Source organism: Stomoxys calcitrans, chromosome 5 (assembly GCF_963082655.1).
Source record: "Stomoxys calcitrans chromosome 5, idStoCalc2.1, whole genome shotgun sequence".
Classification (NCBI taxonomy): domain Eukaryota; kingdom Metazoa; phylum Arthropoda; class Insecta; order Diptera; family Muscidae; genus Stomoxys; species Stomoxys calcitrans.
This window is the reverse complement of record NC_081556.1, coordinates 78,456,377-78,528,465: the sequence shown is the minus strand read 5'-3', so window position 1 is coordinate 78,528,465 and position 72,089 is coordinate 78,456,377. Positions and strand designations below refer to the sequence as shown.

Below are 72,089 nucleotides of genomic sequence, written 5' to 3'. Positions count from 1 at the left end.
ATGTCATAACGACGATAGGCATAAATATCTTCTCAGACAGCCAGGCAGCCATTAAATAACTGGAGAACGTATTTCTGAACACAAAAACCGCCCTCGACTGTCGCAGATTTCTCAACGAGATGGCTGAACAGTTCAAAATTCATCTGTTTTGGGAGCCGGACCATAGAGATAACCCATGGAATTGTTAAGCGGCCGAGATTGCGAGACTTGGTAGGCTTTGGGTATTCCTCTAGCGACATGTAAGCTAAGTTTTCACGACCAGGCCGGAAAGTCAACGAATCATAGATGGTCACAAAGAGGGCGCTGTGAGCATTCAAGAACTATGTGGCCTAATCTAGACTTGAAGAGGTATACTGCTTTGCTGTCATTGGCTAGAACAGACGTCTCAGTCATTGTGTCCGTCATGACAGGTCACTGTCTAATGGGAAAACAAGCTGACAGACTGAAGGTTGCCAGCAACGACTTTTGCAGAAATTGTGTGGACATCACAAAATAAGAGACTATAGAAGAACTTCTGTGTGTGTTTCCCGCACTGGCAGTCAAAAGGAGTTCCAATTTAGGATCTCATTTTTTGCGAACCTGTTTGTTTTAGCAGATGTGAACATGGTTCAATGATTCAACTGTTGAAACTAGAAGGCATCTTCCTTCGTCTGTTCCTGTGATATCACAATGGACAAAACGTCACAATGGACAAAACGAGTCAGATGGCAGACTGCCACTTAAACCTAACCTAACCTACAAAAGGAGGCCGTCTATCTGCCCTCCATTTTCTAGGCCTAGGACTTGCATAGTCCCTGGAGGCAAGGGCAGGAGGCAAGGGCAGGAAGCAAGGGCAGGAGGCAAGGGCAGGAGGCAAGGGCAGGAGGCAAGGGCAGGAGGCAAGGGCAGGAGGCAAGGGCAGGAGGCAAGGGCAGGAGGCAAGGGCAGGAGGCAAGGGCAGGAGGCAAGGGCAGGAGGCAAGGGCAGGAGGCAAGGGCAGGAGGCAAGGGCAGGAGGCAAGGGCAGGAGGTAAGGGCAGGAGGCAGGGGCAGGAGGCAAGTGCACGAGGCAAGGGTGCGGCCAAAAACCTACAGACCTATAAACCTTGCGTCCTTTCTACTCAAAACCATGGAACGTATTATGGATACCATGATAAAGAACTGCTCAAATACAAAGTTGTGCATAAAAAAGAAGAATCTTTCGATACCAAGACGTACACATTGGCGATTTGCATTGACATCGAGGGGGCGTTTATCAATGTGCGGACCGAACATGTTACTTGACATAGGCGGAGCGATGAGGACCACACCCACCAAGGCACTGGAGATTATTCTAGATGTCCGACCCATTACAGACAGATTAAGTGTAAGACAGCCACAGGCGATGGGGGAATGCATTGAAGATGGGAGCAGCTCATATCATCGCGGTATAATCGAAGCGACGATAAAAAACCTGGAAAGAATGGAAGAGGTTTTCTATCGGATAGCTGAGACAATACTTAAGGTCGAGTGTTAGACACATTAACGCCTTTTCTGAGGATGAAACAATCCGCATCGTTTGGGTGCCGGGCCATAACTGTGTAAGGGGGAATGAACGGGCAGATGATTTGGCAGTGAAGGCCAGAGGACTGCCATCAATAAACTTGGTTAACCCGAAGCCTTTCGACTCGACGCTGTCCGAGTTTAGGGCGTGGGCGACAAACGCATGTAATACTGTGGAACAGCGAAACAGTCGGTAGGACGGCGAAAATCCTATAGGGTCTTTCGGTTCGTCGGAGGACGAGTCTATTACTTAAAGGAAGTAAGAAGGAGGTCGGTATAGCTTTTGGTGTCATAACGGGAACAACAAGCTAACTATAGCATGAATAGGGCATGTGAGGAAGATGATGAGAAGTTGGAGCATTTCCTATGTCATTGCCAGGCTTTCATGGCAAAAAGGCACAGGTACTTAGGTGGGGACACCTAAGACACCTACCAGACATGAACCAACTTGAAGGGTGGTATAAAAAACAAGGATTTTGTAAGTTGCTCGGCAAAACTAACTTAAAAATTTCCTTTTCGAGCTTACTTTTCAGTTTTTAGAGCGCACAACAAGCCGATTAATGGCTTAGGTGTATGTCCATTGTGGCATGGGGAGGATTAATATCCTCTCTTTTATACCCACCAACGAAGGATGGGGGTATATTTATTTTGTCATTCCGTTTGCAACACATCGAAATATCCATTTCCGACCCTATAAACTATATATATTCTTGATCAGCGTAAAAATCTAAGACGATCTAGTCATGTCCGTCCGTCTGTTCGTCTGTCTGTTGAAATCACGCTACAGTCTTCAAAAATAGAGATATTGAGCTGAAACTTTGCACAGATTCTTTTTTGGCCATAAGCAGGTTAAGTTCGAAGATGGGCTATATCGGACTATATCTTGATATAGCCCCCATATAGACCGATCCGCCGATTCAGGGTCTTAGGCCCATAATAGCCTCATTTATTACCCGATTTTGCTGAAATTTGGGACAGTGAGTTGCGTTAGGCCCTTCGACATCCGTCGTCAATTTTGTCCAGATCGGTCCAAATTTGGATATAGCTGCCATATAGACCGATCCTCCCATTTAGGGTCTTAGGGCCATGAAAGCCGCATTTATTATCCGATTTTGCTGAAATTTGGGTCAGTGAGTTGCCTTAGGCCCTTCGTCATCCTTCGTCAATTTGGCCCAGATCGGTCCAAATTTGGATATAGCTGCCATATAGACCGATCTCTCGATTAAAGGTTTTAGGCCCATAAAAAGCGCATTTATTGTCCGATGTCGCCGAAATTTGGGACAGTGAGGTGTGTTGGGCTCTTCAATGTTGGTCTTCAATTTGGCTCAGATCGAACCAGATTTGGATATAGCTGCCATATAGACCGATCTGAACAATGACTTGTACTTATAAGCATTTGGTCTAAATCGTTTGATATGTCTATATAGCTGCTATGGGGCATAAGGTATGCAATTTTCACTGGATTTTGATGAAAGGTTGTTCACATATATACCCGAGGTGGTGGGTATCCAAAGTTTGACCCGGCCGAACTTAACGCCTTTTTACTTGTTTTAAATAACCTACACTGTGACACACATACCTAAATGTCTAGATGTTATAACGATCTAGATTATATATATATATATATATATATATATATATATATATATATATATATATATATATATATATATTTATTTAGTCGAAAATGCATTCGATCTTTTGCAAACGGATGGACAAAATTTTTAACATTAGTAGGACCAACCATTTTTTGCATTATTCGCCAAAATGTCTAATTTTATGTTTTCGTAGAAGTCTTAAAAAATATTAATTTTATAATCTGCAAATTCCAAAAAAAAAATTGACTTTTGGAAACTTTGGATGCCCACCACTTCGGGTATATGTGTAAACAGCCTTGCGTCATCATCCAATGATAAATGCCTAATTTATGCGCTCCAAATTGGTCTAATAGGTACACGTCATTGTTAAATTTTGTAGACCAGAATATTGGTATTTTTGGTAACTATATCCAAATATAGACCGACCTGAACCATATACGACACAGATGTCGAAAAGCTTAACATAAGTAACTGTGTCAAATTTTAGCGAGAGATCGGTCTATATGGCAGCTATATCCAAATCTGAACTGATATGGCCCATTTGCAATCCCCAACGACCAACATCAATATTAAGTATATGTGCAAAATTTCAAGCGGATAGCTTTACGCCTTCGACCGCTATCGTTATTTCGACAGACGGACGGACGGACATTGCTAGATCGACTCAGGATGACGAGACGATCAAGAATGTATATACTTTAGGGGGTCCTAGGTCGATATTTCGAGGTCTTACACACGGAATGACTAAATTAGTATACCCCTATCCTATGGTGGTGGGTATAAAAACTTAAATTTTTTAAAAGGTTGGCCTTCTTGTGGTCCAGATCATGAGGTGTCTCAAAATTAGGCAATGTTTCACCACAACAAAAATTAGTTTTTGTGCGGATTTCCAATGGTATTTTTCCTTTCGCTCCAAATAAATCGCCTACGTTTGTCTTCAAGAGACAATTGGCATCAGCTAACGGTTTTATAGAATATGTTTAGATTTTGCTAGTTCAACCAAATCATGTTTTCCCTATTGACCCACTGCCCAAGACAACAATTAAAATGGATTGTGCAGGAATTCTTGCTTTTCGCCGACAAATTAAAACAGTTTGCTCTTCCATTCGTCACGGCTGCATTTCTAATTTTTCGCAGTTTAACACACAATTCCTGACCACTGCGATTGAGTAACAAGTGACCAGGGGCTATACAAGAAAACACAGATGGATGGAATGCGCAGCGGGCAGTGGAAATAAACGCAGTGAATAGCATTTCGAATGCTACAAACACCAAAAATAACAACATAGGAATTTTAAAATGTCTTAAAAGTTGCTGGTATACTAAGTTCGTTAGAGCACTTGTTTTTTTAAGATGCTAGACACCCTAAATATACTTAAAACCCGATAATTGAAGGAAAATACATCATAGCTGGCGCAAAGTGCTACAATTCAAAAAAACAAATTTTTTTGTGTGAAAATATTTTATATATATATAATAATTGGCCTTTTCCCGCTGGGATTTAATCTCTACACTGATGCAGAAAATGCAAAATCTGGATGTACCAAGGTTCTCAACTTGTTTCTGAACACCTTGGAAAATGGGCCGATTGATCCCGCTAATGGAGAATCCTTCTCTCTACAATAGCCAAAGCACATTAGGCACTTTTCCCCCGCATCTCGTTGGAGAATTTTCACTTAATGGACTTCAGCAAGGGTTTCTTAAATTGCATAGCACAACGACTGCTTTCCTCGCCATCACTACATATATTGGTCGTGGCCTAAACTATGTCAAGCCGTCGAAAGCTTTCGGCAGGGTCAGCAACGTTTGAAAAGTTGGATCACGATTTATTTGTGTGGTTGCAAGTCGTATTTGGCATTAAGCAATTAGAAGCTTAAGCCCCATAAAAAGTGAATCAGGGAATTCCCCAAGATGAGGTGATGTATCCACCATGTTTAACCTCAACATATCCTCTATTCCGCTCCTTTTTGACAGCATCGAGATCACATCATATGCGTACAAATGTACGTTCATGGCTTCATGGCCCCGCATTATTGCCATCTGCGGTAGATTTAAGCTTGTAGATCATGCCGTTTATATCGTTGTAAGAAATTGTATGACGTCCGCCACCATAACTTCAGCCATACTGTTCACTACATGGACAGCGTAGGACAAAGTAGGACGGAAGTACAGGTCCTCCACAAATGCTACTGCAATTAGAGAGAGAGAGAGTCAGTAGGAGCAAGGTCCTTAAGTCACTTGCCGGCATCACTTGAGGTGTTTTAAATTACCGGTCAATGGTATACTATACAGAGCCGATGTGGATTCGTCAGGTTAACAGCAGTGGAATTATTTTCATCTGCTGGACTGCGACGCACAGTCTCCTTCATTCTCATTTCAACACCTCCATCAGTAAAAGAGATCCTATCTGTGAGAAGACACAATAGCATGCTGTCTTAGCTGTATATACAGGGTTTTCGAATCATCCACCCAACGACACCCGGATTGTGTCATAGGACCTGTTAATGTTGAACTCCCTCGGCACCTAAAGTTGGTGCTGTCGTTCCAGTAGATGCAGCCATCCCAATTTCTATTGCGTAAGGAAATATATCGATTTGCTAGTTGCTTATCCCTTGTGTGAACTGGGACCACGTGTCACCGGTTCATCTGACCAGCAAATTTTACTAGACTTATAGTTCCCCACCCTATTAATTCCATTAACAATGCTATTGCGGGTTCCAAACCCCTTTGCTAATGTTGACAAAAACATTTATAAACAAGAGAGTAGGAGAATTCTTACCTGTGTACGACGTTGTCCTCTTGAAGTTGACTGGATGACTTGTACGGTTAAGCCATTAGGTTAGGTTAAAAAGAGGGTGAGGATATTAATCCGCCCCATGGCACCATGGACATACACCTAAGTCAGTAATCGCCTTATTGTGCGCTCTAAATGCAAATGCACATTTACCCATAAACATTCTATAAAGAACAGGGACAAACTTCTAACATACATATCAATGAGTGCTGTCCGGTTCAAGCTCAAGCTCAATGATAAGGGGCCTCCTGTTTTATAGCCGAGTCCAAACGGCGTGCAGCAGAGCGACATCTCTTTGGGGAGAAGATTTTACATCGCAAAGTACCTCACAAATGTCGCCAGCATTAAGAGGGGATAACCACCACTGAAAATTTTTTTCTGATGTTCTCGCCGGGATTCGAACCCAGGCGCTCAGCGACAAAGGCGGGCATGCTAACTTCTGCGATATAATGGCCTCCTGTGCGCTCTAAATACTAAAAAGTAACCTCGACAAAGAAAATTTAAGTTCGGAATTCCGTACTACTTACAAAATCCCTAATTGTTTCCCATACCAACACCCTAAGTTATTTCATGTCTGGTATTGTGTCCCCACCTAAGTACCGGTGGAAGCCGGGCAATTACATAGAAAATGCTTCGTCATCATCTTCCCCACATGCCCAACACATGCTATCACCTGCTACATCGACTTTGCTTAAGAGAGCTCGAAGTCCTATGGATCCCGATATGATACCGAGCGCTACAATGGCCTGCTTCTTACTTTCTGCAGGACCGTATTTTTGTCAGGCAGTCTAAAACAGTTCTCAGTTCCTGGGTTCTCAATGTAGACCCCCAGGCCCACTCTGTCCTCTAGCTTTGATCCATCCGTGTAACATGATCTTGCAGATGGTAAAACCACAGTTCCGTCAATCCAAGACTGTGTCGCTAGTAGCAGTGTCATGCACTTGAGAGTCATCTTGGAATCCGATCGGAAACCTCTTCTATTATTGGGTTGCCCAAAAAGTAATTGCGGATTTTTTAAAAGAAAGTAAATGCATTTTTAATAAAACTTAGAATGAACTTTAATCAAATATACTTTTTTACAAGCTAAAAGTAATAAAAGTAAGCTAAAAGTAATAGCTGATAACTGACAGAAGAAAGAATGCAATTACGGAGTCACAAGCTGTGAAAACATTTGTCAACGCCGACTATATGAAAAATCCGCAATTACTTTTTGGGCAACCTACTTTCAGGTTTCCTATCATCGCCTCGATTATACCCATCTATCCATTCTCCCATCGTCTAAAGTCTCATAGCCGCTGTGGCTGCCCCGCACTTAATTTGTATGTCTACGAGTCGGATATCTAGAATAGTCTCCAGTACCCTAGTGGGCGGGGTATTCATCGTATCGCCTATGCCAAGACAACATGTTCTCTGAACCTTTTGTATTATCCTTCCGTTGCTCTTTTTCTCCATCGCAGTCCACCAAATTACTGAAGCATAAGTAAGTATTGGTCTAATCAAGCTCCTGTGGAGCCAGTGGAGTATCCTCGGATTCAGTTCCCATTTCGAGCCTACGGCCCGTCTACATAGTCCCCAACATCTGTGAGTCTTCTTAGTGCGCCCCTGAATTTACCACTTCCAAATCAGTTTCCTGTTCAAGACTACTCCTAAGTATTTGGCCTTGTCAGATTTCAAAATCGTTCTATTGAGGAAACGCGGTGCTTCAAATTGGCCCACCTTTGCCTTCCTCGTTAACAGGCAGATTTCACTCTTCTCAGAGTTAACATTGGGACCCCTCGGTCTAGCCCAGTCGTATGCCATCTGCAAGACCCTTTTAGCCCTTCTGCTAAGCTGGTTCTGGTCTTTACCTCTTAGACGTATTGTAACATCGTCTGCGTAGCAGACTGGTTCAAATCCTTCTTCAGCATACGTAATAGGTTAAAATGCCCCCCTGTGCTTTACTTTCTCCCTTATATTTATGTCATGGAAGTCACAATTTAATCTCCTGTTCCTTAGCATATGATTTATCCAGTCCCTAAGGACCTAGCCCACCTCATCCAGAGCGTGGAAACATTGTTCGTTTACTAAGGATTTCTTTGTCGATATGGAGCCTAGTCTGCATTATTGCCAATACAATTCAAGGATGAAGTAGAGGTCAGCCTAACCTTTTCCATAAAATTACACCAATATCTCCTCAATACTGTACAACATGGTGAAGTATAACAACAATTCGGTTTGAACTGTCTAAAAAGTCAACTTCTAGTCTTTTTTATGTTTTTTCGGTGGTGTGGTTTAATTCAGACAAATATGGTGTAGCGTTTTAGTCTCGTATTTGGGAGGAACTCTTGGACATGAAGGAAATACAAATCACAGGGGATTTTGCGTGAATGACCAAAGTGGCAAGTTGCCATTGCCTTATGGTGTTGCTAATGTTGTTCACTTGATGCTGGTATTACATAGTGAACTGTGGCATGGAAATTACTAATGAAGTAAAGCTTAGGTGTGTAAGCTGAAATATATAACAAACGTTGTCTATTTTCGTTTTCTTTATCTAGGTTTAAATACGAAGTGGAAGATTTTCCTTTTAAATATTAGAAATTTCCCAGGCATGAATAGAAAAATGGAAGATTCTCTCTGATATATTTGTAATGTCCAGATTCAAGCCACTGTGTGGCTTCTTGTTGCTATACATGCCTGAAGTCAATCACCATCAAACAAACGTCATGTTTGTCTATTCCATTTTCATTTGGCCTATGTTGTTTTAATATACCCCGCTAGTCAATGCTGGGCCATTATCATATTCTTAGATTTTTGCTGAATCTATTTCCTTGCTGGCATTTGGTTTGGATTTGGATTTGGATTCAGTGCCCATCTAACTGACTGCTGTCCATTCAGTGTTGATCTGGCCTAACCAGACTTGGTCTGATCTACCAACTTGGCCACAATCAATTTGTGCCTGACAAGCGTTTCAATCACACTCTGTCGGCTCCCTCTTGGAGTCGTTGCCAAATAAAACCACATCAGGGTATACTACACATGTTATTTAATTTTTCCAATAGCGTTGATTTTGTGGTCAACTATTATGTGAATGCCACACCTCGATTTGCTGCACTTACATTGGAGAATGGTACTGTTATTTTGGTTTATTCCATTTATTTACAAAAGAAAAAGAAACCATGTTCACCTATGTAGAAATAATTTATAGTATTTTTTTTTTTGGTAAAATGGGCCTAAATATAATAATTTGGTGATTTTGGGACATAAAATGATAAACAATCATCCCGAAATAAACAAGAACGCATTATGGCCTGGTCTTATCCTATATACCATGTATGCTGGTTGTCCAGTCCTTTGAACGAGTTTTCGGCAGCTATATGAGGTTATATTGGAGGCCACCGTAGCGCAGAGGTTAGCATGTCGCCCATGGCACTGGATGCCTGGGTTTGAATCTCCATAATAATGCTGGCGTCATTTATGAGGAACTTTACCGTGTAAAAACGTCTCCCGAAAGAGGTGTCTCCCAGCACTCATTGATATGTGAGAAGTTTGCTCCTGCTCCTTAATGGAATGTTTATGAGCAAATTTGCAATATGAAGTTCTGACCGATTCTGACCCTATTTGCAATGGATGTTGCAAGTCATAAAGAGTAACAAGTAAGAGCGTTCTAAGTTCGGCCGGGCCGAATCTTGTATACCCTCCACCATGGATAGCGTTTGTCGAGTTCTTTGCACGGTATCTCTTTCTAGGCAAACAAATAATAATGAATAAGAACTGTTATGGTATTGGAGCTATATGAAGTTATAGTCCGATTCGAACCATAAATGAATTGAATGCTGTACATTGTAGAAGTCATTGTGTCACATTTCAGTCCATTCAGATAAGAATTGCGCCTTGTAGGGGCTCAAGAAACACAATCGGGAGATTGTTTGTATGGGAGCTGTATCGAGCTATAGATCGATTCGAACCATATTGGACACGTATGTTGAAGGTCATGGGAAAAGTCGTTGTACAAAGTTTCTGCCAAATCTGATGAGAATTGCGCCCTCTAAAGGCTCAAGAAGTCAAGATCCTAGATCGGTTTACATGGCAGCTAAATCAGGGTATGAAACGATTTGAACTATACATAGCACAGTTATTGGAAGTCAAACAAATGACAATACTTAGCACTGTTGTTAAAAGTGATACCAAAACACAACGTGCAAAATCAGTCAAATCGGACGAAAATTGCGCCCTCTAGGGGCTCGAGAAGTCAAGACCTAAGATCAGTTTATAAGGCAGCTATATCAAAACATAGACCGATTTGGCCCATTTACAATCCCAACCGACCTATTTGTGTAAAATTTCAAGCGCCTACCTTTACTCCTTCGAAAGTTAGCGTGCTTTCGACGGACTGACAAGACGGATGGACATGGCTAGAACGCCTTAAAATGTATTGACGATCAAGAATATATATACTTTATGGGGTCTTAGACGCATATTTCGAGGTGTTACAAACAGAATGACGAAATAAGTATACCCCCATCCTATGGTGGAGGGTATAAACAGGTATCAAGGTCGGACGTGCCGATCTTTTGATACCCACCACCATGGAACTATTTATTTTTAAAATTTATTATAACACTACCATATCCATATTAATATCCCAATTAAGTTCGATCTTAATCATATTTGGTTCAGGAGCTCTATACAAGTAACAGTTCGAAATATCAGCGAAATCGGGAAATAAGTGCGCCGATCGTCCGATCGTATTTTATGGTTTTTAGAACCATTTTATGGTTTTTAGAACCAAATGGTAGCAATATCTAAATATAGCCAAGTTTGGACCATTTTCGGAACAGATATTGGGAGTTTTTATAAAACTCACTATGATAAATTTTAAGGAAATCGGATATTAAATGCGCCTGTTATAGGCTTAAGATCCTAAATAGCTAGATCGGTCTATATGACAGCTATATCCAAATATGTTTCGATCTGCACCATTTTGGCTCGGATATCGGCGGGCCTTATAAAACTCACTATGCCAAATTTCAGCGAAATCGGGTAATAAATGCGCCTGTTATAGGCTTAAGATCCCAAATCGCCAGATCGGTCTAATGGCAGCTATATCCAACTATAGTTCGATGTGGCCCATCAAGAATTTAACATGCGCATAGAAGAAATACGAGTCTGTGCACAATTTCAACTCAATATCTCAATTTTTAAAGACTGTAGCATTGAGGACACACAGACGTCGTTAAATAGTTTTAGAATTTTACGTGCAAAATATTAAAAAAAAAATTAAACCAGGAGAGATACATTAAACCTTATACGGATTTTTTGTAACCAATTATTGGCCCTTAAGACGCAATGACCTCAATAGGGTCTTCGAATTTTCTACTTAATTTTGATACACCTCACCTCTAACCGTTGAAATTTTCAAAGAGTTATCTCCATGGCAGATTTTTTACTAGTTCTTATACCCTCCACCATAGGATGGGGGTATACTAATTTCGTCATTCCCTTTGTATTACTTCGAAATATTGATCTGAGACCCAACAAACTTCATATGTATATTCCTGATCGTTTTCACAATCGGAGTCGATTCAGCCATGTCCGTCCGTCTGGCTGTCGGAAGCACGCTAACTTTCGAATGAACAGCTAGGCACTTTACATTTTGCACAAGTACTTCCTGCTAGTGTAGATCAGTTGGGATGGGCGATGGGTAAATACCCAAAAGGTATTTACCCGGTAAATTGGGTAAATACCTGAGTATTTACCCATTTATATCCAAAAGTATTATAATATTTATAATATTGCAGATATCTTGGGTATAAAAATATTTTCCAAAAAATTTTTGATGATTTCGTATTCTTTGTATATAAACCCGCTATATAATCCGATCTCCAGACTTAAATTCATCAGGCAATAAGTTGGTAATTTTTCATCTGATTGATCTGGAATTTGGCACAGTGAGTTCTGGTATACCCCTACCCATTTCTGTGAAGTGTGGTTTAGATCGGACTATATTTGGATATAGCTGTCATATAGACCGATCTCCCGATATAGTGAAATGAGCCTATAAAAGCAGAATTTTCATCCGATTTGGATGAAATTTGGCACAGCGAGTTCTGGCACCCCTCTAAAATCGGATGAAAAATTCTCCTTTTATGAGCTCAATATCGGGAGATCGATCTATATGGCAGCTATATCCAAATATGGTCCGATCTGGACGATATTCAACAAAAAGGTTTAGAGGGGCACCAAAATTGGATGAAAAATGCTCCTTCTATGGGCTCGATACTCTATATCGGGAAATCGGTCTATATGGCAGCTATATCCAAGTATGGTCTGAACTTGACGATACTCAAAAATAAAGGTTAAGAGGGGTAGGAGAACTCGCTGTGTCAAATTTCATTGAAATCGAAAGAAAAATGCTCCTTTTATAGGCTCATTACGCTATATCGGGAGATCGGTCTATATGACAGCTACAATATATCCAAATATGGTCCGATCTGGACCACATTTGACAGGGATGGGTAGGTGTCTACCGGAACACACTGTGACAAATTTCATCGAATTCGGATAATAAATGGATCTTTTATAGCCTCAATACCATATATCGGGAGATCGGTCGGTCGGTCTAAGAGCAGCTATATCCAAATATAGTTAGATCTGAACCACACTTCACAGAAATGGGTAGGTGTCTACCAGAAATTACTGTGCCAAATTTTATCGAAACCGAGTGAAAAATGCCCAATTTATTGCCTCAAGACTTTAAGTCTGGAAATTGGTCTATATAGCGGCTATATATGGGTTGCCCAAAAAGTAATTGCGGATTTTTTAAAAGAAAGTAAATGCATTTTTAATAAAACTTAGAATGAACTTTAATCAAATATACTTTTTTTACACGTTTTTTTCTAAAGCAAGCTAAAAGTAACAGCTGATAACTGACAGAAGAAAGAACGCAATTACAGAGTCACAAGCTGTGAAAAAATTTGTCAACGCCAACTATATGAAAAATCCGCAAATACTTTTTGGGCAACCCAATATAACTAAAATTCGATTTTGTGAGATCAGAAGATTAGGTTTATATACAAAGAATACGAAATCATTAAAAATGGTTTGGAAAATATTTTTATGTCCAAGATATCGGCAAAATTATAAATACCCAAATAAATACCCAAAAAAGGTATTTACCCAAGCAGACTTGGGTATTTACCTAATAAGTACCCAAGCGTTGGGTATTTACCCGGTAGAAACTCATCTCTATCAATGCGCCATATCGATACATGTTTTGATATAGCTTCCGTATAAACCAATCTCCCGATTATACTTCTTGAGCCTCTAGAGAATACAAGTCTTAACCGATTTGGCTTTGACTTCCAAGCTTAGTATGGTCCGAATCAGTCTATATCCCAATATAACTCCAACAGCATAGAAATTCCTATCCATTATCCTTTGCTTGCCTAGAAAGAGATACCGGGCAAAAAACCTGACAAATGCGATCCACGGTGGACGACGTCATTTTTGTCTATTCCATTTTCATCTAATATAGCACCACCCATTCCAAATATCGCATGGGGTACCTAGTGGGGCACCTCAACCCCAAATATATGTAATTGCCCTTTATTTACAATTGGCCAATAATAAACTGTTCAGTGTGAACATAGGGCATCAACAAGCTCTGTCCATCGAGCTCTCTCTTTGGCCAAAGCCTAGGCTTGATTCCATGATATATGGGTCGGCGTAGGATACGACCTAACCAAACCCATTTTCTCTTCCAGATTTCTATAGCGACAGGCAAAGTGTTTGTTCTTATTTGCAATTCTTCATTTAAAATGAGGTTTGGCCAGAATATTCGAAGTATTTGTCGTAAGCAGCGATTTATGAAAACCACCACCCAAACCTTCCAAATATATATATATAGACCAATCACCATAATATGGGACTCAAATGAAAGGTATTTATAGTTAGAAAACGTATATGGTATCCAATTGTAGGGCCAAGTATTTGCGGGCCACCCCAACCCCCAAAACACACCTAAATCGGACGTATTTACCGACCACGATAATATGGAACTCAAATGAAAGGTATTTGCGAGTAGAATACGAATGTGATATCCAAATGTGGGATCAAGTGGGGCCTCCCCTCCCCAAAAACACCCCACCAAAGAGAACAAATTTATGACCATAGCAATATGGGGCTCAAATGAAAAGTCTTTGGGAGTAAAGCACGAATCTGATATAAATATTCGGGAAAAGTGTTTATGGGACCATCCCACCCCCATGGGTCTCAAATAAGAGGTATTTCAGAGTAGAACACGAATCTAATATATATATTCAGGGCCAAGTCACTGATTGGCACCCCATCCGCCAAACCGGACATGTTTGCCGACTATAGAAATGTAGATCTCAAATGAAAGGTATTTGGGTGTAGACCACGAATCTGATATCAACATCCGGGACCAACTGCCTAGGGGACGTTGCACCCCCATTACATCCCCCAAATACGACGTATTTGCTCACCATGACAACTTGGGTCTTAAAGAGGGTGGAGCTCGATATTGATAGTTTCTATGGCCCATACCAGACATATTTGCTGACTTTTGCAAAAAGGGGTTTAAATGAAAGGTACTTGAGATTAGAACACAAATTTGTTATACAATTTTGAAGCCAATGGCAATTTGGGTTCAAATAAATGATATTTGAAAGTAGATCACGATGCAGATTTATTTGCGGGGCTAAGTGTTTGGGCGATCACCCCACTCCCCAAAACACCCCTAAATCGGACATTTTTGCCCACCATCTGACATCCAAATGTGGGACCACGTATTTGGGGCACCACCCCTTTCCCAACACACTCCCCAAAGAGTAAAAATTTATCGACCAACATACGAATTTGATAACTAATTTTGGGGCCAAGTATGTGGGGGACGCCTTATCCAATAAACCCCCCTTAAACTAATGACAAATGGTGTTTTAATGAATGGTATTTGAGAGTAGAGCACGATGCTGATATTTTTCCGGGCTAAGTGTCTGGGGGATCACTTCACACTCTTTAATCGGACATACATATTTACCGATATGGGGTTCAAATGAAAGTTATTTGGAAGTAGAGCACGAAATTCCTACCCACTTTCGGACCACGTTTCTGGAGGTCCACACCATCACCCTTAGGTCCTCCGACTCACAAAATCCCTGTAAGAATATCAGACTCAAATGAAGTCTCATAAGAATGGAGTACATCTAACATCCAAACTTAAATGACCCTAAACCCTCCGAAGTTTTTGAGATATAACAGTTGAAATCGGACCAAAATATCTAAAAATGTTGTTATTTTTTTTAAACCGAAACTCGGTCAACTTTGATTGGTCATATCTCCTAAACGAGAAATGTGACTTATGTATTTATGGATACATAAGATAGGTTCGTTCAAAATATCGTAGGTGCACATGAAAATGTTAACGTTTTCAAACTGTTTCCTCTCCGTGCCATAATGCGTCGTGTCGGCACGGATTATTGTTAACCGATCACCATAAAATTTCATATTTTGCCTTCTGGGATCAAAAGGAAAAATTTAGAGGGTATGCGTTTCTTTAGTTGGAAAAAAATTCTAGCATGTGACAGTTTAATGTACACACTTAACTATTCATGCAGAGTATAATCTGCGACACATAGGAAAGGAAGTTATATATACACACTAACAGAAATTCTAGACATCGAAAATTCCAGGTAAACGTAGCGAACTGTATATTTTGGGAAACATTCGGCCGCCTAAAAAATTCTAGACGAGAAACAATCGGATAATATGTGCATAGGTTAGGTTAGGTTTAAGTAGCAGTCTCACTTAGACGTTTTCGTCCATTGTGATACCACAGGACCAGAAGAAGGAAGATGCCTTCTAGTTCCTACCGTTGAACCATCCAGATCTCTTTAAAAAGCCCAATAACTTGCGAATGTTCACATCCGCTAAATCAGACAGGTTCTCAAAGAAATGAGAAACTAATGTGGAACTCCTCCTGACTGCTAGTGCGGGACACACACTCAGAAGGTGTTCTATAGTCTCTTTTTCTTCGATGTCCTTACACCTTCTGCAAAAGTCGTTGCTGGCAACCTTCAGTCTGTCAGCATGTTTTCCGATTAGACAGTGACCTGTCATGACGGACACAATGACTGAGATGTCTGTTCTAGCCAATGAAAGCATTGGCAGTAGACCTGTTCAAATCTATTGTAGATTAGGCCACATAGTTTTGGAATGCTCACAACCCCATCATTGTGACCATCTATCATTCGTTGTCCTTCGGGCCTGGCCCTGAAAACTTAGCTAGAGACATATCCACAGATTCCAGTATCCCTGGAATGTGTAGTGTAGTTCCTTGTCTTGGAAGCTCGTCCGCTTTACAATTCCCTCGGATATCTCTGTGGCCGTCACCAAGAACAGTTGAATTTTGAACTGTTCAGCCATCTTGTTAAGAGATCTGCGACAGTCGAGGGCGGATTTTGTGTTCAGAAATACGTTTTCCTGGGATTTAATTGTCTGAGAAGACAATTTTGCCAATCGTCGTAATGACATTAAATCTTAGCCATTTCACCACTTCCTTAATTGCAAGGATTTCCGCTTGATACACGCTGTAGTGGTCGGGTAACCTTTACGATATGACCAGTTCTAGATCTTAAGGATACACAGAAGTTACATAGAAGTCTATGTAACTTCTGTTACCAGGGATTTCGAAGTTCCAATCGGTTCTATCAAGTGGTATCAAAAGTGGTACAGTAATTTTTATCAAAAAGAGGCTCAGGTAGGGTGTAATCCACACTGCCTGGAACATCGGATATTGTATTACAGTGTCCGTGGCCGTCACATGACCAATGAGAAATCTCCCTTAACCTCACGGCAGTGGTCGCTGCAATTGTCCAGAGGCATAAGATGTAGCATTAAATTCAGTGCATCAGATTATGTCGTCCCTAGTGCGGCTGTGATGCACAAACAAGCCATCCTTTGGATCCAGTTAAGTTTTGAGCAGTAAGCGAATTTTTGAAGTGCCGTCCACCAGTCCACAACACCATATAGCATTATAGATCTGCCAACTGAAGTATATACCCAATGCATGACACGCGATCTAAATTCCCAACTTTTGCCAATGGCTCTCTTGCAGGTGTATAGGGCGAGAGTGGCCTTTCTTGCCCTTTCCTAAATGTTGGGTTTTAAGATCAGTTTCCTGTCCAGCAAAACACCCAGATATTTTGCGCTTTCTGTAAATGAAACTCTCCACCCAAGCAGACAAGTTCCACTGTAGGCAACTTATATCTCCTGCTGAAAAGAACTACTTCTGTCTTGCACGGTCATGAAGGGCTGTTTCAGTGGATTTGCCTTTACTATATGCATGCAGCTGCCGCGACTGGCAACAGTTAGTAAATCCTTACAGAAATTACATCAGGAAGATTCAGGGCGGTCGTAATAATATTTCTTATTAAATTTCGCTTCGCTTTCTTCACCCTAAGACGAACCAGAAACACATTCAGCACTGTTAACATTTCTTAGTCTTCTCTTATGCGCTTATAGATCTTAGGAATACCAAAGAAATACGCTATTCGTCTGTTCAATCTGTTCAGATATTTTCCTTAAATAATTTGGCGACATTTTCGTTATATAGAAAATAGAATGATTACTGATTGCCTCCAATTTAATGGCATCCTTAGCAACCCTATCAGCAGATTCATTCTCTGGGATCCAAATATGGAAAGATATCCATATTATAAAGAAATCGGCGCGAGATATATGAACAATTTTAGGATCAATGGCTTTCCTTTTGTTTGACCGTCTCGCTCTTGGAACACTGAGACCGTGTGTGTTGAATTTGTTTTTTTATTTTTTTATGATGGCTGAGTTGGCGCCACCTATTGATTTTTTAAGTTACTAACATTATAAATGCAAACGGTTCGAAAACGCACTAAAACCACAGATAAATCTAAGTAGAGTCTACAACCTAGTACTGTATGCACTAGTTTTACAGATCCCAAACATTGTTTAACAAATGATCTATTGAAGTAGAGGCTGGATGGAGTCTCCTATAGGGGAGCAAAAATTAAAAAGCAAGTAAAAAGGCGTTAAGTTCGGCAAGGCCGAACTTTGGATACCTACCAACTCGGGTATATATGTAACTCAACTTTCGTCATAATTCGGTGCGAAATACATAATTTATGCCCCCCTAGCAGCATTATCAAAAAATGATCCGATTTGGACCAAATTCGACATGGATATTGTAGAACTCTCAATATCTCAATAAGTACAAGTCAATTTTGTAAAACAAAATATTGGTCTTTTTGGTAGCCATATCCAAATATATACCGATCTGAACTATATAAGAAACGGATGTCGAAAAGCCTAAAACAACACCCTGTAACAAATTTCGGCGAAACCGGATTAAAAATGTGATTTTTATGGGGCCAAGACTTTAAACCGAGAGATCGGTCTATATAGCAGCTATATCCAAATCTGGACCGATCTTTGCTATATTGCAGAAAAATGTCGAGGGACCTAACTCAACTCACTGTCCCAAATTTTGGCAAAATCGGTCAATAAATGCGCCTTTTATAGGCCCAAGACCTTAAATCGAGAGATCGCTCTATATGGCAGCTATATCCAAATCTGTACCGATCTGGGCCAAATTAAACTGGGATATCGACTGAACTAACACAACTTACTGTCCCAAATTTCAGCAAAATCGGATAATAAATGTGGTTTTTATGGGCCTAAGACCCTAAATCGGCGGATCGGATCGGATGGGGTCTATATCAAGATATAGTCCTATATAGTCCATTTTCAAACTTAACCTGCTTATGGACAAAAAAAAACAATCTGTGCAAAGTTTCAGCTCAATATCTATATTTTAAAAGACTGTAGCGTGATTTCAACAGACAGACGGACGGACATGGCAACCCCATACAGCTCCCATATAAACCTATATCCTGATTTTGCTTCTTCATTCATTCAGATTCAGCCCAGCCGAACTTAGCACGCTCTTACTTGTTTAAGATTTGAAAGATTAGGATAGGCAACGGTCCTCACATTGAGACATCAGGCAGTGCAGTGAAAGGAGATTAAATACCGCCGTCAAATAGGGAGCCGACGATAACCCCATCACCGACTTTTTCAATATTCGGAAGACAAGGATAAGCGAAAATTCTAATACTAAAACAGCAGGCAGTGCATCGACGGGAGGCTCAATGAAGCCTAACGAACAGGGAGCCGACGATAAGACCATCACCTATTTCCAAGAAGCCCATTTACTTAAGATTTGGAAGACTAGGATAGGCAAAGATCTTTATTTGGAACATCAGGCAGTGTAGGGACGGGAGGCTCAAAGAAGCCAACGATGAGACCATCACCTTCTTCCAAGAAGCCTATTTACTTAAGATTTGAAAGACTAGGATAGGCAAAGATCTTAATATTGGAATATCAGGCAGTGCCAGGACGGGAGAGTCAACACAGCCTAACGAAAGGGACCCAACAATGGAACCATTACCGACTTTCCCAAGACTCGGAAGTATTAAATTTTCCAAAAGAGCAATTATTAATTTTCACTAAACAAATTGGATAAAAAACTAGTCAAAATCTACCGTTTAAGAACGTGTAGAGATACTTCCTTGAAAGTGCTGATAAGACGGAGAAGAAGATGGTCGTTCAAAAAGTAAGGAACCGCCCTCTTATGGCAGAGTGGCTAGGAAGCAAAACAGAGACTGATGTATGCAGTCATCGGTATCAGCAGTGCATCCGGTAGGATTCCACCAGATCATCGTTCCTAAGTGGAGGATCTGGTTATCGAGTTTATTTTGGAACATGTGATGAACTCTGAAGTGGGTCCACCCATACAAATTATGACCTGCGAGTATAGAGGGGACATCGTCAGCAGAATGTACTGATAACGTCAAAAAGGTCGTGGCAAGCATCAACAATCAATGGGAGGGCGCAATGCCCATTTACTGAAATGTAATGACATGAAATGAAATGAAAAATAAACCTCCACCGGAGCGAGACAGCTACACACGGACTGATGCAAAAATTAACAAGGTTAAGATTCATATTTCCTTGATTCAGGAGCCATGGACGACCTGGAACAAAGTTTCGAGACTGAACCATATCTGGTGGAGAATACCTAGCATCACCTTTTCTGCCTTTCTACTCTCCGCAACTGCCACGCAAGTCAGATTTGTAACGACTGGTCAGGAAAGCAAAACAGAAAGAAAATGAGGTATTAATAGGGTGCGACCCGTAGTCCCACCATATTTCGTGGGACAGAACCAACCATAATAAGCGGCATCAAGCCCTGGCAGAATTTTTGAATACTAACGACCCAATAATATTTTAGGTTGGTAACACTGCTACCTGCTACTGCTACAACATGTTCGAAAAACTAATCGATGAGGTTCAGGATTGGATAGCCTCCATGGAGCACTCCTTCTCTGACCACCGCTACATTTGTTTTAGAATAACACGGCCAGCGCCGAATCCGATAAGCTGGCGAAATAAGGTGAAAACCAACTAGACAAAATTCGGAAGATTATTCAGAGGACGTTTTTTTAGATTGTCCAAGCATAGAGGACAATGTCAACAGGACTACGACTGCACTGGTGGGGTCTATCGAAGATAGTTATTCTCTTTGAGGAAAGGAAATCAGCCCAAGAAAAATCCTGGAAGAACGTGGGATTAGCAATATTGGGAAAGAGATCCGCAGACTTTAAAACAGAGCACTTCTGGAGTGTTTACTATACATGGCTCAAGAAATACAAAAAGATGGTCGCTGCGGCAAAACATGACTACTGGAAACTTTTCTGCGAATAGATCGATGTCCATGAGTACATGTTTGAGGTTGATGAAAGATTTATCATTACAGAATTTATGGTAAAGGAAACCTTGACGAGCGTTACTACAGAAGAAGACGAATTACCTGGCGCCCAAAGCCACTATTTTCCAGCGTGTGTAGGACTTGCATATACTCCGAAAATCTGGCAGGAGGCAAGGTTGGTATTTATATCCAAGCCGGGCCAAGCAAGTAATGCGACACCAAAGGCCTACAGAGATTTAAGTCTTACATCCTTTCCACTCAAAATCATGGAACATATTGTAAAGTAGAACAGTCGGCGAAATGATTAAAAACTATCAGCATGTCTATCAAGGGAAGCTCGGTGGAAACTGCCCTGCACGAGATTGTGCATAAAATAGAAGAATCCCTCAACGCAACACATGCACATTGGTGGTATTCAGGGCTTTTAACAATGTTATGACAGATACACTGATCCAATCCTTAGCCCAGTAACGGGTGGGCCGTGTCTTTAGAGACTGGATAAACCATATGCTAGTACCACGATATAAAGATAAGAGAGTAAACCAATAAATGCTGACTGAGGAGGGATTTGTCTAGACCATGTTATAATACTTTTAAAGGATAGGTTCCGAATCACCTATGCAGAAAGGCCGAAAGGGTCTTGGATATGGCCTAGCAGTGGGCTAAGCCCAGGGGTCCCAATGTTAACCCAGAGAAGACTGAAATCTGACTCTTCACAAGGAAGATGAAAGTGCGCCAATTTCGATATCTGGCAAGGTTAAATACTTAGGAGTGATCATGGACAGGTAACTGAACTGAAAGTGTCACATTCAGGAGCGTACCGAGAAAGCTCACAGATGTTGAGTACTATGTAGACGTGGCGTAGGCTCGAAATGGGGTCTGAATCCATGGACTTCAGGAGCTTGATTAGACCAATACAAACTTGCGAAAGAAAAAATGTGCTACATGTGGATAATATCGTACATGTCCAGAGAACATGTCGGAGGGTTAATGTCCAGATATCTGACCCATAAACATACTGATTAAGTGCGAGGCAGCCACTGCCACTATTAGACTAATGGCGAAGGGAAAAAGGATGGAGGATTGGAGCAGGTCACACCAACCCGGTATAATTGAGGCGACGATGGAAACCTGGCACTGCTGCCAGCGGTACAGTCTTGGATTGACGGAACTCTGATATTGCCATGCAGTTAATGCTACACCGATGAATCAAAGCCAAAGGACATAGTGGGCCAGGGGGTGTACATTGTGAACCCAAGGACTGAGATCTGTTTCAGATTACCTGAGCATAATAGTGTCCTGCAGGCGGATATCCGGGCGATTACAGAATGCGTGAGGTGGTGTGATGTTAACACGAGAACGTGGGGTGGGAACATCTTTACGGGAAGTGAAATGGTCATCAGGGCTATAAAAATCAGGACGGTAAGATCAGGAACTATCTTATCCCCGCGGACCCAATACCAGACAATGGACTTAGGGGCATTGTATGAAGAACAACTAAGGATTTTGAGCAAGGTTACTTTTTGTTATTTAAAGCGCACGACACGCTGATTTCTGGCTTAGGTATATGTCCAATGGATTGCCCAAAATGACAAAATAAAAAATTTAAAATCATTTTGGGCGTGGGATTTTTCCTTAAGGAGGATTAAAAGATTTTTCCTTTAAGGTGATTCTTAATTTTAAAATTTTATCTAAACTGAAATAAAAACTCATCAAATTATGATACAGGAATATAAGTTTGTAAAATAGTTAACACCATAATGTCCCATGCTACTCATGGGGCGGATGAATATCGGCACCTATCATTTCTGAAAATTTAGTCCTTTTGATGGGTTCAGCAGTTGCATGAAAGTTCATAAAGGTTGATACAAACATTCCCATAATTTTTGTGACATTGTTTAAACGTAAATTCAACAATTAATGGCCACTGATTCCCGGGAGATTGTTTTGCTAACATATCCAAAAAATGCAACTACTTGCATTTTAATACCCACCACCGAAGGATGGGGGTATATTCATTTTCCCATTCCTTTTGCAACACCTTTAAAGTATATATATTCTTGATCAGCGTAAAAATCTAAGACGACCTAGCCACATCTGTCCGTCCGTTTGTCTGTTGAAATCACGCCACAGTTTTCAAAAATAGAGATATTGAGCTGAAACTTTGCAAAGATTCTTTTTTGTCCATAAACAGGTTAATTTTGAAGTTGGGCTATATCGGACTTTATCTTGATATAGCTCCCATATAGACCGATCCGCCGATTTAATGTCTTAGACCCATAAAAGCCACATTTATAATCCAATTTTGCTGAAATTTGTGAGTTTGTGAGTTGTGTTAGGAAATTCGACATCCTTCTTCAATTTGGCTCAGATCAGTCCAGATTTGATTATAGCTGCCATATAGACCGATCTCTCGATTTAAGGTATTCCACCCATAAAAGGCGCATTTATTGTCCGATGTCGGGACATTTGGGACATTGAGTTGTGTTAGACTCCTCGACATCTTTCTGCAATAAGGCACAGATCGGTTCAGGTTTGGATATAGCTGCCATATACCCCGATCTCTCGATTTAAAGTCTTGGCCCATAAAAGGCAAATTTATTATCCGATCTCGCTGAAAATTCCATAGAGACTTATGTTAGGCTTTTCGGCATCCGTGTCGTATATGGTTCGACATCCGTGTCGTATATGGTTCAGATCGGTATATATTTGGATATGGCTACCAAATAGACCAATATTATATTCCACAAAATTGAACAATGACATGTACTTATTAGACCACTCAATATCCGTGTCGAATTTGGTCCAAATCGGACCATATTTCGATAAAGCTGCTATGGGGGCATAAATTATGCATTTTTCAGCGGATTATAACGAAAGGTGGTTTACATATATACTTAAGGTGGTGGGTATCCAAAGTTCGGCCCGGCCGAACTTAACGCTTTTTACTTTTTAGAAGACATTATCTCATACCACCTCACCTCATGTCTCCAAAATTTCTCTCGGGAAACAATTTAATTAACAGTTCGGCCAAACCGCTTCATGATTCTTGTTGGCGAGGTTCTTCGAACATATCAGCTTCCGATTGCCAGAAGCGATAGCAATATTGTCATACTTCTTCCCGCAAGTGTTGTATATAATCTACGACATTTTATGATAGAATTTTTAGTGCCATACTACTTTATCTGAATCTTATAGAATGTTTCCAGCTGTTTAACTGGTATAAATTTAAGCAAACCATAAATGTCTATCTCGGATAAGCTTTTAATTTAAATACCAAATAAACAAAATGTGCTACCGTCTTTTATTGACATCATATTTCTTACAGTGAGATTTGTGTCTCTTTGGCGTTAAAATTGCTTAAATCATCAAACTCTCTCCTAGATCATAGAAATAAATCCCGTTCCAATACTGTCCCACAATCAGTTCTAAAGGATGCTGCAATGTGATCGTGGGTAAAGAAGAGCTTTGGGAAATATGCCTAAGAGCTTATACATATATAGCCTGAAGCTCCAGGCAAACGCCCCTACATATCGAAAATTTGTTTTAAAATTGTTTTAATTCATTGACACAGCCACCACGGATAGGGAAGATGGTCGCTGAAAAAGGTAAGGAGCCGCCTTCTCAATACAAAGTGGCAAGGAATCACCACAGAGATGAGCTGATTTATGCAGTCATCAATATCGACAGTGTATTTGGTATCTGGTTAACGAGTGTATTTTCGAAAATGTGTGGAACTATGAAGAGCGTCCATCCATACAATTGATGAGTTGTGAGTATAGAAGGGACATCTACCCACAGATAAACCTCCACCGGAGCGAGACAGCTACACACGCTCTGATGGAGAAAATCAGCAAAGGCAATATTGATATTAATTCAGGAGCCATGGACGACCCGGAACAAAGTTTCTGGACTTAACCATATCAACTACCAATTATTCTGTGCACACTACTGGTACTCGGCCGAGGACCTGCGTTTTTATACCCTACACCACTACTGTGGTACTGGGTATTATAACTTAGTGCATTTGTTTGTAACCCCCAGAAGGAAGAGAGATAGACCCATTGATAAATATATCGATCGACTCAGAATCACTTTCTGTTTCGATTTAGCCATGTCTGTCTGTCTGTCCGTCTGTCCATGTTAATTTGTGTTCAAACTACAGGTTGTAATTTTCATCCGATCGTCTTCAAATTTGGTACAGACATGTTCTTCGGCCTAGAGAAGAAGCCTATTGAAATTGGAAAAAATCGGTGGAGATTTGGATATAGCTCCCATATATATGTTCGTCCGATTTGAGGTAATAATGCAATAAAATGGTCATTTGTTTACCGATTCTCTCGTAATTTGGCAAGAAGAATTTTGTTATGACTTTCGCCATTACTGGTGGATTTCATAGAAATCGGTTCAGATTTATAGATATAAGTGCCATATCTTATATATAAAAATCAATTTGTTTTTGTTTGTAGATTTGTTTGTTTGTATGTTTGTGTGTTCCTTATAGACTAAGAAACGGCTGAACCGATTTTTTTGAAATTTTCACAGATGGTGCATAATGATCCCGTGGTGAAAAAAGGGTACTACATTTTTTGATATCTAAAGGCGGGCGGACCCTCCCCCTTACCCAAATTTTCAGAAACGCCAGATCTCGGAGATGGATGGTGCGATTTAAGCGAAATTTCGTGTGCTCTCATATAGTAACCTAGAAATAAAAATTTGGTATCCAAATTTCGGGTGGGGTACCTAGGGGGGCTGCCCCACCCTAAAACCTACCAAACATATATTTAGACCAATCACGACAATATGGGACTCAAATGAAAGGTATTTAGGATAAGAAAACGTATCTGATATCGAATTGTCGGACCAAGTACTAGGGGGACCACCCCAACCCCCAAAACACCCCTAAATCGGACATATTTACTGACCATGGAAATATGGGACTCAAATGAAAGGTATTTGCTAGCAGAATACGAATCTAATATCCAAATGTGGGACCACGATTCAGGGGGTCCACCCCTTCCCCAAAACATAACCCAAACAGGACTTATTTACTGACCATGGGAATATGGGGCTTAAATAAAAGCTATTTGAATGTAGAATTAGAATCTGATATCCAAATATGAGACCAAGTGTTTGGGGGCCGCCTCTCCCCAAAAACTTTCCCCCAAGGGGACACATTTACTACCATAGCCACATGGGGCTCAAATGAAAGGTGTTTAGGAGTAAAGTACAAATCTGATATCAATATTCGGGAAAAGTGTCTATGGGGCCACCCCACCACCACAACACCACCCAACGGCCAACACACCACTAAATCGGACATATTTACCGATCGTGGCAATATGGGACTCAAATGAAAGGTATTTGCGAGTAGAATAGTAGAATATGAATCTGATATCCAAATGTGGGGCTACGTTTCAGGGGGTCCACCCATTCCCCAAAACACCACCCAAACAGGACTTATTTACTGACCATGGGAATATGGAGCTTAAATAAAGGGTATTTGAGTGTAGAATTATATGATATCCAAATATGGGACCAGGTGTTTGGGGGCCGCCTCTCCCCATAAACATCCCCCAAAGGGGACAAATTTGGGACCATAGCAATATGGGGCTCAAATGAAAGGTCTTTCGGAGTAAAGCACGAATCTGATATCAATATTTGGGAAAAGTGTCTATCGGGCCACCCCACACCCACAACACCACCCAAATAGTAAATATTTGCTGACTTTTGCAATATGAGCCTCAAATAAGAGAGTTTTTAGAGTGGAACACGAATGGCCGCCCATCCCCCAAAACACCAACTGTCTAGCGGACGTCCCACCACCATAACAACCCACAAATAGGACGTATTTGCTCACAAGACAATTTGAGTCTTAAATAGAGTGGAACTAAATATTCATAGTTTTTAGGGCCAATACCCCAAACCGGACATATTTGCTCACTTTTGCAATAAGGAGTTTAAATGAGATTAGAAAACGAAGTTGATATCCAATTTTGAGAGCAATAAGCTAAAAGCTTTACAATATAAGTGTCTTTATCTGAATCCCATATGATATTTATTGGTCTACGAATTTAAGTTTGGATGTAAGGTATACTCCACTCTTAAAATACTTAATTTCAGCCCGATATTCTCATGATGTCTGAATTAGGGGTGTTTTCGTAAGTGAAACACTTGACCCTGAAAAAATTTCAGCATCGTGCTCTTCTCTCAAATACCATTTATTTAAACCCCATACTGCCATTGGTTTAGGGGAGTTTATAGGATGAGGCGTCCCCCAACCACATGGCCCCAAAATAGGTTATCAAATTTGTTTTCTAATCTCAAATGCCTTTCATTTGAGCCACATATTGGCATGGTCGAGACATTTTTACCCTTTGGGGGGTGTTTTGGGGATGGGGTGATGCCCTAGATACATGGTCCTACATTTGGATATCAAATTCATATTCTACTACCAAATTCCTTTATTTGAGCCTCATATTGCGATGGTCAGTAAAAAATTGCTGTTTGTGGCGTATTTCGGGAAAGGGGTAGACCTCCAGAAAATTTGTCCCGAAAGTGGGTATCAATTCTTGCTCTACCGCCCAAAACCTTTCATTTAAGCTCCATATTGATATGGTCGGTAAATATGCCCGATTTAGGGGTGTTTTGGGGATTGGTGTGGTCCCTCAAACACTAAGCCTGGAAAATATATAAGCAACGTGCTCTATTCTCATATATCATTTATTTGAACCCCATATTGCCATTGCCCTCAAAATTGGATATCAAATTCGTTTTCTAATCTCATTTAAACTCTTTATTGCAAAAGTGAGCAAATATGTCCGGTTTGGGGTATTGGCCCTAAAAACTATGAATATTTAGTTCCACTCTCTTTAAGACCCAAATTGTCTTGTGAGCAAATACGTCCTATTTGTGGGTTGTTATGGTGGTGGGACGTGCGCTAGACAGTTATTGATATCAGATACGTGGTCTACTCCGAAATACCTTTAATTTGAGCCCCATATTTCCGTAGTCGGCAAACATGACCGGCTTGGGGGTGTTTTGTGGGATGGGCGGCCACTCAGTGTGTTGGCCTTAAGAATATATGTCGGATTCGTGTTCCCTCTTATTTGAGCCTCATATTGCAATAGTCGGCAAATACTTCCAATTTGGGTGGTGTTGTGGGTGTATAAGATTCAAAAAGGAGCTCACCCCTTTCGTTGACATCCGAACTTCACCTTATCTGGTGATGTGCATTCGCATCACTTCCTACAATAAGGCTTTTCTTCCTGACAGAAGCGGCTTCAACCAGAGACTTAAGGTTTGAAGGCCGCATCTCTGAATCGTGTTCCATATATAGGGAAGCCAGCCAGTGATGAGACTTGTTTATATCAAGGCTGGCTACTACTCAACCTTCAATGCTTAGGGACGGAAGAAGAAAAACATTTAGACTACCCTTTGCAAGAATACAGGCTCTGTATCTCCCATTCCTCGTACCCTTGAGAAGTTTAAATCCCGGAATTCTTAGTCCACGAACCATTCCTCCACACACCCATGGTTCCTTGATAAGAACCACATCAAATTCCCTGCCATCAGGAGGATCTTTAGTGCCGCCGAAGCGGCCTTACAATGGTGGAGATGTATCTGTAGAAACCGGACCATATTCAGGATTCAGAACTTCAGCCACTGTTGTGTTAGCCTCGTTTTCTGATTCCACCAGGAGTTCATCCTCACAAGGTTCGTTTGAACTTGTCATGATGAGTTTCTCTACGCATCCAGGGGCAGGTGAGAAAGCTGTGGAACCACTCTTCCTCAGGACACTGGGCACTGGCGGTGTGGACGATTTCTCCTTAGATTTTTCACTAACTGCTGCTGCTGAAGTTCTTTCTGGCGGGCACTTTGAGCTCAGTCCAACTTTGTGACCCACCCACATAGGGCTTGTTGGGTCCCGTTTTGTGGCAGGGGGATTTTCAGTGTCCTGCAATCCGCCAGACTTTAGCGATGTGGTCGATAGTTCCTCAGGCAAGTGTTCAGCAACAATTGCTGAGTCGTCTCCTAATTCCCGCTTCTATGTGCCATTGGTCGAGAAAGAATATCTTCATTCTTAACTAAATCTAGTGCTGCACCTGGTCAGATATCACCAATCATTTTTAGCGCACAACGATATATTTCAACTGAGCTTTGGTCCCCGAAGGCAATTAGTCTGTATAGGCCCGATATCAATAAATTGTATGCGTTTTATTTCTTCTTTAAAATATTCTTGAACAAGAAAGAGCGTGCTAAGTTCGGCCGGACCGAATCTTAAATACCCATCACCATGGATCGCATTTGTCGAGTTCTATGCGCGATATCTCTTTTTAGGCAAAGAATATTTAATAAGAACTGTTATGCTATTGGAGCTATATCAAATTATAGTCCGATTCGGACCAGTAATGAATTGAATGCTGAACATTGTAGAAGACATTGTGTAGTAATTCAGTTCATCCGGATAAGAATAGCGACTTGTAGGGGCTCAAGAAGCAAAATCGGGAGATAGGTTTATATGGGAGCTATATCAAGATATTGATCGATTCAGACCATATTAGACACGTATCTTGAAGGCCCTCTAGAGGCTCAAGAAGTCAAGACCCCAGATCGGTTTGTATGGCAGCTATATCAGGTTATGGACCGATTTGAATTATTCTTAGCACAATTGTTGAAAGTCATTATAAAACCCCTCATGCAAGATTTCAGCCAAATCAGATAAAAATTGCGCCCTCTAGCGGCTCAAGAAGTCAAGATCCCAGAACAGTTTATATGGCAGCTATATCAAAACGTGGACCGATATAGCCCATTTACAATCCCAATTGGCCTACATTAATAAGAAGTATTTGTGCAAAATTTCAAGCGGCTAGCTTTACTCCTTCGAAAGTTAGCTTGCTTTCGACAGACAGACGGACGGACGGACATGGCTAGATCGACTTAAAATGTAATGACGATCAAGAATATATATATTTTATGGGGTCTTAGACGAATTTTTCGAGGAGTTACAAACTGAGTGACGAAATAAGTATACCCCCATACATTTGGTGGAGGGTATAAAAAAATAACACCCTCACCATAAGTAAGGGTTTAAGCAACGGATATATGTTCTACTGCGCAGAGTGTATAAAAAACGTTTAAATTTAGATTATATTGTAGTTATATGCGGAAGTAGTTTACAATTAGACATTTTAGTGTTTAAACAACGAACTATACGATATAACTACAAAAACAATTATGATAAGAATCTGTTATGCAGACAAGAAGACGTCTCAAAATTTGGAAAACGGCAACTGAACATAAAGTTTGAGTATACTTTAGATTAAAAGATTTCTCAGATTAAATATTATTTTATTTCGTAAAATGCAATAAAAAGTGGCAAAAATATATAAAAGACTCAGATTCCATTAAACAACCAAGACCACCACGAAAATATTTGTTATCGCAACGTTCATCAGTTTGTACACCTCGGTCATATGTCTGAAATTTGTCGACGCTCATTCTGCGGCGGACCAATTTAAAAATTTGCTCACAATGTATGACGCTGCAGACATGTAGATCAAGAGCACAAAAACACCGAAAGGTAAATTGGAAGCTGAGTATTGGATTAATCTTGCCTATGAGTAATTAGAACAACGAGTCCAGAAATCTTTGAATACGAACAAAGCCAAGAATGTCATATTCTTAACGGCCGATGGCATATCTTTGACAGCCGTGTCTGCACTCGCATACGCAAGGGTCAATTGAATGACAAATCTGGTGAGGACGAGCTGCTGGCTTTTGCAAAATTTCCCTTTGCCGGGGAAAGTAAGGTAAGATGATTTGTCACATTACAAAGGTCCACGTATATACGTGGACGCTGTATAATAATTAATTAAAGTGGTGGATACAATCACACACTAAATCGTTTGTGATTGTTATTATTGTAACCCTGCCCATTTCTGTAAAGTGTGGTTCAGACCGATCTCCCGATATAGTGTAATGAGCCTATAAAAGGAAAATTTTTTATCCTATTTCGATGAAATTTGGCACAGTGAGTACTGATACCCCTTTAAACCTTTTTGTTCAATATCGTCCAGATCGGACCATATTTGGATATAGCTGCCATATAGACCTATCTCCCGATATAGAGTATTAAACCCATAAAGGAGCATTTTTCATTTGATTTCGATGAAATTTAAAACAGAGAGTTTTGATGGACCTCTGCTCCTTTGTGTCGAACATCTTCCAGATCGGACCATATTTGGATATAGCTGTCATATAGACCGATCTTCCGATATAGGGTATTGAGCTTTTTTCATCCGATTTTGATGAAATTTAAAACAGTGCCTGTTAGTACCCCTCTAAACCTTTTTGTTGAATGTCGTCCATATCGGACCATATTTGGATATAGCTGCCACATAGACCGATCCCCTGATATAGAGTATTGGGCCCTTAAAATTAGCATTTTTCATCCGATTTAGATGAAACTTAATTACCGTGTCGATTTTACAATTGCAATTCTTGAGTTTATAAAATACTTGCTGTGCACGGACATAGTTGTTAATGGTTGATTAATGGATAAAATATGTCATTAGTTTGATTGCTATTTGCCTTTAACGGGTAAACCTGTGGTTATAATCAAATATGGTCATATCTGCACCAATAATGTGTAGGGGTCTTCCAAATCTTCCTGCTGCAAATTTAGTAGAAATCTGATGAGATTCTCCTTTTATGTACTCGGTACGTAATAGTCCAATCTGGTCCACATTCCGTATATGACCCAAACTCAAAGATGTTCAACAAAAAGGTTTAGAGGGGTACCAAAACGCACTGTTTCAAATTTCATCCAAATCAGATGAAAAAATTATCCTTTTATGAAATTAGAAGGTCAGGTTTATATACAATACAAAGAATACGAAACCATCGAAAGTTTTTTGGAAAATGTTTTTATTATCAATGATTTGCAAGCGTTGCTCGTTAGTAAGTCTATTCATGATGAAATGTCAAAGCATACTGAGCATCTTTCTCTTTGACACCATGTCTGAAATCCCACGTGATCTGTCAAATACTAATGCATGAAAATCCTAACCTCAAAAAAATCACCCTTTACAAACAAAAATAGTGAAATTTAATGATTTTAGCCCTAACAGGCAAAAAAGACAAAATTCGCCCATACCTAGTTTATTTTCTACGCCTAGATAAAACGGCTGAGGGTCTGTCTGTCCGTACTTTGTTTTATACCGCTTGTCCGTCTCTCCTTTTCATAATCAAGGTGGAGGTCGCATTTTGTTATATAATCATATCACTTTTTTATCCTTAACGAAACTACAATAAACCTGCGGTTTAGATTTTGATATAGTTCTCATATATACACATCGGTCTATTTACACATATAAGGGAGTAATGACGAATTTTGTCAAAATCGATTCGGATTTGGATATGACTCCCCAGTAAAAATGCCATCTGACGGATGGATTTAGTCGTTAAAATTCGGAATAATAAATAAGGATCATTTAATAGCCCAAACACCTTAAATCAGGAGTTTTAGACAAATATGGAACATACTTCTCAAGAATGAGCAGGGTTTAATACAACTCATTGTTCCAAATCGAAGATCGCATCAAAATACCCCTTTTATCCTTATATATCCACTACTGTGGTACAGAGTATTATAACTTAGTGCATTTGTTTGTAACATCTAGAAGGAAGAGAAATATACGCATTGATAAGACAAGGGATGGACTCTGAATCACTTTCCGATTCGATCTAGCCATCTCTGTCACTACTTAGTCGGCATCGCGCGACTTATGCCTTACCTCATTTGTTACGAAGTCAAATAGTCTTAGTGGTATGCCTTTCGAAGCTGGAAAATAAATATTGGGAATAACAGTTCGAATTCATTATCCACATTTTGGGTTATGCGTATTGAGGTCCATCCACTTCTTTATAGTTATGAACTGTAAAACGCCATCGATTCTGGGTTCTTCTCCAATCCACATCGTATACTTTGCCATAGTGCACCCACAGTTCCTTACTGGGCCAACTAAACCCCAATTTGTCTCCACACTCTTAAACAATTTATTGGTTTCCCATTTTTGCTTGGATCAGGCTACATATCTGTTTAGGTGGTTACTTGGGCCGTGGATGGCCTCCATTCTTGTGTCACAAATTGTGATATCAATGTCGTAGTATACTCCCATATACCCTTAATTTGAGTTCCACGGTCCGATTGGTAGTTTTTGAGGTAAGGGCGCCTAAATATTGATACATAAAGAGATAATTCTTTTGGTTTGTTTATATTTCATGTTCCCTAAGACTAAGGTTAGGTTAGGTTGAAAAGAGGGTGCAGATATTAATCCGCCCCATGCCACTATGGACATACACCTAAGCCAGTAATCGGCTTGTTGTGCGCTCTAAAAACTATAAAGTAACCTCTAAAAAGAAAATTTTAAATTAAGAATTCTGTGCTACTTACAAAATCGTTAATTGTTTTCACTAACACTACCCTAAGTTGGTTCATGTCTGGTATTGCGTCTCCACCTAAGTGTCAATATCTGATAGACGCGAAAGCCGGGCAATGACAAAGGAAATGCTCCAATGTCTCATCATCTTCCTCGCATGCCCTACACATGCTCTCACTTGCCGCACCGATTTTACATAAGTGAGCTCGTAGTCCTATGTGTACCGTTATGATACCAATAGCTAAACTGACCTCTTTCTTGCTTCCTTTCAGTAATAGGCTCGTCTTTTCACGATCTGGATCTCCCCATAGGATTTTCGCCGTCCAACGGCCGTTTCGCTGTTCCACAATGTTGCATGTGCATTCGTCGCCCACACCCTTAACTCGGACTTCGTCAACCCGAAAGGCTTTAGGTTAACCAAGTTTATTGACGGCAGTCCTCTGGCCTTCACCGCCAAATCGTCTGCCCTTTCATTTCCCCTTACTCCGTTATGGCCCAGTACCCAAACGATGCGGATTTTCCCATCCTCATAGAAGTCTTATTGAGGAAATTGGCCCACCTTCGTCTTCCTCGTAACAGGCATATTTCAGTCTTCTCTGGGTTAACATTGAGACCTCTAGGTCTAGCCCAGTCATATGCCATATGCAAGACCTTTTCGGGCCTTCTGCATAGCTCGTTCGGATCCTTACCCTTTAGAAGTATCACAACATCGTCTGACGGTCTCATTTAAGAAGGTCTTAAGAAGGTAAACTGGAAAAGTGAACTTTTTTAAACTTTTACTTTAGATTTAAAAATTCTCGTATTAACAATGCCACAGCAAAACATACCAAAACCAAACGGCACCTGGCTGGAGGCAACACAATTTCTACAACGCATAAATTGTTCCACAATATTTGCGCCATAAAAAAAAATGCATCCATAATATTCGTCATCTTCACGAGGAAGACGAAATTGGGCCAATTTGATGTACCACGTTTCCTCAATAAAACCATTTCGAAATCTGACAAGGTCAAATACTTAGGAGGGGTCTTGGATAGGAAACTTAAATGGAAGTGTCACATTCAGGAGTGTATTGAGAAGGTTCACAGATGCTGGGCACTATGTAGACGGGCCGAAGGCTGGAAATGGGATCTGAACCCGAGGATAGTCCACTGGCTCTACAGAAGCATTGCTAGACCAATACTTACTTACGCCTCAGTAGTTAGGTGGACTGCGATGGAGAAAAAGTGCAGGGTTAGGACCATACAACAAGTTCAGGGAACATTTTGTCTTGGCATAGGCGGAGCGATAAGGACCACACCCACTAGGGCACTGGAGACTATTCTAGATATCCGACCCATTGACATACAGATTAAAAGTGAGGCTATGAGACTGGGAGAATGGATTGAGGATGGGAGCAGCTCATACCTTCGCGTTATAATCGAGGCGACGATAGTAAACCTGGAAGGAAGGGAGAAGTTTCCGATCGGATACCTGAGACGACACTTGAGGTCTAGTGTGAGGCACTGCTGCCATCGGCACAGTCTTGGATTGACGGAACCCTAGTATTGCCATCTGGAAGATCGTGTTACATGGATGGATCAAAGCTAGGAGACTAAGTGGGCCTGGGGTCTAAATTGAGAACTCAAGGACTGAGATCTGTTTTTGACTGTCTGACCATAATACGGTCCTGCAGGCGAAGATCCAAGCGATCACGAAATGCGTGATGTGGTGTGGTACTAACGCGAGGACGTCGAGTGTGAACATCTTTACGGACAATAAAATGGCCATAAGGGCAATAACAACCATGACGGTAAAGTCATGAACAGCCTTGCAGTGTAACAAGGAGACTAACGCCTTCTCTGAGGATTGCACAGCGGAGTAAAGGGAATGAAGGGCAGACTATTTGGCAGTGAAGACCAGAGAACTGCGATCGATAAACTTGGTTAACCAGAAGCCTTTCGGGTCGACGCAGTCCGATTTGAGGACGTGGGCGACAAAAGCGCATGCAACACTGTGGAACATCGAAACAGTCGATAGGACGGCGAAAATCCTATTGGGTGATCCGTATCGTGAGAGGGCGAGTCTATTACTAAAAGGGAGAAAAAAGGAAGTCAGTATAGCTTTTGGTATCACAACGGGACACATAGCACTACGAGTTCACATGTGCAAAATCAGTGCGGCAAGTGATAGCATATGTAGGTTTTGAAGATGATGAGACCTGAAGCCCTGCTTTCGAGAACTTGGAGCCCTGCTTTCGCAGCCAACAGATATCGGTACTTAGGTGGGGACACTACCAGATATGAACCAACTTAGGGGAGTGGTCTGGAAAACTGTTAAGGATTTTGTAAGTAGCACGAAAATCGTAACTTTAAAAAAAATTATTTTTCGAGGTTACTTTTTAGATTTTAGAGCGAACGACAAGTGGATTACTGGCTTAAGTGTATGTCCATTATGGCATGGGGCGGATTAATATCTGCACCCTCTTTTCAACCTAACCTTGCCTTGTATTCGTCTCAATTGCTTGCACATTTATCGTAATCGAAGTCCCAACGTTTTCGTAGAAGAAATTTTCTTGTCAAAAAATTGTTTTAAGGCCAATGAATTTTTTTTTGGGTGTAATAATAAATCGTACGTGGAGTGGGAGAAAATGATGCAATTGACACCATTTGGTGCTTTCTAGAGCCCTCAAATTTGTGCATATACTGCATTGGGCATCTAGAAAATTTTTCCTGAAATTGGTTATATGTAGGGACTAAAAAGTACCAAATTGCTTATCCCAAGGCAAACAAAGAAATATAAAATAATCAAATTTGAAAAAATTGATCGGCATTTTAAAAATACGATAAAAAAAAAGTACGGAAAATTGGAAAAAGGAACACTTTGGTGCATTATGACAACCAAACTCGAGTAGCTAAAGGGTTATTTTATAGCTATTATCTATTTGGTAAAACTTTTTTGTTTCACTGTCAAGCATCTTCAGTTTGGTCTATAATTTAACCACGAATCGTCTTATAAACGAACGGCGCTTGCAAATTATTCAATTTTATTATCAAAATGCGTGCTCTGTTGAAAAAGTTCATCGCGCGTTTCTTCCATTTTATGGCCGAAGCTAATTTTTTCTCAATGGGTACCCAAATAAGCAGAATTGTTGACTTTGGAGTGAAGATCAGCTAGAAGCATTGCAAAAGCTACCATTGCAACCAGAAAAGTCTCTGTTTGGTGAGGTTTATGGGCTGGTGGCATCATTGGACTGTACTTCTTTAAAGATGATGCGAATCGTAACGTAACTGTGAATGATGAGAGCTACCGTGAGACGATATCCAACTTTTTTTGGCACAAAATGCAAGAGCTTGACGTGCATGATATGTGATTTCAACAAGATTGTGCCACATGCCACACATCACGCGTAACAATGGACTTATTGAGAGGAGAGTTCGGTGAATAATTTTTTTCACGTTCGGGACCTTTAGACTATTTTTTGTGGGGTTATGTTAAAGCTCATGTCTATACAGACAAGCCCACTTCAATTGACGCATTGGAAGACAAAATTGAAGATTTTTATTCGTGAGAAGAAGCAACAACCTGAAAAATAAGTTTGCGGTTTTGCATTATAGATCTGGCAACTGCTATAGGGGGGTTTCAGTGGACTTTCCCTTACTAAATGCATGCTGTTGCCGAGAGCGGCGATCTCCAGGGGTCTTTGCCGTAAGATATGTTCCTGTCAACCACTTAAGAGTCAGTTTAGTACCCCAATAAAAATTGGGGTATGGGGAGGGTAACTCTCAACAAATCTATATCAGAAACTCCGTGTTAGCCGAGAGAGCCAGACATTGACATTGAAAGGTGCTCCAAAGAATAGTAAATGCAAACAGACAAAGTCGAAACTTTGATTAAAAAAATAATTTGAAAAAAAATTAAATCAGAATATATTGGACTTTAACATAATCCTATGACGGATATTTAATAAGGTCCGTAACAGAACTTTGGTATTGTACCATCTAAATATCTTGAGACCATGTGTATGAAGAATAGAGAGGATTACTTTTTTTCAACTTATATTTCATTCCTACTTTATAGCTTTGAATTGCACAACGTGGCTCCTTCGCCGATACACGCCGCATAACCGATCAAATGTGGAATGGTATTCTGTTCCATTACTCCACGGAAGAGATGAGAATGAGGACCTCGTGCAAATACACCAACATCCTCACCAGAATGAACACCACCATAAATTGGAATTTGACTGGGATGGATGAAACCTTAACCAAGAAAATCAAAAATGTTACATACCGAGTCAAATTCCTTGTATAGCACAATGACTTACCGGGTTCATCGGATATAATGCCCTCCAAATTTATGCGTTTACCATTTTCATCCAAATATTGATGGGAACCTACGGCATAATTGAGGCTGGCATATTTAATGCCATTGCTATCTACATCATCTTGATTTAGGCCCAAAATGTCTGTGCCACGATCAGGATAACCAGCAATCGTCAAGGGGTGGCCATGATCTGACGTCACTACAATGAGAGTATCAGCCGCATTGGTCATGGTGACAGCTAATTGAACGGCCTTTTCCATTTCGAGCGTTTCATCTAAACTGAGCTTAGCTTGGCCAGAATGATGGGCTTGGTCGATTAAACCGCCCTCAATGAATATAAAGTAGCCATTTTCATTTCGACTCAAGTGATTTAAGGCTGCCTCTGTCATTTCAGAAAGAGTGGGTTTTGTGGCTGGATCCGCAAGGGAATGGTAGTCCATAAGGTCGGAATGAAATATACCCATGATATGCGTCGCCTTGCTTACATTCACATTCAATAATTCATCGCGGTTGCTGACAATAACTCCACGTGGATGCATGTCCTTCCATAGGCCTAACAGATCAAGGCCATCAGATCGTTCACCCGTTGTACCATGAACATCAACTACAGTGTTGGGCAAGAACTTGCCCATACCACCACCCATTATAACATCGAAGTTGCGACCTGGGGAACGTTTGATCAATTGCTGGGCAATGTCCATGCATGGGCCTTCCTGTTTCACATTGGGGGGTATATCCGTATCTGATTCCCACTTGCGATTGGCAGATTTTGCATATAATCCGGCTGGACTGGCATGTGTTAAAGTGGTGGTTGTGATAAAGCCAGTAGACTTGCCAGCCTTTTGGGCCCAATCAGCCAGAGAGCTAAGCTGATTATCTGTATCCATGCTCATGGAGCAGTTGTCATACTCGACTTTGGCCGAAACACCGAGAGTAAAGGAATTCGCTTTTACACCACATAAATAGGCGGTGGCAGTACAGGCTGAATCGGACACTTGGACGTTGGTGCAATAGGTCTAAAACGAAAGACTTATTACTGAAGAAACCTTTGCAAATTCAAAGGCATGTTCTATGCTCACCTTAGTCAACCCGACATGGGGGAACTTCTCAAAACTCAACTGATCTTCCTCGCCGGGATTGCCCTTCAACTGGCCCTTTCGTATACGTGAGGCCGTCAATGTATTCAGCGACATACCATCGCCCAGAAAAAAGATCACATTTTTCGCCTGCTTGTAGTTGTAGGTTTCCTCTACGAGACTTTTCAACTTACTGCGAGCCAATGCACGCCAATACTCTGGATCGACCTCACCACTTGGGGTTGTCTTACCATAGCCTACATTCTCAAAAAAGCGGCCTGTCGGCGAGGCGCTATTTTTCCCCACCAATTTCTTGGCAGCGTGAATATGTGTATCATCTACGGAAATTGCCAGAGTGAAACCAAGAAAACCAAGGATTACGACAAAAGCCTTCATCTTCTCCATTGGCACACACGTCTTTCAAGTAAAATATGAGTAAAACTGATAAAATTCTGAAAATTTTCCGCTCTTTTATAAGGATGCCCCCACTCCCCACGTGTGTTATGCAAATGCTGAGACTAATTCATATCTTATCTTCCCCAATTTTCAAAATGAAAACCTTGTACAGCATAATAAAGATTAAAAATAGCTTAGACCTTAACCAGACGGTGGGTTTATGAACTCGGGCATTAAATATAAAACGATTATAGCAAATATTTAGTTCATCAACATAGAATTTCTTTAGGCTGTCTACTTTGATTTATGATTTTGTGCATAAAAATTCTAAGCCGAATAGGAATGTGGGACTTAATGGACAAGACAAAAATACAATCGAAATTTTTAAAAATATTATTGGAGATTACAATATTTGAAATCCTTCTTTTTTAGATTTTGTTATTTATGTCCTTTATATGTGTCCTTTGGTTGAAGAGCAGCTTACACAGAAAAAAAAAATAAAAATCTCGATTTGGTTAGCTTAGGCATACGCACAGATTCCACTTCCCTGGTACATGTATGATAGTTCCTAGTCTCGCAAGCATTACAAATCCCTGGGATATATATGTGGCCCGGCACCCCTAACAGGAGAATCTTAAACTCTTCAGCCATATCGTTAAGATATATGCGGCAGTCGAGGGCGGTGTTTGAATTCAGAAATTCTTCAGGGATTCTGTCTGAGAAAATAATTATGCCAGTCGACGTTATCACATTATATATTAGCTATTCCACCACTCCTTAAGTTTGGAACCATCCGTATAAAAGTAACGTAAGGGATATCGTAGGAATAGTGGAATATTGGTACAGTACTTTTTATCAACAAGCGGCTAAGGCAACGTGTAATCCACATTGTATCAAAGATAACATAGTGGCCGTAGCGACTACATGGCCAACGAGAAAGCTTCCTTTGCCTCACAGCAGTGGTCGCAGCAATTTGCCTTGCCAAAATGTTCAAAGCCATGAGGTGTAGCATTAAAATTCAGTGCATCAGATGGCGTCGGCTGTAATACAATATGTAATGTAATATTGAACTGTTGGTTGACTTTTGAAGCCCCGTACACCAGACACAATACCATATAGCACTAAAGGTCTGACACGGATGTCGAAAAGCCTAACATAAGTCACTGTGCCAAATTTCAGCGAAATCGGATAATAAATGCGCCTTTTATATGCCAAAGACCTTCAATCGGGAGATCGGTCTATACGGCAGCTATATCCAAATCTGTACCGATCTGGGCCCCCTTCAAGAAGGACATCGTAGGGCCAGACACAACTCATTGTCCTAAATTTCAGCGAAATCGGCCAAAATTCCCCTTTTATGGGCCCAAGACTTTAAATCGAGAGATCAGTCTATTTGGCAGCTATATTCAAATCTGGGCCGTATTGATCCAGTTGAAGAAAGATTTGGAGTGACCTAACATAACTTACGGTTTCAAGTTTCAGCAAAATCGGATAATAAATATGGCTTTCATGGTGGTGCGATTTAAGCGAAATTTAAGCAAAATTTTGTGTGCTCTCATATATTACCCTAAAAATAAAAATTTGGTATCCAAATTTCGGATGGGGTACCTAGGGGGGGCTGCCCCACCCTAAAATCTACCAAAAATATATTTAGACCAATCACGACAATATGGGATTCAAATGAAAGGTAATTAGGATGAGAAAGCGTATCTGATATCCAATTGTCTGACCAAGTGTTAGGGGGACCACCCCAAGCCCCAAACAGCCCCTAAATCGGACAGACTTACTGGCCATGGCAATGTGGGACTCAAAGGAAAGGTATTTGCGAGTAGAATACGAATCTGATATCCAAATGTGGGACCACGTTTCTGGGGGTACACCCCTTTCCCAAAACACCCCCCAAAATCTGACCATAGGAATATGATGCTTAAATAAAAGGTATTTAAGTATAGAATACGAATCTGATATCCAAATATGGAACCAAGTGTTTGAGGGGCCGCCTCTCTCCAATAACATCCCCCAAAGGGGACAAATTGACGACAATAGCAATATGGGGCTCAAATGAAAGGTCTTTGGGGTAAAGCACGAAAATGATATCAATATTAGGGAAAAGTGTCTATGGGGCCACCCCACCCCCACAACACCAATACTCTAAACCGGACATATTTGCTGACTTTTGCAATAAGGAGTTTAAATGAGATTAGAAAACCAATTTGATATCGAATTTTGAGGCCAATGGCAATATGGGGTTCAAATAAATGATATAGAGATATATGAGAATAGAGCACGTTGCTGATATATTTTCCGGGCTTAGTGTTTGGGGAATCACCCCAATCCCCAAAGCACCCCTAAATCGGGCATATTTACGGACCACGTCCATATGGAGCTTAAATGAATGGTATTGAGGGGTAGAGCAAGAATTGGTACCCATTTTCGGGACCAATTTTCTGGGGGTCTACCCCTTTCCCAAAATACCCCACAAACAGTAATTTTATAGTGACCATCGCAATATGGGGCTCAAATAAAGGTATTTGGGAGTAGAATACGAATTTGATATCCAAATGTAGGACCATGTATTTAGAGCATCACCCCTTTCCCAAAACACCCCCAAAGGGAAAAAATTTTTCGACCCTGCCAATATGTGGGTCAAATGAAAGGTATTTGAGATTAGGAAACGAATTTGATAACCTATTTAGGGGCCATGTGTATGGGGGACGCCTCATCCTGTAAACTCCACTTAAGCCAATGGCAATATGGGGTTTAAATAAATGGTATTTGAGAGAAGAGCACGATGTTGATATTTTTTCCGGGCCAAGTATCCAGGGGACCACCTCTTCCCCGAAAACACCACTAAATCAAACATCATGAGAATATCGGGCTGAAATGAAGTTTTTTTAAACCTTACATCCAAACTTAAATTCGTAAACCAATAAAGATCATATAGGATTCAGATAAACTCACTTTTATTGTTAAACTGTTAGTTAAGCGATATACTATTTTCGTAGCATGGTGTTTCACTAAAAGATCTTTAATCCAAGGAAACTTTTGTTCGATATAAAGTAAAAGAAGGCGCAGCGAAGCGGGCCCGGGTCAGCTAGTATATATATATCCCAAAACTTCATACTTGTGGAAACAGAAACTGAAGAAGACATCCCATCCAACCACTTTCCCCTCCAGTAGGTATTTCTAAGAAAACAGCTGTTCCAAGTCAACCAACTTCTTCACTAAGGCAGTTTCTGCATCAGATTCACAAAGGCACGTTTTTATCCACATGGGAGTGTATTCTTCATCCCACAACTATTAATTATTTGTGTATATTATTAAATTTATTATTCTATGGATAGTGCCGTATGTTATGTCTATTTTTATACCCTAAACCAAAGGATGGGGGTATACCGATATCGTCATTCTGTTTGTAACTACTCGAAATATTCGTCTGAGACTCCACAAAGTATATATTGTATATTCTTGATCGTCGCGACATTTTATGTCGATCTGGCCATGTCCGTCCGTCTGTCTGTCGAAAGCACGCTAACTTCCGAAGGATTAAAGCTATCCGCTTGAAATTTTACACAAATACTTCTTATTAGTGTGGGTCGGTTGGTATTGTAAATGAACCATATCGGTCCATGTTTTGACATAGCTGCCATATAAACCGATCTTGGGTCTTGACTTCTTGAGCCTCTAGAGTGCGCAATTATTATCCGATTGGAATGAAATTTTGCACAAACGACGGATTCTCTCATGACCATCAACATACGTGTTTATTATGGTCGCCCGATATAGCCCGATACAGCTCCCACATAAATCGATATCTCTATTTTACTTCTTGAGCCCCCAAAGGACGCAATTCTTATTCGAATTGGCTGACAGTTTACACAGGTCTCCACCATATAATTTAATTGTGGTCCAAACCGGACCATATCTTGATATCGCTCTAATAGCAGAGCAAATCTTTTCTTATATCCTTTTTTGCCTAAGAAGAGATGCCGGGAAAAGAACTCGTCAAATGCGATCCATGGTGGAGGGTATATAAGATTCGGCCCGGCCGAACTTACCACGCTTTTACTTGTTTTTCAATAAAATAATTTTTCTCTTAATGCTGGGGCACAAAACATTTTAAGAAAATTAGGATCCCATCTAGGAATTATTTGTGCAAAGAGCCTACCTTACCTATTTCAAAAGGTAGCAATCTTTCGGAAGACTGACAGACGGACGGACATGGCTAGATCTACTCAAAATGTCATAACGACCAAGAATACAAATACTCTATGGGGTCTTAGACCAATATTTCGATGTGTTACAAACATAATGACGAGATAAGAATAGCCCATCTTGTTTTTAGTGTCCAAAAAACAGAAATTATACACAAAACAAATAAAAGAGTGCTAAGTTCGGCGGCATGGATTCCGCTGAAAATTAATACAAAATAAATTTAGTTTAAGGGCATTATTTTATTCTACTTACCAAACTTCTGTCAAACCAGCAAAAATTAAAGCTTCCAAGGATGATCGAGAGACCAGTTTATATGGGAGCTATGTCAGGTTATAGACCGATTCGAACCGCACTTGGCACAGTTGTTGGAAGTCATAACAGAACACTACATGTAGAATTTCAGCCACATCGGACAAAAAATACGGCTTGGCTCAGTTGTTGGAAGTGGTAACAGAACACCGCATGCAAAATTTCAGCCAAATCGAGCAACAATTGTGGCTTGTAGGGACTCAAGAAGTCAAATCCCCCGATTTGATAGGAATAGGCTTTTTAATTTATTGATAACGTAATGGGGCGGACCCTCCACCGTTACTCCAAAAACACCACCCAAAATCAAAAGTGGACCGATGGGTATCAAATGAAAAGTATGCGGGAGTAGATAACGAATCTGGCATACAAATTCTTCTCGAAGTATAAATGGTCACCCCACCCCCACAAAAACGACCAAAATGGGCACATTAGCCAATCACGGATATATGGAACTCGGTTTGTTTGTTCCGTATAGACTGAAAAACGGCAAAACCGATTTGCTCCAAATTTTCGCATATTGTGAAGGTTGGTCTGGAAGGAAACAAAGGACCCTCCCCATTATGCAAAAAACACAACCCAAAATCAAAAAAGGACCGATCGGAACAATATATGTATCAAATGAAAGATATTGGAGAGTAGAATACGAATATGGTATTAAAATTTGAGTCTAAGTACCCATCGGACCGCCCCAACCCCAAAACTCCCCCAAACAGACATATTGGACGTTCATGTCAATATGGGGCTCAAATGAAAGGCATTCAGGAGTAGGTTTCGAATCTGGCATACAAAATCAGATCGAAGTAAAGGGGGTCACGCCACCCCTCAAAAACGCCATTAGACCCATTATGACAATATGATACTTGGCTGAACCGATTTTCTTAAAATTTTTATAGATTGTGTACGTTTGTCTGAAAGGAAACATAGGCTATATAATTTCTAGATATCGGGTGGAGGCGGACCCTCCCCTTTACCCCAAAAACCCCACCCATATCCGAAAGTGGTCCGATGGGCACAATAAGTGCATCAAATGAAAGGTATTGGAGACCAGAAAACAAATATGATATTAAAATTTGGGTCCAAGTACCCAGCGGGCCCCCAACCCTAACACTCCTCTAAACAGATATATTCGAAGTTCATATCAATATGGGACTTAAATGAAAGGTATTAGGGAGAAGATTACAAATATGACATTAAAATTTGCGTTCAAGTCTAGGCGGCGCAATTTCCTTCCAAAAAATAAGTCAAATATTTTGGTATGGAACTCAAATGAAAGGTATTTGAGAGTAGAAAACGATCAAATTCGTTTTCTACAATTTTTTGGAGCCAAGTGTTTTGGGGTACGCCCTAAAGCATTCCCTAAACTGAACTTCATTTCCTTTGGGACTAAAGAACGAATTTGATATCTATTTTCAGGGCAAAGTGCCTGCGGCCGCCCCAGCCCCGCAACACCCTCCAAACGGTTCATATTTACTGGCCATGGCAATATGGGGCTCAAATTAAAGGGATTTGAAAGTGCAGCACGAATTTGATATCCATATTTAAGTCGAAATGTCTGAGGTGCCGTTCCTACCCTAATGAGAACATTGCCCTAAGGAAGAACATAGCCAACAGGAATCGATAAGGGGCAAATTCTCACACATAAATGAGTGCTTTCCGATTCAAGTTTAAACTCAATGATAAGGGACCTTGCATGCATGGCATTGTACCTCGCAAATGTCGCCAACATTAAGAGGGTATATATACCGCTTTGTTCGATGTTCTCGCAAGGATTCGAACGCGTTCAGCGTCATAGGCTACAATGGCACGAATTCGATATCCGCATTCAGGGCGAAGTGTACCCACCCTAAAAAGATATTAACGAGTTAAAGAAGGCGCAACGGAGCGGGTCCGGTTCGGCTAGTGAATAATAAAGAAAAGCCAGGTGAAATTCCTAACAATATGCTTCATTTATCCAGAATTAACGGCATTATTTGCGACAAACCTTGTAAGTGGCACAAATTCTTGCGTGAATTTATCATAGAAGAGCAATTTTAGCGCGTAGGTAAAAAACAAAAGCTGTTGAAGAAAAAAAATAGTGCCTGATTTGAAAATAATGGACCAATTCGAGATGGAAGTAATAACAAAATCAAAGGAAACAGCCAACTTTTTCATCTTGTTGAATAGTGTTACCAAGATATGATATCTGCCACTCACTTTCACTACTTTGGCTATGCTTAAAATTGTATACAGCACAACGGAGAAATTAGCATTTCTGAGTCAGGTATGATGTGTTTATCAAAATTTATTCCATCAACAAGGACTTAATCCAGCAGCAAAATTATGCCATAAACATTTTATGATGCTGCTTTATGCCACCATCTATTGTAGTTGCCACATATTAAGTACGTATCAGATATAATTTCGCTAATATTTAGCCAAATAAAACATGATAAGTGCAGATAATAAACTTTTGTCATTACAAATTTTGATAAACAGTTGCTATCTCTTTTAGAAAAGATATAAAAACTGTCTATCTTCACCACCGAAAATACAGTTTGTGGGAAGTTTCGTATCGAAATACTTCTCTGCAACAATTGGAACTGCGATATGAAGTTGCTCTTGCTTTTTGCCACAATCGTGGTCCTCGCTAACAGTTTGCATGTCAAAGAGAGTGCAGTGCATTCCAGTTTTGATTTTGATCCACATCTTGCGAGAAGCAAAGTAAATGGTCCTTCCAGCAGAATAGTTTTTCCATCACCTCCCGCCGGAGAAGCCAACAAAGAATTCTGGATAAATCGAGCACAACAGGAATTAAAAGAGCGCCTTCAGAAACCTTTAAATTTGAATCAAGCCAAAAACGTGATATTGTTTATGGGCGATGGCATGTCCTTGACAACGGTAGCGGCATCTCGCATACGCAAGGGTCAGCTGAAGGGCAATACTGGCGATGAGGAACTTTTGAGTTTCGAGAAATTCCCGTATACTGGATTAAGTAAGGTGAGTAGCTAGACGATTGTTTATACTGGATGCAAAAAAGTACGCTCCTAAAAGAAGCTACCCAAAAAATTACCTAAAGATCTGCTAAGAAATGTCCAAAATTCAATTTTACCTTGCCAATCTATGAAACTCTTTCTCCCACAGACCTATTGCTCCAATGCCCAAGTAGCGGATTCTGCCTGCTCCGCCACCGCTTACCTTTGTGGTGTCAAAGCCAATATTGTTACCATTGGTGTAAGTGCCAAGGTCAATTACAACAATTGCACCGAGAGTATGGATAAGGCCAATCATGTATCATCCATAGCTGCTTGGGCACAGAAGGCAGGTAAAGCGACGGGATTCATTACCACCACAAGCCTGACACATGCCAGTCCTGCGGGTAGTTACGCCCATGTGGCTAGTCGTTTCTGGGAAAGCGATGCCGATATCACCACCTGGGCAGGCCTGACTGATACATCGGGCTGCATGGACATCGCTCAACAACTAATCACCCAGGAACCTGGCAAAAACTTTAACGTTATTATGGGAGGTGGTATGGGAAAATTTCTACCAAACTCTGTCCAGGATTCACATGGTAAAAATGGAGAGAGGGCCGACGGCAAGAATTTGCTTTCCACCTGGCAATATATGCATAAGAAAGGTGCTGTTGTAACAGATCGTGCTGGTTTATTAGCTGCAAATCTCACGAAAGTGGACAATATTTTGGGCATCTTCCAATCAGGGATAATGGACTATCATGCCTTGGCCAATAATACAAAACAACCAACATTGGAGGAAATGACAGAGGTGGCCATCAAGTTTCTGAGTAAAAACAATAAAGGCTATTTCATTTTCATTGAGGGTGGACTCATAGACTATGGAAATCATGGCAATGCCCCTGGCATAGCTATCGACGAGACATTGGAACTCGAAAAGGCTGTACAAAAAGCCCGTGACATGACTAACCCCGACGAAACCCTCATTGTGGTCACCTCTGATCATGGCCATCCACTCAGCATGTCGGGCTATTCTGGCAGAGGAAATGATATTATGGGCCTTAGCGACCTAATGCCCGACAACAATGGCCAACGCTATACCACTTTGAACTATGCAACGGGAACCGAACAATATTTGGATGAACAGGGAAAACGCATCGACTTGACTGGAATTTTAGGAGGCCACAACATCATGGGCCAATATCCCAGTTATATTGAAGTCGACTACGGCGTTCATGGCGGCGACGACGTGGGAGTCTTTGCCTCTGGTCCATATGAGCATTTATTCCGTTCTTCTCTTGAGCAACATACACTGCCACATTTGATGGCCTACGCTGCATGCATAGGGGATGGACCCACCATGTGCGATAAGAAAACACCATAGGATTTAGGCTAAGTTAAAATAAATGACAAAACAAAATCATAAAAAGACAAGTAAAAAGACATTAAGTGCGGCCGGGCCGAACTTTGGATACCCACCACCTTGGATATATATGTTCGGATTGGATTCGGCAACTTAAGCACCCAAATTTGGCACGGACATTGAGTGGTCTAATAAATATAAGTCACTGTTCATTTTTGTAGAACAAAATATTTGAATTTTGTGCAGCTATATCCAAATATAACCCGATCTAAACCATATAGGACACGGATGTCGAAAACCCTAACATAAGTCACTGCAATTTCAACGAAATCGGATAATAAATGCGCTTTTTATAGGGCCAAGACTTTAAATCGAGAGATCGTTCTATTGTATATGGCACCTATAACCAAATCTGGACAGATCTGGACCAAATTAAACAAGGATAGTAATCATCCTAGTTTATTTTCACTCCACTACTATATCCGTAATTATATCTTAGTAGTGTCTGGTCTCGATCATATTTTATTCAGGTCGCGAGAACTCATATACAAGGAACATTTTCAGACAATAAATCTACATTTTATGGTATTAAGACCCTAAATTGGTCTATGTGGGTCGGATGTCGGGAGGCTTAAACCAACTCACTATTTCAAATTTCGACGAAATCGGGTAATAAATAAAGCTTTTATGAGCTTCAGACCATTAATCGGCATATCGGTCTATATGACAGCACTATCTAAATACATTCCGATCTGAACCGTACTAAGGTCGTGCATCAGGAAGCTCAAACCAACTCACTGTTCCAAATTTAAGCGAAATCGGGTAATAAATAAAGCTTTTATTGACTTCAGACCCCTTATCGTCAGATCGGTCTATATGGCACCTTTATCGAAATATGTAATCCGATCAAAACCATATTTAGGTCGGATTTTGGGAGGCCTAAAACTACCCACTGTTTCAAATTTCAGAGAAATTGGGTAGTAAATAAAGTTTTTATGGGCTTCAGACCCTTTATCGGCAGATCGGTCTATATAACAGCTATATCTATATATAGTCCAATCTTAACCATATTTGGGTCAGATGTCGCGAACTCTTAACCTACTCACTGTTTCATCCGAGATCGGATAAAAAAGAAAGCTTATATGGGCATTAGACCCTTTATCGGCAGATCGGAATATAAAGCAGCTATATCCAAATATGGTCCGATTTGGCCCGTTCAAGAACTTAACCAGCGTGCATCAAAAAGACGGCAGATCGGTCTATATGACTGCTATTTCTGAAAGTAGTACGTTCTTTACCATATTTGGGTCAGATGTCGGGAAGCCTTAAACAACTCACTGTTTCAAATTTCAGCGAAATCGGTTAAAAAATAATGCTTTTATGGGCTTCAGACCCTTTTTCGACAGATCAATCTATATGGCAGCTATATCTATATATAGTCCGATATAATCCATATTTAGGTCAGATGTTGGAAGGCTTAGAAAAACCCACTGACTCAAATTTCAGCGCAATCGGGTAATAAATAAAGTTTTTATAGGCTTCAGACCCTTTATCGGCAGATCGGTCTACATAACAGCTATACCTATATATAGTCCGATCTTAACGATATTTTGGTCAGATGTCGCGAAGCCTTGAACTACTCACTGTTTTATCCGAAATCGGATAAAAAATAAAGCTTATATGGGCATTAGACCCTTTATCGGCAGATCGGTATATATAGCAGCTATATCCAAATATGGTCCGATTTGGGCCGTTCAAGAACTTGCCCAGCGTGCATCAAAAAGTCGTATCTGTGCCAAATTTCAGCTCAATATCTCAATTCTTGAAGGCTTTAAAGTGATTACAACAGACGGACGGACAGAGATCGTTAAATCGTATGAAATCGAATTTTACGACGATCCGAAATATATTGAGTTGCCCAAAAAGTAATTGCGGATTTTTCATATAGTTGGCGTTGACAAATTTTTTCACAGCTTGTGACTCTGTAATTGCATTCTTTCTTCTGTCAGTTATCAGCTGTTACTTTTAGCCTGTTTTAGAAAAAAAGTGTAAAAAAAGTATATTTGGTTAAAGTTCATTCCAAGTTTTATTAAAAATGCATTTACTTTCTTTTAAAAAATCCGCAATTACTTTTTGGGCAACCCAATATATACTTCGCAGGGTCGGAAATGATATTTCGATGTGTTGTAAACGGAATGTGTTGCAAACGGAATGTAAAAGGAGGCCACCGTAGCGCAGAGGATAGCATGTCTGCCTATGACGCTGAACGCCTGGGTTCGATTCCTGGCGAGACCATCAGAAGCAAGTAAAAGCGTGCTAAGTTCGGCCGAACCGAATCTCATATACCCTCCACCATGGATCGCATTTGTCGAGTTCTTTTCCCGCCATCTCTTCCTAGGCAAAAAAGGATATAAGAAAAGATTTGCTCTGCTATTACAGCGATATCAAGATATGGTTTGGTTTGGACCACAATTAAATAATATGTTGGAGACCTGTGTAAAATGCCAGCCAATTCGAATAAGAATTGCGCCCTTTGGGGGCTCAAGAAGTAAAATAGAGAGATCGATTTAATGGGAGCTGTATCGGGCTATAGACCGATTCAGACCATAATAAACACGTATGTTGATGGTCATGAGAGAATCCGTCTTACAAAATTGCAGGCAAATAGGATAAGAATTGCGCCCTCTAGAGGCTCAAGAAGTCAAGATCCCAGATCGGTTTAAATGGCAGCTATATCAGGTTATGAACCGATTTGAACCATACTTAGCACAGTTGTTGGATATCATAACAAAATACGATGTGCAAAATTTCATTCCAATCGGATAAGAATTGCGCACTCTAGAGGCCTAAGAAGTCAAGACCCAAGATCGGTTTATATGGCAGCTATATCGAAACATGGACCGATATAATACCAACTGACCTACACTAATAAGAAGTATTTGTGTAAAATTTCAAGCGGCTAGCTTCACTCCTTCGGAAGTTAGTGTGCTTTCGACAGACAGACGGACGGACGGACGGACGGACGGACAGACGGACATGGCTAGATCGAAATAAAATTTCACGACGATCAAGAATATATGTACTTTATGGGGTCTCAGACGAATATTTCGAGTAGTTACAAACAAAATGACGAAATTAGTATACCCCCCATCCTATGGTAGAGGGTATAAAAATAATTTCAGCTGTGGTTTTCCCCTCCTGATGCTGGCAACATTTGTGAGGTACTATCCCATGTAGAGCTCCTCTACAAAGTGGTGTCGCACTGCGGCACGCCGTTCGGACTCGGCAATAAAAAGGCCCCTTATCATTAAACTTAAAACTTGAATCGGACTGCACTCATTGATATGTGAGAAGTTTACCCCTGTTCCTTAGTGGTATGTTCATGGGCAAAATTTGCAATTTGTATGAATGACTAAATGAATATACCCCCTATCCTACGATGGTGGGTATAATAATATGTGGTAATTTAAATGACAACTTTGTGAATTGTTACCATTGACATACTCATATACACATATCAATTTAGCTTCAGAAGTGTAGTTATATGCTATGCGGATTACGATATAAGCAACTTTTCTTGGACCAACAATACGATTGTTCTGAGTTCTTTTAGGGAGTGAATGATTACCAGGTGACCGAAGTACTTTTATGACAATTCAGGGATTCCCTTATACCTTACTGGCGAGAGTCTTAAGAACAGACGCACCTTATTTTTTATTTTTTAATAAGACAAAGCTGGTGAAGCCTTTTATTGTTCCTACTATTCAAGGTGTGTATATTTTGGGTGACCAACTTTAGAAAAAATACAACAACCATAATAAATCTTTATTGAAGAAGTTATTACGATAATGAATTTAACTTTTTCAACATTTATTCAACACTAAACAACGCTCAATTTGTATTGATTTAAAAACAAATGTACCATCGTATTAAAACTCTTGTGTAAGCAGCGACAGGAGACTCAATGCAACCCAACGAACAGGGAGCCGATGATGGTATCATCACCTACTCCCAAGAAGCCCATTTACTTAAGATATGGAAGATCCTAGTATTGAAACAACAGGCAGTACAGGGAATGAAAACCCAATAAAGCTTAACGAACAGGGACTTGACGATGGAACCATTATCGACTTTATAAAAAGTCGGAAGAATAGACTACGCAAAGAACCTAAAACGATGACATCAGGCAGTGCAGTGACAGGAAAGTTAATGCAGTCTAAAGAACAGGGAGCAGACGATGAGATCATCACCTACTCCCGAGATGCCCATTTACTGGAGGACCAATGATTGAGGTAATCCAGATAAACCTCCACCGGAGCGAGACTGTTACACACGCTCTGATGAAGAAAATCAGCAAGGGCAAGATTCATATTGCCTTAATTCAGGAGCCATGGACGACCCGGAAAAAATTTTCTGGACTGAACCATATCAACTACCAATTATTCTACGCTAACACTAGTACTCGGCCGAGGACCTGCGTTATTTGTCAAAAAAAAAATTTGAAAAATATATTTTCCCCAGAGTTTTCAATGCCGGATGCAACAGTGATGAGACAGGGAGACGGTGGAGCATACCTGGCATCACTTTATCTGCCTTTCGACTCTCTGACACCGCCACCCACCTCGGAGCTGCAACGGCTGATGAGGAAAGCAAAACAGACAGAAAACGAGGTACTAATAGGATGCGATGCGAACTCTCATCACATTTCGTGCGGTAGTACCAACACTAATAAGCGGGACCAAGCCCTTGCAGAGTTCTTGAACACTAACGACCTAATAACACTTAATATTGATAACATCGCTACCTTTGATGTAACGATATGTTCAGAAAATCTGATCGACGAGGTTCAGGATTGGAGGGAACTCTCTTTCTCTGACCATCGCTACATTAGGTTTAGAATAACACGGCCAGCGCTGAATCCGATAAGCTTCCGGAATAAGTTGAAAACCAACTGGACAAAATTCGGAAGGCTACTCAGAAGAAGACTTGGACCAGATAATATAGATTGTCGAAGCATAGAAGACGAATAAACCAACAGGATTACGACTGCACAGTTGGTCCTCTTCGGGAAAGGAAATCAGCCCAAGAAAAACTCTGGATGACCGGGGAGATTTGCAGACTAGATTATGGTGGTCACTCATAGGAGTGGCGATAAAATGCCCCCCTGTGGAGCGACCTGTGCCACTTTCTCCCTTATATTTATGCCATGCGGCACAAAATGTATCCACCTGTTCCTTAGCATTTGGTTTATCCAGTCTCTAGCCACCTCGATGTCAATGCAAACCGCCAATGTGTACGTCTTGGCATCGAAGGATTCTTCTATTTTGTGCACAACATCGCGCCGGGCAGTCTCCACAGACCGTCCCTTGACATAGGCATGCTGTCCGTATTCGAGCAGTTCGCTGGATGTCATACTCATTATCATGATGTCCACAATACGTTCCATGGTTTGGAGTAGAAAGGACGTAAGTCTTATAGGTCTGTAGGCCTTTGGTGTCGCATAATATGCCTTGCCGGGCTTGAGAATAAATACTACCCTTATCTCCTGCCAGGCTTTCAGATTATATGCAAATCCGAGACACGCTGTGAAAATATTTGCCAGGTGGGGCGACAGATAGTCTGCCTCCTTCTGTAGTAACGCCGGAAATATTACACCAGGTCCAGGTGACTTAAATGGTTTGAAGCTCCTCAAGGATTCCTTCACCATAAATTCCGTAAGTATAAACCTTCGATCAACATCCAAGATTCCGATGTCTCCATGAGTCCCGTCGTATCCTGTGGAAAACGGATTTTCATCAAAAGCCTCAACATGGCCTCCGTTGTCTCTGCTCTAACTGTCTAACGTTTCAGTTTTTGAGAGAAACTTTTCTTCTTCGGGGTATCCTTCCGCATTTTGTCCTGTTGGTTTTCAACTTATTCCGGAAGCTTTTCGGATTCGGCGCTGGTCGTACTATTCTAAACCTAATGTGGCGATGGTCAGAGAAAGAGTGTTCCATGGAGGCCCTCCAATCCTGAGGCCCCTTAATTAGTGTTGTTACTACCCCACGAAATGTGGTGACAGTTTGCATCGCACCTCCATTTCCTTTCTGTTTTGCTTTCCTCACCAGCCGTTGCAACTCCGACGTGGTGGCGGTGTCGGAGAGTCGAAAAGCATATAAAGTAATGTCAGGTACGCTCTGGCAGTCGGTGATTGTCTCGTCGTCAGCCCCCTGTTCGTTGGGCGGTATTGACTCACCTGCCACTGCACGCCCTGATGTCTCAATATGAGGATTTCTGCCTATCCTAGTCTTCCCAATCTTGCCATGCCTTTAGTCTTAGCCAAACATGTCACGGAGACTTGATCAATGCCAACCACAAGGAGTGTTCCTTTCTCCTTCTCCCCCCTGTGGACCTCCCACTTTTCTGCGACCAAACCTTGGTTTTGCTTGCTCAAGGATAACACTATGCGTTTCGTCACAAATTAGTGAGCTGGCGTAAAGATGTCCCCTCTATACACGCAGCGCATCGTTTGTATGGGGGGACCGTCTACAGAGTTCCACACATGCAATCCAACCGGATGCGCTGCCGATATTGATGACTGCATAAGTCAGCTCATATCTGTTGTGTTTCATTTCCTTGGGTGAGTGGGACCATAGTCCATCGTAACACAGAGGTTAGAGGAACGCCTGGGTTCGAATCCTGGCGAGAACATCAGACAAATTTTTTAGCGGTGGTTATCCCCTCCTGAAGCTGGCGACATTTGTAAGATACTATGCCATGTTAAAACTTCTCCCCAAATTGGTGTCGCACTGCGGCACGCCGTTCGGACTCGGCTTTAAAAAGAATGCCCTTATCATTGTGAGGAGTTTGGACCAGTTCCTTAGTGGAATGTTCAAGGGCAAATTTGCTTTGCTTATTTCTTGGCATTTTTATACCCTCCACCATAGGATGTGGGTATACTAATTTCGTCATTCTGTTTGTAACACCTAGAAATATGCGTCTAAGACCCTATAAAGTATATATATTCTTGATCGTCATGTCATTTTAAGTCGATCTAGCCATGTCCGTCCGTCCGTCTGTCTGTCGAAAGCACGATAACTTTCGAAGGAGTAAAGCTAGCCGCTTGAAATTTTGTTCGAATACTTTCAATTAGTGTAGGTCGGTTGGTATTGTAAATGGGCCAAATCGGTCCATGTTTTGATATAGCTGCCATATAAACCGATCTTGGGACTTGATTTCTTGAGCCTCTAGAAGGCGCAATTCATATCCGATTTTATTGAAATTTTGCACGCAGTGTTTTGGTAGCACTTCCAACAACTATGCTAAGTACGGTTTACATCGGTCTATGTTTTGATATAGCTGCCATATAAACCGATCTTGGGTCTCGACTTCTTGAGCCTCTAGATGCTGCATTTGCATGAAATTTTGCACGTAGTGTTTTGGTAGCATTCCAACAACCACGTTAAGTATGTTTTAATCGGTCCATGTTTTGATATAGCTGTCATAAATATAAACTGCTCTTGGGTCTTGACTTCTTGAGCCTCTAGAGGGCGCAATTCTCGTCCGATTTAACTGAAATTTTGCACGTAGTGTTTTGATATCACTTTCAACAACTATGCTAAGTATAATTCAATTCGGTCATATAAACCGATCTTGGATCTTGACTTCTTGAGCCAATAGAGCGCGCAATTATCATCCGATTTGGCTGAAATTTTGCATGAGGTGATTTGTTATGACTTCCAAAATCTGTGTTAAGTATGGCGCAAATCGGTACATAACCTGATATAGCTGCCATATAAAACGATCTGGGATCTTGACTTCTTGAGCCTTTAGAGGGCGCAATTCTCATACGATTTGGAAGAAATTTTGTACAACGGCTTCTCTCATGACCTTCAACATACTTGTCTAATATGGTCTGAATCGATCAATAGCTTAATACAACTCCCATACAAACCGATCTCCCGATTTTGCTTATTGAGCCTCTACAAGGCGCAATTCTTATCCGAATGAACTGAAATACTACACAATAGCATATTCTTATTCAATATTCTTTGTTTGCCTAAAAAGAGATACTGCGCATAGAACTCGACAAATGCGATCCATGGTGGAGGGTATATAAAATTCGACCCGGCCGAACTTAGCACGCTCTTACTTGTTAAAATTCTGGAGGGTCTAGAACTTTTCTGGTGGTAGCTTAGCCCACCGCCCAATGGTCTTTCTACGTTTATGGTGGCAGCTGTATCGTAACATGGTCCGATTTGGCTTACTTACAATCCCAACCGACATACACTGTTAACATGTAGGTCATGTCTTTACTTCTTCAGAAGTTAGCTTACAGGCAGACCGACATTGCTAAATGGATTTAGAATGCCAAGAATATGCACACTTTGTTGGGTCTCAGGCCAATATTACGATGAGTTACAAACAGAATGACGATAGTGGAGGGTATAAAAAGAGAATTTATTGCCCTATGTTGCGCTGTTGTGTGTACTGTCACTCTGGCATCGTTATCGACCATAAAGCAAAAAAAAGTCTTCATCATTCCATCGTGTGGATGTAGGAAATTTTACAATAAAAGATGAATGGCGAGTTAAATGGAATGTCCAATTTAACAACTTCTAATTAGCACAATATGGGATAAGGCTCATTATTTATGGCATTCTTTAAAAAAAAACTGCATTGTATTTAACTGCTATTGACTAAAAGTGGACACATGCGAGTCAGAATAAGAACTACTCACGTTAAATTTTTATAAATATCAGAATTGGAAACCAATCATAATTTAGTCGGCTACGAGACTTTCAAAGCTCAAATTAAAAGCCTGCCCCCTTCAGCAACTTAAAACCAATTTTGCTTCTTCCAAATGGGTACATGGCAGACATTACTGCTTTTTACAGTAGTCTCCAATCTGACAACTGGACTCGCCTTAGATATGGACGATATGTTATCGCATTACCTCGCATCCAGGGGAACCCATGACATGAACAGGCATACACCGGAAGAAGAAAAGGATCCAGAGTTTTGGCGTTCAATGGCCCGCACGGAATTATTTCAAAGTTTGGAAAAACAGAAATTGAACACCAACATGGCCATGAATATAATCATGTTTCTGGGCGATGGCATGTCACTGAGCACCGTAACTGCGGCGCGTATCTTAAAGGGCCAACAAAGAAATCGAAATGGCGAAGAAGATGCTTTGAGTTTGGAAAAATTTCCTCACATGGCCTTGAGCAGGGTAAGTGATTTGGATGCACTGCGTTGAAATCTTGATAGCTTATCATTTCTCTGTCCTCTCTACAGACCTATTGTGCCAATGCCCAAGTTCCCGATTCGGCGTGTACTGCCACAGCCTACTTGTGTGGTGTTAAGAGCAACATTATAACCATTGGGGTTACAGCAAATGTGGAATTTAACAATTGTTCAGCCAGCATGGATCCCAGAAATCAAGTCTCCTCTATAGCCTCGTGGGCACAAAGCATGGGAATGTCCACAGGTTTTATCACCACTACCACTCTGACCCACGCCAGTCCGGCAGGAACCTATGCGCATGTTGCCAGTCGATTCTATGAAAGTGACAGCGATATTGCAAGTTTTGGCCTTGAACCGGAGACATGTATGGATATGGCCCAACAACTGGTTACACAGGAGCCTGGGCGCAATTTCAATGTAATGATGGGAGGCGGCATGACCAAATTTTTACCTTACTACCAACGCGATTTGCATGGCAACTATGGAGAGCGACGAGATGGCAAAGATCTTCTCACCACATGGCAGAGTATGCATCCGGAGGGAGTTTTCGTAGTAAATAGAGACGAATTGCTGCAGGTTAATACATCAGAGGCGTCCCATATAATGGGCATATTCCAAAGCAAAGCCATGGAAATTCATGCATTGGCGGATAAAAAGAAACAACCTTCTTTGGCCGAAATGACTGAAATAGCCTTGAAACTATTGCGTCGCAATGAAGAAGGTTATTTCATCTTCATCGAGGGCGGTCATATTGATACCGCCCATCATCAGAACAAGGCTGCCTTAGCTTTGGATGAGACTTTGGAGTTTGATAAGGCCATACAGTTGGCTCGATCTATGACCGATCCTCAGGACACTTTGATCGTGGTTACCGCTGATCACGGTCATCCCCTAACTATTGCCGGTTATCCCGATCGCGGAACTGCCATTTTGGGGCTAAATCAACATGATCTGCCTATGGATGGTTTAAAATTCTCCACTCTCAACTATGTTTTGGGACCTCAACAGTACCTAGATGAAACAGGAAAACGGCTGGACTTGGAGAAATTTCCCAGGAAAATTGGTAAGCTCAATGGAAATGCTCATAAACATTTTCTTTATGAGTAAAATTCTTGCAGATTCGGTTTATCCAAGCTATATCAACGAGAAGATTGGCTACCATTCCGGCGAAGATGTGGGTATATTTGCATCAGGGCCATTTGCTCATCTTTTCACCGGAGTCCTGCAACAAAACTCCATTCCCCATCTAATGGCCTACGCTGCTTGCTTAGGCAATGGCCCAACGATATGTGATAAGGCGGATGATGAAGATGAATGCAGAGAAAATCTAAGCAATTCATACTATGGCCGCCGGAAGTAGTATTTTACAGGTTTGCTACTGATTCAACGCCCAACTTATTTAACTTCTTTAGCATTGAATATTTAGTATACCCATCGTCGATTCTATTCTGCACAATTCCCTAAATGAGCTATACTATACATATGCATATATATGAAAATGAAATTGTTGCGCTTTGTTTGTTTCTTAGTTTGGTAGAGGATGGCCCTCGATGGATATAGGGCACCCTCCCCCTAACCCCAGTTTGAAAAACCCAAAAATTCGGAGATTGGTGCACCGAAAAACACAAAATTGGTATAAAACTTTGGAGTCAAATAACCGTGGGAGATGCCCAATCATAAAACCCACCCAAATAGACATGTTTACCGATTGAGACAATATGGGTATCAAATGAAAGGTATTTAAGAGTAGAGTACGAACTTGTTATAACAATTTTACCTCAAGTGATAGTTGGCAAGCCCCACCACCAAAAACCGCCCTCAAGTGACATGTTTACCCATTGGGGCAATATGGGAATCAAATAATAGACAATTGAAAGGAGAATACGAAACTTAGCTGACCCGGGCCCGCTCCGCTGCGCCTTCTTTTACTTTATATGGAACAAAATTTTTCTTGGAATATTTATTTTCGACAATTAAAGAGCTTTTAGTGAAACCATGCTACGAATATAGTACATCGCTTGACTAACAGTTCAACTTTATAAGTGCCTTTATCTGAGTCCTATATGATCTTTGTTGGTCTACGAATTTAAGTTTGGATGCAAGGTGTACTCCATTCTTAAAATACTTTATCTCAGCCCGATATTCTCATGACATCTGATTTAGGGGCGTTTTCGGGGGTGAGGTGGTCCCCCAGACACTTGGCCCTGAAAAAAATATCGGCATCGTGCTCTCCTTTCAAATACGATTTATTTAAACCCCATATTGCCATTGGTTTAGGGGAGTTTACACGATGAGGCGTCCCCAAAACACATGGCCCCAAAATAGGTTATCAAATTCGTTTTCTAATCTCAAATAACTTTCATTTGATCCACAATTTGGCATGGTCGAAAAATTTTTCTCTTTGGGGGTGTTTTTGGGAAGGGGTGATGCCCTAAATACATGGTCGAACATTTGGATATCAAATTCATATTCTTCTCCCAAATACCTTTATTTGAGCTCCATATTGCTATGGTCAGTAAAAAATTGCTATTTTGGTAAAGGGGTAGACCCCCAGAAACTTGGTCCCGAAAGTGGGTATCAACTCTTGATCTACCCCCCAATACCTTTTATTTAAACTCCGATTTAGGGGTGTTTTGGGGATTGGAGTGGTCCCCAAACACCAAACCCGGAAAATATATCAGCAACGTGCTCTTTTCTCATATATCTATATATCACTTATTTCAACCCCATATTGCCATTGGCCTCAAAATTGGATATCAAATTCGTTTTCTAATCTCATTTAAACTCCTTATTGCAAAAGTCAGCAAATAGGTCCGGTTTAGGGTATTGGCCCTAAAAACTATAAATATTTAGTTTCACACTCTTTAAGACCCAAATTGTCTTGGTGAGCAAATACGTCCTATTTGGGGGTTGTTATAGTGGTGGGACGTCCCCTAGACAGTTAGTTGATATCAGGTAAGTGGTCCGCTTCCAAATATATTTAATTTGAGCCCCATATTTCCATAGTCGGCAAACATGACCCGCTTGGAGGGTATTTTGGGGGATGGGCGGCCACTCAGTGAGTTGGCCTTGAAAATATATATCGGATTCGTGTTCCACTCTAAAAACCCTTTTATTTGAGCCTCACATTGCAATGGTCAGTAAATACTTTCTATTTGGTTGGTGTTATGGGGGTGGGGTTGCCCCATTGACACTTTTCCCGAATATTGATATCAGATTCGTGCTTTACTCCCAAAGACCTTTCATTTGAGCCCCATATGGCTATGGTCGTCAATTTGTCCCCTTTTGGGGATGTTTTTGAGGGGAGGCAGCCCCCCAAACACTTGGCCCCATATTTGGATATCAGATGCTAATTCTACACTCAAATACCTTTTATTTAAGCCCCATATTCCCATGGTCAGTAAATAACTCCTGTTTGGGGGGTGTTTTGGGGAAGGGGGGACCCCCAGATATCAGATTCGTATTCTACTCGGAAATACCTTTCATTTGAGTCCTATATTGCCATGGTCGGTAAATATGTCCGATTTAGGGGTGTTTTGGGGGTGGTGTGGTTCCCCTAGCATTTGGTCCGATAATTGGATATCAGATACGTTTTCTAAATTCAAATGCCTTTCATTTGAGTCCCATATTGTCGCGATTGGTCTATACATATATTTGGTAAGTTTTGGGGAGTGGGGCGGCCCCCCAAGGTACCCCATCCGAAATTTGAATACCAATTTTTTGTTTTTAGGTTACTATAAGAGAGCACACAAAATTTTGCTGAAATCGCACCACCCATCTCCGAGATCTGGTGTTTCTGAAAATTAGGGTAAGGGGGAGGGTCCGCCCCCCCCCCCCCCCCCCTTCAGATATCAAAAAATGTAGTAACCTATTTTCACTACGGGATCATTATGCACCATCTGTGAAAATTTCAAGAAAATCGGTTCAGCCGTTTCTGAGTCTATAAGGAACACACAAACATACAAACAACCCTACAAACAAACACAAATTGATTTTTATTCATAAGACTAACTGAGCCCGGCCCGCTTCGCTGAGCCCGATAATGCTATATTGGATAGGAGTGGTCTAAATTTGGAAATTTTAGCCTAGTTTCAGTTGAAAATGTATTCCAAATTTCCTGTGCATTTTTTACACTCAACTACCTTTCTTTTAAATCCCACATTTTTTGGGTGACGTTTTTGGGATAACGGGGGAGGGTCCGCCCCCGTCCAACATTAACAAATTACATAGCCTATACCTCCTTCCTGACCATATTCGTAATCTAGTCGCGAATACCTTTAATTCGAGCATTATTGTCATTATCGTCCAATAAACTAATTTGGGGGGTTTAGTGGTCGGGGTGGCCCCCCAATTACTTGGACTCTATTTTTAATGTAGAAATCGTACTCTACTCTTGAATACCTTTCATTTAAGTCCCATATTGTCCCAAACGGTCCACTTTTAGTTTTAGGTAAGAAGGAGGGTCCGCCCCCTTGCGATATCAAAAACTAATACAGCCTATTGCTCCTTCCGGACCAAATTCGTAATCTACTCCCCAATACCTTTCATTCGATTCCCATATTGTCATTATCGTCCAATAAACCTATTTTGGAAGCTTTTTTGGGGTCGGGCGGCCTCCCAATTACTTGGACCGAATTTTTAATATGGAATTTGTACTCTACTCTTGAATACCTTTAATTTAAGTCCCGAACTGTCCCAATCGGTCCACTTTTATTTTTCGCTGGTACTTTTGGCGTAAGGGGGAGGGTCCGCCCCCAATACGTTATCAAAAAATTATATAGCCTATTGCTCCTTCCAGACCACTCCCCACAATCTGTGAATATTTCAAAGAAATCGGTTTAGCCGATTTTGAGTCTATACGGAACAAACAAATATACAAACCCACAAACAAACAAACACAAATTTATTTTTATAGATATTGTTGTGGTCTTAGACGCATATTTCGAGGTGTTACAAACAGAATGACGAAATATGTATACCCCCATCCTATGGTGGAGGGATAAAAATGAACTTGACAAATGCGATCCATGATGGAGGGTAAGTAAGATTCGGCCCAGCCGAACTTAACACTATTTTACTTGTTATAGCCTACACAACTACTGTGGTACAGAGTGGAGCATACCGAACGAATCAGAATCATTTTCTGATTCGATTTATCCATGTCCGTCTATCTGTCTGTTCGTCCGTTTGTCTGTCTTTCTGTCCATGTTAATTTGTGTACAAAACACATACCGAGTAAAAGCGAACAGAGTCTGAAAGTTAGATTACTTCCAAATATGTTCGTCATTTTAGTCAAATAAAAAAAATTGTATCAGGATTACCTTATACATTCCAAAAGAACTGGAGTCTGTGGACAAGCCTCTGGCGACGTGTAAACTAATTTTTTAAGATACGATGTCCAATTCGTTTATTTTTCTAGCCTTAGAACTAGTCTTAATATGAAGTAAATTGCAACGTTCTTCTTTATTACAATAAATTCATTTTAATTGAAAATAATTTTGCCTTCTATCGTGCAATTGTCAACAACCTTTTGGCTAATAAACATAGCCCAATTGATAGCATTCCGCTAGCCAAAATATCATTCCTACATGGTGTCTCGTTGGTCATCAGCCAAAGAATTCGATGACTTTGGCTGTGCGCGCAAAAGTGACACCAAAAACAAATTCGAGACACTTCCGCCCAAAATGGCAATTAAACGGCAGCAACAACACCGTCACAAAAACCAAGCATGTGGTCTATGAATGTGATGTCATAGCTTCTGGTAATGAATATGTTGGAAAAATGGAATAAGTCACAATTTTTTCGATAGCATAATAACACCGGTATTCACAAAACTAAAAATCTCACAAATCTTATACAGATCTATGATTGTCTGTCCAACACTTAATTGATTTAGATCAATTTGGATTGCTAAAGGAAAATGTCGATACATGTTCAGATATAGCTCCCAAGTAAATTATTCTAACGATTTAACTTCTTGAGCCCAAATTGGGCTCCATGTTAACCCCCTGGGGTCTACATTGAGTGCCCTGGGACTGAGATCTGTTTCCGATTTCCTAACCATAATACGATCCTGCTGGTGGATATCCGGGCAATACGGTATGCGTGAGGTGGCGTGGTGCTAACGCTAGGACATCAAGTGTGATCGTCACGGATATCAGGGCAGGGTCAACCAGGACGGTAAAGTCACGAACGGTCTTAAAGTGTTAGGAGAAGATTAACGTCTTCTTTGAGTATGGTACCGTGACATGGCGGATTGAGAGGGAATGAAATAGCAGACGATTTGGGTGTAAAGCCAAGGGACCCCCGTCGATAAACTTGGTTAATCTAAAGCCACCTTTAAGTATTTGCAAATTTGCCCATGAACATTCCATTAAGGAACAGGGAAAACTTCCAACCGTACATTACCTATGTTATCTTGCACAATGGTTCAAATGGCTATAAATTATATACGCTTTCAGGAAAATGCTGTTGTTGGCCTGCTATACAAGTTTCTGGCCTAGGCAACAACAAGTATTGCAAGGTGCAATCTGAGATTTCTATTGGAAAGTTTTACATTTTCTCAAAAAGTTTTGGCTTATGGCCATCATTAAAAATTAATATAAGGCTCGCCCAAAGTCGAATTTCGTGAAGGTCATCAAAAAACGGCCGTTGTACCAGAAAATATTTTCATGTGACACACTGTGAGATACAGATATTCTTGGGCATTTCTTCCACCAGCATAAATTCGATATTCGGTATTGTTCTCATTGGATTCCCGACAATTTTGTTTAGAAATACGTTTAGAAGGTCTTCACAGGTTACCATCGTGGACCGTGTGACCGTATGGGTCTTCGAAGTCAAGCCAAATCCAACGAAGGTTGTTCGTATAAGAATCACTTCGAAGCATAGTCCCCTGTTTCTTCGGCAAAATTGATCATGTGGCGACTGTTCTGCTTGAGCAACGCAGACGATCGGTGAATTCAGAGTGTTGCATCACAATTTGACTACCACTGTCATTGTTTACCATGACAATGCGATCCCTCATACGAGCTCCCTTTTGACCAACCAAAACGTCGAATTGATGGGTCATCTGCCGTACAGACCTCATTTGGAGTGTCTCATTTGGAGTGGAACAAGTATTTCGACAATTAGTTTGAGTACATGCGATTAATATAAATCATGCCGGAGGGTACTTTGAAAACATAAAACCGTTTTTGATGATAAAAATTTGCATTTTCCATACAAGGCCAATAATTTATACAGCAGCCATGGTATCGGGTGAGGGAAGATTGTCAAAGTTTACCACTTTCGACCTTTCAATATTCTGGATGCTATAAAGGTTGATCTACTGAACCGATTTGGAACCGATGCTTGATTCTGAAGAAAACAAAAACAATCAAAATGTTGCCTTAATTTTTTGAATATTTATACCTAAGCCACTACTGTGGTACAGGGTAATACAATACAACTTAGTGCATTTGTTTGTAACACCCAAAAGGAAGAGAGATAGACCCATTGATAAGTATAGCGATCGACTCAGAATCACTGATTAGTTATGTCCGTCTGTCTGTCTGTACGTCTGTCTGTCCATGTTAATTTGTGTACAAACTATAGGTCGCAATTTTCATCCGATCGTCGTCAAATTTGATACAGGCATGTTTTTCGGCCTAGAGACGAAGCCTATTGAAATTGGAAAAATTCGGATCAGATTTGGATATAGCTCCCATATATATGTTCGTCCGATTTGCAGTAATAACGCAATAAAATGGTCACTTGTTAACCCATTCTCACGAAATTTGGGATGACGGATTTTCTTATGACTCTCGACATTACTGGTGAATTTTATAGAAATCGGTTCATATTTAGATATAGCTCTCAAAACCCCGATTTTCACTCCTAAAACCATGGCAAGCGCATTTATTAACCAATATTCCCAAATCTTTGAAAGTTAAGCAAGTAAGATGTGCTATGTTCGGTCTGGCCAAATCATGGATTGCATTACAAATTTACACAAACAAACTTAGTTGAAGGGCACATGTGTACTTTACGTTCAAAATTTCGTAGAAGACTAATGGGGAGATCAGTTTATATAGAAACTATATCAGGTTATAGACCGATTTAGATCATAGAAACTATATCAGGTCATAAATAGGATTGGATCATACTCCGCAGGATTGAAATCATTTGAGGCTTCCAGAGGGCTCTAGATGTCAAATCGGCAGATCGATTTATATGGGAGCTATATCTAAATCCGAACCAATATGGCCCATCAATAAAAAGTATTTATGAGGTGCCATCCTATCGGGGTGGGTATAAAAAGCATCGTGCAAATACCTTTTAAATTACACCTATATCCTTCAAGTAGATCTTGCTATGATCTTCCTTCATGAATCATGCAAATCGGTTCAGTAGATCAAAAATTTTAGCCCCCATAAGATTAGAAAACTAGGAAATGATCAACTTTGAATGACATAGAACAACAACAGAATGAAAGCCTGTGTTCTTCTCCACAATTGTGTAATAGAACATTTTGAGTCTCTCAGATCGACAGATAAAAAGTTGTGGATTTCTTTCCAATTTTTTCGTCTTTTGAATAACTACATGACTTTCCATAATCTCATATATACCCCGATTTGAGTTCTTGATAACCTTAAGCAATCAATTCTTTTCCAACTGGTTCATGACGAGTACTGTAATGATTTCTATCAACTACAAATAACATGATCCAAATCGGTCTAAAACATTTTATGGCAATCATATAAAGCTATTAACCAATCAAACTTTTGTATAATGACATCCTTTGTAAAAACCAATTTTGGCGAAGAAGGAGCATGGCGCAGAGTTTAGCATGTCCGCTTATGACGTTGAATGTCTTGGTTCGAATCAGGGCTAGAATATCAGAAAAGTTTTCATAGACGGTTATCACTTCCTAATGCTATAAAAATGAGGTACCTTATCATGGAACTTAAACTTGAGTCGAACAGCACTCGTTGATATATGAGAAGAGTGCCCCCTCTTCCTCAATGGAATGATGGTTGGCAAAGTTGCAATTTAGCTTATAAATATATAATACTATCTATGGTTATTAATCAAAAGTTTTATTTATCCAATCCGCTAAAATTTGGATATTACTGCCATTATACACCGAACGAAAAATTGATACTAAGTGTAGTGATAGTAAATTAATACAAAACCAATACCATATGGTATGCATGATGTAAAGCATTATACGATACGATACTATCTTGGTATTAATTCACGATGTTGCTTCACCATTGACACCATATGGTATTCATTTTTCTTTCCGTGTACATACTTTTCCAAGTGATCTTCTTCTTGATATAAAAGTCATCTATCTGTATGTGATTTTATTCATCATAAGTGATTTTGTATAATATGCAAACTTTTCTTAGTCAAACGTATTGATACCGCATGGGCGTATGAGTCATATTTATTGTCTGCTGTTACCATTAGTCATACGCCACCATACAAAAAATAGTATTATAATATGGAACATAAGTGTGTCGGACCTTTCGTATGTTATGTATGCACAGCCATAAATGATTGACAACTAATTTGATGAAATACCTGTTGTTTATATTCGACTGCGCCAGATTGATTTCATGTTTCTAAGGTAAGACAAACAATATATAAAACGGGCGGCAAAGATTCAGTCGCCTTTTCCCACAGATGAATGAATTTGGACTATACCCAAATATGGATATTTCACCATTCAAGAAAATAAAATAATTGGCACAATTTTTTTTTTTTGCAATTAGAAAACCATTGGGCAATAGGTCTTATATTAGGTCGTATCTTCTAGAACATCTTCACAATTATATATGTATACATGTACCTTATACATGCATATGTGAAGTTGTTGTTAATGTTTTGTTATCTGGTCAGCAGTATCTCAAAACAGCTGAAACGATTTTCCTGAAAAATTCTTGAAGTGCTAATGGGTGGGATCTCTTTACCACATTTTAAGAAACGCCAGATCTCGGTACAATTTTAAAGGTATTTTGGACAACTCTCCAAAAGAGGATGAAACCAATCGATGCCCTCAATTTGTGCAACACGTAATGCCTCTGGACATTGTGGCTGGGAAAATTGCCGTGAAGCTTTCTCTTTGGACGAAGACGTGGATTCTGGGGAGTACTTTGAAGAACTAAAATATTTTGTGGATTGGGTTAGATTAACGACTGTTGGCATTTATACCTTCTTAGACAGCCAGGCAGCCATGGCATTGTTAGCCTTCAAATCCAATCACAACAAATACTTTTTTAGTGTTGAAATTCTCAATTTGAATAAAACGTTGATTTAAACAGAAAGGTTAGCTTTTAAGTAAGACTGCGGTTAACTTCAAAATGTTGCTAACAGACAACAAAAGTTTCAAGCTGGGCTTTAGATTTGTGCTTTAGGCTTTCTGTATAAGAAATGTCAGACTTAACAATCAAACGAAATGCTGATAGTCTCTGTCAGGTGTAAGTGTTTAACCATATCTTAGGTGCCAATTTTTACTACAAAAAATTTTTAAGTATTTTTCTTATTGTTGGAGTTCTTTGTCCAGCCAAAACCAATAGGTTTTGATTTTGCTTCTATTTAAAATGGAAGGCAAAATAAAAAAAAAAAAACTTTTAAAAAGTTAAGGCATATATGGTGTGCTATTAATCCATTGGACAGGTTACGGAGCTAGCGATTTGGAGCTGACCAAAGCTTTAACATCAGTCCGCTAACCTCTTTCCACCTACTCACTCATTAGTTAGCTCTGCAATGATTGAAATATGGTTGTTTGAGACGAACATTGCATCTTGTCAGGTTACCTTTCGGCGAATCCAGTAAGAAAAGAAACCACCAACCGCCAATATCTCTACTCAAAAAGATTATCTAGCATCACAAACATACGCAAAAGCTAAAACCTATTATACAGCAATCTTTAATTGTCAAAGAATAAACTTTGAATATGTGCTTAGTGGACTGATGATGAAGCTTTGGTCAGCTTCGAAATCGTGATGTCCACAGCCTTCCCAATTCATTTATAGCACATCAAATATGTCTTAACTTTTTAAAAAGGATTTTTGCCAATTCAGGCTTCTAGGGACTCAATTTCAACTCGGGAGATCGGTTTAAATGGCAGCTATATCCAAACATGAGCCAATATGGCCCATTTGCAATCCCCAACGACCTACATCAATAAGAAGTCTCCGTCAGGTGGAAATCTTTATTCGCTCGACAGCTATCTCGATTTCTACAGACAGACTTAAGGACATGGCTAGATCGACTTATAGTGTCAATACGATCAAAAATATATATGCTTTGTAGGGTCGCAGATCAATATTTCAAGGTGTTCGTGGTGGTGGTTATAAAAATAGAAAACGCTGCACTGTACATACATAAGTAAAAACGTGATAATTTCTGTCTGGCCGAATCTAATATATTTTCCTCCACCACCCACATATTTCATTTGTTAAATTCTTTGCGTGGCTTCTCGTCGAAGGCAGAAAAAAATTGGTTTGGAATAGAATGTGTAATAGAAATCATAGTGCAAAACTTTATTCAAATTAAATAAGAATTTCGTCTTCTAAAAGCTTAAGAAGTAAAATCGGGAGATCGGTTCATATGAAAGCCATACCTAAACAAGGACCAATAAAAAGTGCTGACGTTCAGAAGGATGAACGGACGAACATGGTATACAGTCATAGTCATAGGTATACATATTCTTGATAGGGTCGCAGAGCGTTGAGGTAAAAACTTGAATAGGACGGCACTCATTGATGTGTGAGAAGGTTGTCCTCTTCCATAATGGGTTCAATCAGCCTTGTGTATGTGCAAAGTTTTCGTGAAAATATTAATAAAGTACTATGATCAACTGAAAATGATTTGTTATCAATTTTTTTACGAAAAATTTGAACTTTCACAAGGCCAAAACTGCCTGAAGGAGCGTTTCAATGCTTTTGCGATGTACTGCAAAGTTCCTAACTATTGTCTTGCCTACAATTTGTGTCTTAGTACTGGATGGTTTGGCTGTTATAGCCAAAAATATAAAAAAAAAAACGTGAACAAATTCCGAGAAAAATCTGCAAGTCAAAATCTGGAGGCTCGATTTTCACCGTAGGCGGATGGTCTTGTGGACTTTTTTGTTCAGTACAATTAAAAACCCATTAAGATTTTTTTTCTTCCATACTAATCGCCCCAGCCTAATATACATATATATTGTATTTCTCATCGTAGTAAAATTCTAAGAAGATTTAACGATGTCCGTGTGTCTGTCCATCCACTGTTCTGTCGGTCCGTTTAGGGCTTAAATTGTATGAAGACTCCCGACATCCGACAAGAATATGGTTCAGACCGATTTATTGTATATTTAGATATAGCTGTCATACAGATTGATCTGTCGATTTAGAGTCTTAAGTTCATAAAAGCTGTATTTTTACACAATTTCGACGAAATTTAAAACCATTAGCCCACCCAAGCACGCTCCGCTGTACTTTCCACAATACACAGAATAAAAATTTACTTATATTTATAATCTGAAATTCTAGGTTTCATGAGTGCATCTTCAAATATACTCCACATTGTTAGCAAACAAAACCATATCAGGCAATATCATTTTTTAGTCCTATTAGTGTCTCGGTACAAGAGAAAACGTGCCACATGGCGGTATATCCCAACAAGAAACTAAAAAGGGACTACAAAAAGTTAAAAATTTGATTAAGTGCGTCATTAAAAAAAAAAAAGTTTTCGGCTGTTGGACGAAGATCAATTTTATTTATATTTTTATTTCTATTTCTTTTTTTATCTCTCTCTTCTTATCGAAGATTTTTTTGCAATGAATTCAATCCGACTGGGTTTTGCACAGTCAACCTCCCGATTGCGAAGCGTATGCTCTCCCCCTGTGCTGAACGCCTTACTTGATTACTATATGCTAAGTAAACATACATTCATACATTATGTGTAGGGATTTTTGAGTTAACGTCACAAGCAACAACAAAAAATCTATTTTTAAATGTGTACCAATAGCAGTCGATAATATGAAACTAATTAGGGAAACATGAATGATAGAATGCCGATAGTAATGATTTTTTTTTGTTTTAAATCATGAAATCTCTACAAACTATCTTTAAACAGTACCTAAAAAGTGTCGATTCAGAGAGGGAGTGAGCAATTAACGCCCAAATGTTTGGAGGGCTCTTTCTCTCACACATACCAGTCACTTCTCGCACTCTTACCATTAATATTCCCACCTATGGCTGTGCATTCACACATATAACGGATGCTTAAGTAAAAAGCAACAACAATTTGTTGTGTTTTTGCTGCTTCTTCTCTTATAGAAAGCTGATTCCTCATTTTCATAAAGTTTCTCTTCGACAAGTTATTTTTCATACATATTCTGCACATCTCTGGAAAAATATCTTTCGATATTTCATAACAAATCCACTTAGCAGTTTGGCCGTAATAAACACAACAAACAAATTTTGCCCATGAACATTTCACTAAGAAACAGGGGCAAACTTCTCACATATCAATGAGTGCAGTCCGATTCAAGTTTTAAGCTCAATGAAAAGGGGCCTCCTTTTTATAACCGAGTCCGAACGGCTTGCCGCAGTGCGACACCTCTTTGGAGAGAAGTTTTTCATGGCATAGTACCTCACCAATGTTGCCAGCATTAGGAGGGGAAAACCTCAGCTGAAAATTTTATCTAATGGTCTCGCCTGGCGGACATGCTAACCTCTGCGCTACGGTGGCCTCCGTTTGGTCGTTTGTGTACCACAAACTCGCTTTTATAAAACCAACCTTCTGCAAATGACCTGTAAAATTTTGTTTTGTTTGTAATAAAAATTGTTTGATTCTTTATGCAGCCTTGCAAAACATTCACAAACAACAACAACAAAAATACAAATATCTCGTGCGTCAAAGCCGAGCCTTAAGGAATTGGCTGACCTGCGTGCCGAGAAGGACCACCCACATCACAACACACTCACCCCACAACACACTCATCTAAATAGCGAAACTCTTTCTCTCGCATCATTTGTTTCCCTTACTCTCGCCATTAGTACTCCCACCTGCTTTGCATTCACACCCATAACGAATGCTTTAGAAAAAAACAATAATAATTGCTTTGTTAATGCTTCTTCTTCTTTTATTGAAAATTAAATCTTCGTTTTCATGGCTTTTCTTCAAGGAAAATAGTTTTTCATATATATTCGTTCGAAAAATATCTTTCGACTGATACCCATTTCGTTAAAATCCATTTAGGATTTCTGTTGTCTGAGCCTTAGATGATCAAGATGAGACTATATTTCGAAATAACTGCAATATAGACCGATCTGAGATTCGAGCACATACAAATTCATTTATTATCTGATTTCGTTGAATTGCTAACATTTCATGTCAGCTGCCTTGTACTTCTCGACCGTGTAGGGGGCCTACTCTTATCCGATTTCAAATTTCGAACGATGACTTTCCTATGATCTTCAACAGTTACACCGAGTATGGATCAAATTCGTCTATAACTTGAAATAGCTCACATATAAACCGATCTACGGATTATACTTCTTGAGCCTCTTGTGGGTAAAAATCATATCCGATTTGACTGAAACTTCTGCTATAACCTCCAACATCTATCCCAATTATACTTAAATGATGAAGTCCCTTTATAAACCGATCTCTCCATTTGACAACTTACAATTAAAAACGTGCTATGTTTGGACGGGCCGAATCTTGGGAACCCACCACCATGGATTCTGTTAAAAATTTACGCAAAATAAATTTAGATGAAGGGCATATTTTTATTCTACAATACATACCAAACATCTGTCAAACCAACAAAAATTAAAACTTGTAGGAACCGAACAAGAATGTTCGAGAGACCAGAAGATCGGTTTATATGGGAGCTATATCAGGTTATAGACCGATTCAGACCGTACTTGACACAGTTGTTTGAAGTCATAATAGAACACCACATGCAAAATTTCAGCCAAATCGGACAAAAATTGCAGCTTCCAGGAGAGATCGGTTTATATGGGAGCTATATCTAAATCTGAACCGATATGGCCCACTTTCAATTCCCAACGACCTACATCAATATGATGTATCTCTGCAAAAT

At 40.3% G+C, this 72,089-nt stretch overlaps 3 protein-coding genes across 3 annotated transcripts; 2 read left to right on the top strand and 1 right to left on the bottom strand.

The window, feature by feature from the left end:
• Nucleotides 1-37,211: 37,211 nt before the first annotated feature.
• Nucleotides 37,212-38,935, bottom strand: LOC106096011 (alkaline phosphatase). Its single transcript, XM_013263515.1, has 3 exons — nucleotides 38,543-38,935; nucleotides 37,465-38,479; nucleotides 37,212-37,399 (listed from the first exon to the last, which is right to left on the bottom strand). Exons 1-3 carry the CDS (start codon nucleotides 38,933-38,935, stop codon nucleotides 37,212-37,214), a joined length of 1,596 nt encoding a protein of 531 aa, XP_013118969.1.
• Nucleotides 38,936-46,045: 7,110 nt separating this feature from the next.
• Nucleotides 46,046-47,862, top strand: LOC106096012 (membrane-bound alkaline phosphatase). Its single transcript, XM_013263516.2, has 2 exons — nucleotides 46,046-46,435; nucleotides 46,580-47,862. The coding sequence occupies exons 1-2, from the start codon at nucleotides 46,046-46,048 to the stop codon at nucleotides 47,792-47,794; spliced, it is 1,605 nt and encodes a 534-aa protein (XP_013118970.2). The 3' UTR covers nucleotides 47,795-47,862.
• An 8,822-nt stretch (nucleotides 47,863-56,684) lies between these two features.
• On the top strand, nucleotides 56,685-58,361 carry LOC106096013 (membrane-bound alkaline phosphatase). The gene is made up of 3 exons (XM_013263517.2): nucleotides 56,685-56,987; nucleotides 57,053-58,064; nucleotides 58,120-58,361. Exons 1-3 carry the CDS (start codon nucleotides 56,685-56,687, stop codon nucleotides 58,359-58,361), a joined length of 1,557 nt encoding a protein of 518 aa, XP_013118971.2.
• The last annotated feature ends 13,728 nt before the right edge of the window (nucleotides 58,362-72,089 follow it).

What these genes read in the sequence shown, in the direction of transcription:
- LOC106096012 (XM_013263516.2), top strand. Translation starts at nt 46,046, where the DNA reads ATGAAGTTGCTCTTGCTTTTTGCCACAATCGTGGTCCTCGCTAACAGT. An exon ending in CGTATACTGGATTAAGTAAG is followed by an intron (nt 46,436 to 46,579) that starts GTGAGTAGCTAG and finishes TTTCTCCCACAG; the next exon opens with ACCTATTGCTCCAATGCCCA.
- LOC106096011 (XM_013263515.1), bottom strand. Translation starts at nt 38,935, where the DNA reads ATGAAGGCTTTTGTCGTAATCCTTGGTTTTCTTGGTTTCACTCTGGCA. An exon ending in CCCATGTCGGGTTGACTAAG is followed by an intron (nt 38,480 to 38,542) that starts GTGAGCATAGAA and finishes CTTTCGTTTTAG; the next exon opens with ACCTATTGCACCAACGTCCA. An exon ending in CATTATATCCGATGAACCCG is followed by an intron (nt 37,400 to 37,464) that starts GTAAGTCATTGT and finishes TTCTTGGTTAAG; the next exon opens with GTTTCATCCATCCCAGTCAA.
- LOC106096013 (XM_013263517.2), top strand. Translation starts at nt 56,685, where the DNA reads ATGGACGATATGTTATCGCATTACCTCGCATCCAGGGGAACCCATGAC. An exon ending in CTCACATGGCCTTGAGCAGG is followed by an intron (nt 56,988 to 57,052) that starts GTAAGTGATTTG and finishes TCCTCTCTACAG; the next exon opens with ACCTATTGTGCCAATGCCCA. An exon ending in GAAATTTCCCAGGAAAATTG is followed by an intron (nt 58,065 to 58,119) that starts GTAAGCTCAATG and finishes AAATTCTTGCAG; the next exon opens with ATTCGGTTTATCCAAGCTAT.